Here is a 72,089-nt window from a genome sequence, read left to right as displayed (position 1 = left end):
TGTTTCTGCAGAACAAGAACGTGACCAAATTATAAGCACAACCTTGAGCAGATGATGACATAGTTAAAAGCATTATCCATAATGACGGAAAAACTATTAGTCGAGAAGATTACAAATCTGTTAGAGCAAGATCTTGCAAAACATCAAGGATCCCAGAAAGCTGATTGTTCTGCAAGTGTCTGCAAATGGCCAAACATAATACTCAAAACTGTATAAAATTCACAATCAATACTACATTCACAAGTTCAGGTCAGCAATTAGTTAACATCCTGATACCATTCAAGTATATTAAGTATAGTGGTTGGGAATTGAGATACTAGACAAAATCAATCAGTTATAAAGTATTCTTCAATATCCATCAGTTGGCTTCTTCACAAGAAAGACATCTGGACGAACCAACATTCAGCAGAACCATACAATATTTTTTTTCTGATGGGTCCATACAATAGTTCCATATGCTACACAAACTATATTTACCTTTCTTCTCATTTTAAATTATGTATGAGCGAAACTTTTGTTCGACTTTTGAAGTAATTAAGGACATATTTGAACTTCTATAAGTGTCTCGAAAGAAGATAGCACTCATTTCACATAGCCGGAAAAGTAGATTCCCCTGATTATCATACGAACAAGGAGAAATACATACAACGTAATAAGTGACGGCAAATTCCCCATTGAAGGAGGCAGCTGACCACTTAAACTGTTCCCAGATAAGTCCCTGCAGAATAAGAACATGAAGGGATAAATATAAACAGCACTGAAAACGGAACTTCATCACTAGCGAAAAAGGTTAAAAGCTAAAAGAAGTATGCCTACATATTAATCAAACTCTTAAGCTGCTGGAAGGCATCTGGAATAACTCCATTAAGATGATTGTTGTTCAGCGACCTACATGGAAAGAAATAAACGTACTGAAAACAGAAATATGGTCATTAAAAAAAGACTATCAACATAAGTCAAGTAAATAAAACTTACAAGTCTGATAATTGCCCTAACGAGGATATGGTGTCTGGAATGCTCCCAGTAAGCTGGTTACCAGAGAGAGACCTATATATACACAAATACCATAATAGGATAAAAATGTGGATATAGGCTATGTTGCGCGGACTCTCCAAAATGACGCCGCACCCGTGTCGGATCCTCCAAAAATACACTACTTTTGAAGGATCCGACACACACCCGGCGACATTTTCGGAGAGTCCGAGCAACATAGGATATAGGTTGGGCTAATAACCTATAAACTGGTGGAAAAGCTTGGCAAGGACAAAGATTAACAACTTACAAGGTCTTGACGGTAACAGGCAAATTGGATGGTATACTGCCACCAATATGGTTGTTGCTGAGATTTCTGATTTCATCAACACATAGGAATTAGCTAAAGCCAGAAAAGCATGACAAGGTGAAACTCATGAAGTTAAATCAATGCATTCATAAAGATAAAGAAGGCGCCAACATTTGTATGATTGAAGCAAAGCTTCCTATGCCCTCACTTAGTTCACCTCCCAAATTTGAATCATTTAGTACTCTGCCAAAAAAAAGGAAATCTATCATTAACGCATCTAACCATGTGAGAAACACAAGAAAGAAAAAAGAGAGAATTCTTACATTGCAGTTACATTGGAGTTGACACAAAGCACACCATGCCACTTATCACCACAAGGGTCTAATCCATATGGCACCCATCCAGGAAGCAATGGGTAGCCCAGACTTGTATACAAACTATTTATAGCAAAAACTGCAGAACAAGAAAAGAAAACAAAGTCATGAACTTCACCTAATTTATACGAAAGTAGAACTGTGAATACACAAAAGATGACATAAATGATACAAATTTAAATTATGGAGACATTAACACACAACACACACATCATAACCATTATTTGAAGTACACTAAATTGAAAACACTGAGAAATTATTATTACCATCACGAGGATCAGTAAACCCTTTGCAATCTTGAACAGCAAAAATTGCAAATACCAACAAAATCGTTACATAAGTTCCACGCATCATGTCATCAGTAGCAGAAACTCCAAGAACTCAAACTTTCTGCTTCCTGTTCTTCTCTCTTTTTTGCTACAAACTTTTGTTAAACCTCTGTAAAACCCATAAAAGTCATGATTTTAACAGAAATCATAGAAGATCTCCAACAACCAAAAGAACCAAAAACTTAAAACTATACTTCAAAAAGAGAATGCAGAAAAACAGAGTAAGAGAAGGAAAAAAAACACATATCAAACAAAAACCTGCAAAAAGAGTAGTATCAAAAAAGCAAGACGGTCAAATACTGAAGACCCATCATGGAAAAGTTCAAAAGGCATGAAAAGAGCACATCTTTCAATACACAAATTGGTACATAAAGATTCAAACTTTATGAAGTAAAAAAAAAACACTATTAAAAAAATAGTGAAAATTGGGAAAGTTAGAAGTAGTGAAGAACTCTCAGCCACAAGACAGAAGCAGTACTCCAAAACAGTTGATTACAGACAAGAAAAGTTGGGATGTGTTGTTTTACCTTTACTTTTGTGTCTCCAAACTGGACAAAGACAAAAGATAAACACTGCTTTAAGGGTTGAGTATATCTTCTTTCATATGATAAAACTTGTTTTGTGTTTGGTACATAGAAGAGTCCTAATTTAATCCCTTTAATATAGGGAACCAAATATACAATTTTTCCTAGTAGAACGTTAAAGTTCGTCAAGAATTTCCATTATTTGATTTGAATTTATACCGACTGTACCGTTGGGTGCTGTGTAGAAAATAACTTATACATGGTGGCTTTCTACAATGACCCCACTATGAATCCATCTAGTAGTCTGTTTGCTAAATATTACGTACTGTTTTTTTTGTCACAAATATTTTTTTAGAAGGTAAAATGTTTGACTAAATTTTTAGAAGGTAAAAAAATATTTTTGAATAGAGGTAATTTCTTATAAGTAGAAAAAAGTAATTTTTCTAAAATATTTTTTTAATAAATATTTTTAAGAAAAAAAAATACTTTTAAAAAGCTTGATCAAATACTAAGGACTCGTTGGCCATAATTTTGCCAAAATAAATTTGGGTTTTATTTGGCAAACACATGTTTGGCCATAGATTTTGCCTATATTTTGGCAAAATCTCAAATCCTTTTGGACCAAAATATCACTATTAGATTTTTAAAAAAATTACCTCAAACTTTTGTATTTTATAAAGAGCCCGCCATTTATTGTTTTGTAATAATGTTGCTTCGTCTTCTCGGTCATTTGATAGTGTATCATGTAGTTCATTATAAAAGTGATAATTTTGTACCAAATTTGTTTATGTTCAAGACTATGGTTTGCGATAATATAATAAATGTTATTGAAAATGGTACTGTTGGGTATTTGTGATAATTTTTAGAACTTGTGGATATAAGTCATGTTTCATATTTTTTCAAAATAAATTTGGGAAATATGTTTTGAAAACTGATATCCAAACACATTTTCATCTTCAAAACAAACTTCACCCAAATCAGATTTTTCAAAATAAATTTGAAAATCTTACCACTAAAGCAATTACTCTAGTCAAATAAAATACTTTTTTTAAATAAACACTTTTAAAAAATCACTTTTCAAAATAAGTTAGATTTTAAAAGCTCGGCCAAACGGGCTATCGCTATGCTTAATTGGAAACAAAATTTATACTAATATCTTACGTATTAGGGAGTAAATTTGGTAGGCACAAATAGTGTCTTTTTCCCCTTACACTAGCGTTTGAATAGAAGAATTGCAAGAAAAGACCATGAAGTACGTAAACGTTTGAATAGAAGCATTGCAAGAAAACAGAATGAAGTAGAGTACGTAACTGTCCTACGTCAATTTTGATAGTAAAATGTTCTATATTTATCTACTTTTTGTAGCTTAAATGTTATTATGTATAAATAATTTTTGAAATATCTAGTTTTCAAATTCCAAAAAAAGAAAAGGTCGAATCTGATGGTTAAAAATGATGACCAGCGACAATTAACGTGAAAACATGTCATTTTCATCAGGCATGGAAGTGTTTTTCCTTTTTAACCCAAACAACCCAAGAATAATCATTTCACTATTTTGGTTCTTTTTTTACTTCGCCGTCAATCACGTATATCATTATTATCAGTAAAAAATGGTTAGTAGCACCATAAAAGGAAAATAAAATGTGTAGTTCACTATTCCTGTTTCGTCTGAGGGGAGGTAAGTGGAGTCGAAATATCAAGAAACACTTTTTGGAGGATAAGTATGGTTAAGTTGTCATTTTCTCCTATATCCCACAACACAAGATTCTAATGATTAATGGTTAAGGAGTTTAACTTCTAATACAATGATAATATTAAAAAAATTATTACATCACTTAAAAGATAACAACACATAATTGTTCATATAACAAGTAATACATGTAATCTGAAATTAAAAAAAAACACATAATTCATAAGAACTAATAATCTAAAAATAAGATGTGTTACTTATTACAACAAATTAAAATACACTGATAATGCTAGTGCTTATAAGTACATTCACAAAGCTAAATTCACAACCCCAAAAATTACAAATCATATACAGCTCTTTCGATTAAAAAATTCTCTACAGCCCTCATATGTGTTCCTTCCCTTTCAAGATGTTGACAAAGGTCGTGTAAGACAATTCATGATAATTTGATATCAACATTAATTTTTTCAATTATTTATTTCATATAACAACCAATTACTCTTTATCTTACCTTCACGTAACCAATTTGTATGAACGTTACTACATCATTGGAAAAGTATAATAGACTAGTAATTATCTTTCAAGAAATGAACAGAATTGAAGAAATGAGAATGAGGAACTCAAGCTTTATTGATCAACTATCAAAGAAACGATATTATAATGCATCTATTAAACTAAGCACGATAGTTCCACCATAGCTACTGAACAGTAGTACCTGAAAGAGAAGAAGAAGAAGAGAAGTTGGTTAGGAATTTAGAGAGCGAAAGTAGAGAGAAGGATAGACAGTTGGGATTGTAACAGAATTGTACCATATAATGCTTGGCTCCTCGGTTCCTTTTGCTGGTATTTATTGTTGAATGGTATTGGGCCTTAATTCCAATTGGGCCTCAATAGTTGATAAGATGGAGTTCATTATTAATTAGTTGAAGCCCATCAGTTGAAGTCTCTTCCCTATCTAGCTCAAGTCTCCAAGATAAGAAGGCTACTTTCCTAATTAGTCACTTAGGAATCTTCGAACATTACATCTCCGTCTCCTTCAAGAAAGACCTTGTCCTCAAGGTCGTAGTTGAGCCACAAATTCTGGAAATCGGTGTTTGATGTAGCTCCAATCTTCCCAAGAAACTTCCTTTTCACTCAAGTTAGCCCATTGAACCAATACTTTTACCCCAACTCCATTGTTGACCCTTATCATTTTTCTCTGAAGAATGGCGACTGGTTGAATCAAGACTTTTCCTTCCATATCGCAGAGGGAAGGTTGTTGTGCTAGAACGATGGTGGAGCCTATGCGACGTTTCGGCTGTGAGACATGAAACACTGGGTGTATTTGCGACTTGAGTGAAAGCTGCAATCGGTAAGCTATAGATCTTATTTTCTGTTCAATCTTATATGGACCATAGTATTTGGCACACAATTTCATATTTCTGCGCACATCTATAGAGGATTGACGATAAGGCTGTAGCTTTAGGTAAACTTGGTCCCCCACTTCTAGTATTCTTTCTGATCTTAGTCTATCTGCATAGAACTTCATGCAAGCCTGTGCTTGTGTCAAGTTGTCCTTCAGTGTTTGTAGCATGTGTTAACGCTGAGCCACGCTCACTTCTGCTGGTGATTGGCTTGTGTTAGGCAAGGATCCTGTAGGTAATTGTGGTGGTGGATAACCATACAGTGCTTGAAAATGGGTGATTTTCAGTGCACTATGATAGTTGGTGTTATACCACTATTCCGCCAAATGAAGCCATTTGGTCCATAGCTTAGGATTATCAAATACCATCACTCGTAGATAAGTTTCCATGCACCTGTTTAGCCTTTCAGTCTGCCCATCTGATTGTGGATGATATGTTGTACTCACGTTCAATTTGGTGCCCATAGTCTTGAAAAGATGTTGCCAGAAATGGCTAGTGAATATAGGATACCTATCAGACACTATTGTTTTAGGTAACCCATGTAATCTGTAGACTTCCTTGAGAAATAGATCTGCAACCTCTTGAGCTAAAAATGGGTGTTTAATGGCCAAGAAATGACCATACTTGGTGAACCTATCAATCACCAGTAACGCTGCATTTTTACCCCTAGAATTGGATAATCCTTCCACGAAATCCATGGATATGTCTTGCCATGCCTGGTCCTGAATTGGCAGTGGCTGAAGCAAGCCTGGTGAGTGGACATTTTCAGATTTAACTCGTTGACAGACATCACACTCCTCCACCCATTTACACACTTCTTTTTCATATTTGGCCAATAAAACAGAAGTTGTAATCTCTTGTAAGTACCTTGCTGCCCTGAGTGTCCACCAATAGCAGAATGATGCATAGTTTGTAGAATCTTTTCCCTTAGATTAGCAATCTTTCCTACATAGATCTTCTATTTGTATCTAATGACTCCTTGGTGCAAAGTATAGTCCTCCTTGTTGTTAAGATTGACGGTTAACTCTCCTAGTAGTTGTAATGCTATAGGATCCCCTCATAACTATCAACAATATCATGCAGCCAAGTAGCCTGTGGGCTGGATATAGCTAATAGAGTAGATTCATCTTCTTGTCTCCTTGAGAGAGCATCTGCCACCCTGTTCTCACTGCCCTTCTTGTATTGAACCTCATAGTCAAGGCCCATAAGTTTGGTTAACCCTTTTTGTTGTAAGGTTGTAGTTACCTTTTGCTCCAGTAGGTATTTCAAGCTTTGATGATCAGTCTTAACAATAAAGTGACCCCCTTGTAAGTAATGCCTCCACCTATCTACAGCTGATAGAACTGCCATATACTCTTTTTCATAAGTAGGCAATCCCCTGTGCTTGAGTGCTAATGCTTTGTTGAAAAAAGCTATAGGTCTGCCTCCCTGCATCAATACAGCACCCATTCCAGTAGCACATGCATCAGTTTCTATCACAAAAGGCTTGGTGAAATCAGCCAAACCAAGCACTGGTAATGTTGACATAACTGTCTTTAATTGCTGAAATGATGATTCTGCTTCTTCATTCCACTGAAAGGCATTCTTCTTAAGCAGATTAGTTAATGGTCTGCTTATGATTCCATAAAATTTAACAAATCTCCTATAGTATCTAGTCAATCCTACGAATCCCCTTAAGGCCTTCACAGATTTAGGTACAGGCCAATTTACTATTGCTTCAATTTTAGCAGGGTTAGTAGAAACCTATTTACCTGAGATAATGTTTCCCAAGTATTCCACCTTATCCTGTCCAAAAGCACATTTAGACATCTTCGCATAAAGTTTCTCCTTCTGTATAATCTCTAGTACTTTTCTGAGATGTAATACATGAGTCTCCATTGAAGAACTGTAAACTAATATATCATCAAAAAATACCAATACAAACTTCTTTTAGAAGGGTATAAACACATGATTCATGAGGCTTTGGAAAGTGGCTGGGGCATTGGTCAAGCCAAAGGGCATGGCCCTAAATTCGTAGTGTCCTAGATGTGTTCTAAAGGCAGCTTTCTATATGTCTCCTTCCTTAATTCTTATTTGGTGATAACCAGCTCTCAAGTCAATTTTTGAATAAATGCAAGAACCATTAAGCTCATCCACAAGATCATCTACCAAGGGAATTGGAAACTTATCCTTAATTGTCATTTTGTTTAATTCCCTATAATCAATGCAAAATCTCTAACATCTTTTTTCTTAACTAACAATACAAGGGAAGAGAATGGGAAATGGCTAGGTTGTATAGTACCATTATTAAGCATTTCACTAACTTGCTTTTCTATCTCATTCTTCTGAAAATAATTATACATGTATGGTCTGATACTGATTGGTACTGCTTCAGGTTTAAGAGGAATCTGATGATTATGAGTTCTTCTTGGTGGCAGGCACTTTGGTTTAGCAAACACTCCTAGGAACTCAGATATAATATCTTGAATCTTGTCATGTATGCTACCTGGTAATTCTGTGGTTTGTACATTAATAGTGAACAAATGTGCCCATAGCACCTGTCCTTTCTTCAATAATTATTTCACCCCAGTGGTTGTCATACTCTGTAGTTTGCCTTCTTCAGAGTATCCCTTCAAATCTACCCTTTTTCCTTTCACACTCACTTGTAGTCTATATGCAATAAAGTTAAATAGAATTGGATTGTGTTTTCTCATCCAATCCAATCCCAAGACTACATCACAACCCCCAATATCTAATAACCTCAGTTTGTGCTCAAATTCAATACCCTGAGTTTTCCACTTGAATTGAGGGCAAGAGTGGTAACTCATCAGGTTCCCTCCATTTGCCAAAGCTACCCACATTGGTACAGCTTCTTGGATTGCACATCCTAGTTGTTTGGCAATGCTACTAGCTATGAAGCTGTGAGTGCTGCCAATATCTGCTAAGATCATCAATACTTGTTTCCTATATACTCCCTTCTGTTTGATAGTTGTAAAAGTAATAGTCTCTGACAATTCATTGAGACTAATTGTCTCATCTATGATAGCTTCTGAATTCTTAACAGGAACTATCTCATTCTCCATTTGATCTTCTACCTCTAACTGCTCTTGTTCTGTTGTTCCTGACAGTATGTTGAGTTATTTATTCTTGCAAACATGCCCAGGGAAGTATATTTCCCCACACTTATAGCATTCTCCCCTAGCTTTTCTAGCTTCAAAGAGTTTAGTCACTGAGATTGAAGTCTGATGGTTATTCTCCTTCTGTACATAGATAGAAGGTTTGCTCCATGTAGTATTAACATAAGTACTTGGATGAGGGTTTTGTCTTCCTCCATACCATTTCTTCCTATTCATTGACTCCATTAATTCTTCCTTGTGTCTAGATTTTTCTACTACATGACTTAATGAATAAAGATCAAGCATTTTAACAGTATGTCTAATCTATTCCTTAAGCCCTTCTATAAAAAATCCCAGAAAAAACTCTTCAGGTATGGTTGGATGTTTAATCAACACCCATGCCTTCAAATCTTCAAACCTCTCCAAATATTCATTAACCGATCCATTTTGTTCTACCCTCTTAAACCTTCCTAGCAGATTTAGATTGCTATTATCAGCATCATTAAATGTTTTACAGATTTCCTCCACAAATTCACCACATCTAACAGTACCCCTACTCAATTGATAAGAAAAATATCATGCCTCTGCTCTACCATTCAAATGCAGTACAACAGTCTCAAGTTTATGTTGTGGATCAATTATATGATTGTAATGAAAATACCTTTCGCAACCAAGCTTTTGGATATCCTTCTTCGAAGTAAGGGCAGTCGATTTTGGAGTTGGAATTGCTCGAGTGAAATCGCCCCACAGGGATTTCATGATTCTCCATCATTCTACCTCTACTACCAGATCCTTCTATTGTATGAGCAGATGTTGGAGCACTTCCCAAAATTCCATCCTTGCTTGTCCATCAAAAGATCGAATTTGTGATTCAGTTCATCCATTTTAGAGTCATTCGACTCTAGCTTTTTACTAGTTTCTGCCATGTAATTTTGTAATTGATTATCCAGTTTTTTGACACTTTCTTCTGTAACTTTGGATCTGATTTCTGGTGTTGTCATGGTGCCAGGACTTGCTCTGATACCAACTTATAATAGACTAGTAATTATCTTTCAAGAAATGAACAGAATTGAAGAAATGAGAATGAGGAACCCAAGCTTTATTGATCAACTGTCAAAGAAACAATATTACAATGAATCTACTAAATTAAGTACAATAGTTCCACCATAGCTACTGAACAATAGTACTTGAAAGAGAAGAAGAAGAAGAAGAAGAAGAGAAGTTGGTTAGAAATTTACAGAGAGAAAGTAAAGAGAAGGATAGGCAGTTGGGATTGTAACAGAATTGTACCGTATAATGCTTGGGTTCTCAGTTCCTTTTGCAGGTATTTATTGTTGAATGGTATTGAGCCTCATTAGTTGATAAGATGGAGTTCATTATTAAACAGTTGAAGCCCATCAGTTGAAGCCCCTTCCCTATCTAGCCCAAGTCTCCAAGATAAGAAGGCTACTTTCCTAATTAGTCACTTAGGAATCTTCGAACATTACAAAAAGAAAAGGCATATATACTTGGAAAGGAAATACCATTAAATCAAAGAAAGAGGGAAAATAGAAAAATATTTTATAAATTTGGAAGAGTGTGATGAGTAAAGAAAGACTAATGATAGTAATGTTGCTGCTATTACGGGCATGCGTTTTTTCCCAAATCTCTCTACTCATTTGACATAATCATCACTCCATCTCTCTCAACTTTTTAATGGAAAGGTAACAATAAAACTACTTTCCTCGAAATATTATTAATTTATAGAAAATAATCTAGAACAAATGGTATTTGGTGTATACATATATTGGGGTGGTTGGTACATTAATTATGTTAACAACTTCACAATATATAGTTGCACTTATTGGTTTTCCTGCAACAGATAAGTGCCTCAACAAAAAACAAAAAAGAACATACATAGTGTTTGAACCATACAAACATTTTAGCATTAGTCAAATAATAAACGTAAGAACACATACCACGTACCTATAATTTTTGTAAAAAAGTTTATCATGTGCGAGACCTATCTTTTAGGTTATTGAATTTGCGTAAATAAAAAACGAACAATATTTTTCTATGTTACATAACAAATGGTATTCGGTAAACATATGATGGTTAATTAATTATGGCTAGAAATTAAGAATAGTTGCACCTTTGGGTTTGCAATACCTACAAGAATAGATAACGGTATTTGGATTTCTTTGATTGTGAACGAGCTATAATTAAAGTGAGAATTACGATACGAAAATTAAATAATAATAAAATCGTTTAGTGGCTTAATGTCTTCGAGTGAGCTAGTAGTATTCTTCTTTAGATTAGAAGATTGAGCAAATATCTCTGTCCCATCTTGACTTATTGTAGATCGTATCAATATATCATGTTGCACTGTAATGACAATGGTCTCCTTCTCTTCAAATTTTTTTTTTTTTTTTTTTGGTTGCTTTGGGTTAAGTTCCGATGTCCCGTGAAAGTTTCATTTTCTATCATTGACTTAGAGTTTCAGTCGAGGGCAACAACAACAACAATTACGTCTCAATCTCATAATTTTAATCGGTCATACCACTTTCAATAAAAATATGTAGTATTATTACTTAATTAGTATTAGCACCCGCGTAGATGCGTAAACACTAATCATTTCGATAAATATAGATAATCATTGGATATTAATTAAAAAATACCATATGAAAAAGATTAACCATTTCTGAAATCTCATAATTATAATTTTTTTTTGGTACTATTCTCTCTGGTGTCATTGGATCCTAAAAATAGTCAAAAAAAAAAAAATAACTCATATTTATGACAAAAAACAATCAAAGATTGAGGCTATGAATGACTCTTTGGACTTACTCTTTTACTACTACTTGAACTCTTATTTGGTGTGTTGATATCTTTTAAAAAATATTTCTATTTTAGAATTTTAGTTTCTAAAACTTTATTTTTTAATTATAATTATTTTTATAATAATGTAAGTGAAAATATTATCCTTGATTCAAAACTCATTTAAGTCGGCTATCTAAAAATGTAAAAAATTCTTTAGCCAGTAAATTTTTTTCCTGTATGACTCCATTTTGATATTTGACATTAAACGTGTTAAATGTCTAAGTTATTTGAAGTATATATAAAGAACCTTGAAATTTAAACCTTCTAGATAATATATATATATAATCGTTAGATATTAATTAAAAAAAATACTACATGAAAAAAGACTAACATTTTCTCAAATCTCGTAGTGATAATTTTATTTTTGCACCATTCTCATTGGTGTCATCGTAACCTAAAAATAGCCACAAAGAGAAATAATAACTCATATTTATGGCAAAGAACAAAGGATGACACAATATGAACGATTCTTTGGTTACAACATGATTATTTTATTACGACTTGAATTCTTACTTGGTATGATGTTATCTTTCAAAAAAATATTTCTATTTTGAAATTCCAAATTCTAAAATTTTATATATATTTCATTAATTATTATCTTTATAATGATGCAAGTGAAGATATTATCCTTAAATTAAAATCCACTTTAATCGGCTATCTAAAAAATTTAAATGATTCTTTAGCAGAAAAAACTTTATTTCAGTATGACTCCATTTTAAGTTTATCGATCTCTAGCCACAAATTTTGAATTTTGAATATCCAAGATATACATAATTATTGTTCCCTGAATTATTAAATGTTAAATTAGTCAATTGTTATTATATAACATTGCATATATTATCTAAAAATTGCCAAGTAATTTTTTTTTGACATTATACTTGGCTTAACCTCAAAGTAAACTACTCAAATTGCATTTAAAATCAAATTCGAATATCATATCAGTTTGTTAGTAATAATAATTTTTTTAAAACAATACACAATGTAAATTAAAAAAATATTCTTAGATATCCTTATCTTATAATCTATGTATTTGAGTTGAAAAAAATATTTAAAATCGATGAGATCAGCTTCCAATTTTCTTATACTCAACAAAGATGCAAAATAAGAAGAAATTCGTTGTCATCTCTTAGTTATGATTTTTAGATTTTTCATACATTTTTTCGATATTTATTTTCTTTTATCTTATTTTTTATGTCATTCTTTTTTTGTTACAAAAATTTAATTTATTTTGCTATAAAAGGATGAGTTTTAATAGAAATTGTCTACATAAGAATTTTATTTATAATTTTAGTCTTTTGTTGAAATTCTTTCATATTTTTCTTTTGGCTTTATCTAATCAACCTAAATAGGTTCTCACCCAACCACTTAAATTAAAAAATTAAAGGACGTATAATTTATATATAATCCATATATAATATGTGTATAATCGTGTGTTGTCGATATATCATTTAGTTATATTAGCTATAAAAAGTAAACAATAAATCTGATCGGATATTTATGTAAATATTTCATAAGATTTCGGTTTCTTGATTTTATCCAAATTATGATTTCTATTATAATTATTTTAAAGACTCTCTACTAAAATTCAAAAATATCTTATCTATCTTTGAAGTAGAAAAAAGTAAAGAGTTTTTTAGAAATAAATTTGTTTACATTTTAAAATAAATATTTCACGCCATACCATTTTTCTTAAAAAATATACTTATACTTGAGAATCGCTATAAAAACTGTCAAATAGAAATCAATATACTTCTTGTTAAATTCGAGAAAAAAAATCTTTCACATAATCTAATGATTCAAAACTAATATTTAACGAAAAAAATATTTATACTTGCAATGTTGGCTTGACTACAGCTAAATGAAGAGGTTTTAACTTATTCCCTTCAATTCCTATAAAGTGCTAAACTAAAATTAATGATAGCAATTGTGTAGTCAAAGTTTTGTTATTTGTTTGATGTCCATTTATACAAATTGACTCTTCAAACAAATATTCTTCAAAAAGAAAAAAATATTTTTTTTAATATTAACTGATTTTTGTGATGTTTCTTTCTCATGTAGGTTTACTTCATTATATATGTAAATAAGTTTTTATTTTATTTTTAAACTCTTTTTTATTATCTGGATAAACATAGACATGCGCCCTATATATTAAATTTATTTTAAAGGAAATTCGCTTTATTCAAATCTAGCAAGAGTGTGTTAAAGAATTATAATTATAGGATTTTAAATGTGAAAGAGCTTTATAGTTATATGGATTTTTATTTTTTTGCCAGAGGCGAAGTAGTTTAAATAACTAGAAAAGATAACAAAAATTTCTAACATGATTGCATATGATCATTAACCATATATATATATACATACATACATACATATATATATATACATAAATAAAAGATATATTTTTTATTTTAATTCAAATTTAAAAACTTTATCTATAAATTCAAAATTATCCTTTAATTCAAATTCAACTTTTTAGATATATATGTATTTGACTAACATAGTCAAATATAGAATAAAATTACCATATACTATTGACATTTATTAGCTTGCCACTTGGCTTAATTATAATGTCGATTATATATGGCAACTTTATTCCTTTAATATATATACTAGTAATAGTACAAACTAATGCCAAAGAACCAAAAACAAGGACCAATTATCTGTTAGTCTTTTTTGAAAAAATAGATAAACATATTTTTGTAAAACAGTCGGACTTTTGTTGCCTAACATTCATATGATAAGCGTAGTTTACTATGCCGAATTGGTAAAAATTGTGTGGGGTAGTCACTTTTTAAAATGATATTTACTTTTTATTCAGCATTTTTAATGCTGAACAAAAGTAGCCACTAGTCTATTAAAATTAATATGAAAAGACGGTGTTACAATTTCTTCTATCTCTTTTCTGTCCATATTCTCTTCCTTGCCAATCTCTCCGTCTTCCTTTTCCAGTAACAACCACACATGGCCTCCACCTCCTACATCACATTCAAATCCCTTCAACAAACTCAACTCAAACTCTATTACTTCATTCGTTGCAGTAAGCATTCTTTAAAGTTTCACTCTTCTTTTCATACTCTCCTTTCTGCACCAACAAAATACACACTTGGAATTTTGCCCTCCATTCAAGTTAAAGCACGGGTCACTCACTTGGAAACAATATTGTCCTTTGAATCAGAGTGTTGAGATATATATTTAATCTAGGAATATAGCAAATTGCATTACTGCAATGTATAAGTCAGTTAGTTAAGAAAGTTAGTTAGGCTTCCAATAGTTAGTTAAGTTAGTTACGGATAGTTAGTTACATTTTCAATAGTTAGTTATAGCTTTTACTTTTTACTTGCAAAGTCCAGCCGGATCCAGCTGTTAGTATGTATATATAGGAGTACATTACTTGTAATTGTAGAGGATTTTATTCAGTTTTAGACAGCTCCAATTTCTAGAAGCTTCGCAAATGTCTATCTCTCATTTCCTCTGTTCTTTCCTCCATTAGAGCTCAGAGTTGAGCTCGAGGTTTGAGTCTGATTGTTACTCGTTTTGTCATGATATCAGATCCTTTCTCGTGTGTTTTTCTCAATCTCGATCACTGCCTACTCGATGTTGATCAGTTGTTGAGATCTAGGGTTCTTTTGTTTGTTGTTCCTGCAAATGACTGTATTGGTTCGATTGTACTGCATTAATTTTTGGTCCTTTGTTGATTGAATTTACATTCGTTAAAGTGATTCCTTGAAGCTATGGCTGGAGATCAAACTCCATTGGATGATTTAACTACTGCGAGCTACGTAAATTCACAAACTGCTATGGATTCAACCAATCCATTTTACATGAATCCTTTAGAGAATGCTTGATCTATGCTGGTTCCAGTGGCTTTTGATGGATATGGTTACAGATCATGGAAGAGAGGAGTCTCAAGAGCACTGTCTGTAAAGAACAAAATAGGATTACTAAATGAAAAATGCAAAAGGCCAGAACAAAATTCTCCTATGCTCAGTTAATGGGAAAGATGTGATGATATGGTTACTTCATGGATATTGAATTCACTGTCCAAAGATCTAGCAGATAGCCTACAATATGTGAAAGATGCTAAAGAGTTATGGCAAGACCTAGAGGACAGATATGAACAAAAGAATGGAGCTAAATTGTATCAATTACAAAAGGAAATCAATGATTTGACTCAGGGATCACTTGTCATCACTGGATGTTACCCAAAGATGAAGAAGCCGTGGGAAGAACTCAATAATTTGAATGCCAATGCACGCTGCACCTGCAACTGTACACGCGGAGCTAAGCAAGTATGCACATGCAGAACAAGATAAGAGGCTAATTCAATTTCTGCTGGGACTAAACGAGGTATACACAATAGTGAGAGGCAGTATCCTTATGATGAACTCACTGCCTTTATTAGCACAGGCTTTTTCCATCCTTATTCAAGAAGAAAAGCAAAGGGAAATGAGGCCACAGAGTCAGTTGCTTATGGAGTCCACAACTTCAAATGAAGGAGGAGTTGGCAACAACCATTTTAGGAACATAAATGGAAATGGATATAACAACTTCAAAACAAATTACAATGAGCAGACAAATAACAACACTACAGTAATGCATTTAGGGGAAACTACTCTCAGAATAGATCTCGTTTGCACTGTGATTTTTGCAAAAGGCCTGGGCATACCAAGGACAAATGTTACAAGCTACATAGATATCCACAACACTCACCACAGAGCTCATAGTAGTCCAAATTCAATAGAGGCAAACGATATGCTGCAAATGTATTTGGTGCAGCAAATGAGGGAGGAAACATTGAAGATGTTGACTGCAGTACTCATGAGCAAGGTCAAACAGTGCACAATTTGACAAATGAGAAATATGGACAACTCCTCAGCATCCTAGAAAATTTTCAAGCCAATAGCAACAACAACACAAGAGATCACTCTGGGACTGCCAATATAGCAAGTAGAACTGTAAATTTTGCAGGTATAGTTGCATGCTCTTCCTCTACTGAACCTGTATATCAATCATATGAAAACTTTAAAACTATTGTTGATACATAGATCTTAGACTCTAGAGCCACAAATCATATGACATTCAACAAATCTTCACTTACCAATACCAAAACCTTGATATGTCATTTCCTTGTTACCCTGCCAAATGGCTATAAAGTAAAAGTAACCTTGATGGGTGATGTAGTTTTGAGTCCCAAATTCACATTAAAAAGGGTTCTTTTTGTACCTAGTTTTAAATTCAACATGATTCCTGTGCATTCCTTGACTGCACAACTAGATTGTTTTGTCATATTCACTAAGTTTTCTTGCATACTTCTGCATGCCCCTTCACTGAAGAGGCCTCTGGAGATTGGTAAAAGCAACAGTGGTTTATACCTCTTCTCTGATCTGTGCAACAACAAATCCAATACATCTATGTCTCCAGTTGCTATTGTCGCTCATACATGTAGTACTTCTAGTCATTCTAGCTCACTTACTACTGTTCCCAACAACATTTCCACTGTTTAATTAGACTCCAGTTCTAAAACTTGTGATTCATCAGTGAATGTGGGTGATTCTAGACACCTATGTAATCATGTGAATACTTTGAATACAAATAATAATGATGGTTGTTCTATATGTTCTACTTCTCTGCATCGAAAGGATACTGTGGATCTTTTGCCCCCAGACAACCCTTTCTATGCCACATTTGCCCAATGGCAAGGCAAACAAGATTGCCTTTTCCAGAAAAAACCAACTTCACGACCAAAATATTTGAGTTACTACATGTTGACTTATGGGGTCCATACTACATTACAACTCATGATAAATACAGATATTTCATTATCCTTGTAGATGACTATAGCAGATCAACATGGACACATCTGCTGAGCTGCAAAAGCAATGCTCTACATATCCTAAAAGGATTTATTGCAATGATAGAATCTCAGTTTAATACCACAGTAAAGGCCATAAGGACTAATAATGGCTTGGAGTTTACAGAATCTGAAACTACTTCTTACCTATAAACAAAAGGCATCTTGCATCAAAGAACATGTCCCTATATACCCCAACAAAATGGGATAGTGAAAAAAAACACAAATACTTGCTAGAAACAGCCAAAGCCTTGCTTTTCCAGTCCAAACTACCTCTCAAATACTGGGGGGAGGGGGTGTATTCTCACCTCCACAGACTCCCCTCATCTTCACTTAAGAACAAATGTCCATTTGAGTTGTTATACAATAAGAAACCTACCTACTCACACCTTAGAAGCTTTGGTTGCATTTGCTTTCCCACAGTTCTCAAAAATCACTAAGATAAATTCGAACCTAGATCCATATCTCATGTATTTGTGGGATATCCTTTTGGGACAAAAAATTACAAGTTGCTAAATCTGGCCACTAACAAGATCCATGTATCTAGAGATGTTATTTTTCATGAGCATATATTTCCTTTTTCCTTATCCGCTGGTTCTAAAACCTCAACTACTTATAACAATGCCATTTCCCAGAATGCTTGGATTCATTCTTCTTATGAAACAAATAACTCTGCTACTACGTTAGGAGGATTAGAAAACATCCCTTACAATGATGTCAATATTGACACTCTCTTTACTGATCACACCCTCATGGACACATAGTCACCCAATGGCTCATATAGCTCAACTGATTAAGGCATTAATTTATCTCCTTCCCATATCTCTAATGATATCAGAAATCTTTCCAGCAATGATTACCAACAACTTTCACTGAACCCAATCATATAGAGGCATTCTAAAACACACAAAATACCTGCTTATCTAAAAGACTATGTCTTTGTACTTCCCAAGTCACAGCCTAACCGTATTGTGTCTCCTTCAAACACGATATCAACTGATAACCCACCATTCTTTTCATTCATCACATCCAGTCCAACTGCCCAACACATATCTCTTAATGCTTTAACTCATGATAGTCAGTAATTAGTTACTAATTTTTCATATGATTGTGAACCTGGTTCATACGAGGAAGTATCTCTAGATCCTACGTGGCAAGCAGTTATAATACAAATCACACTTGGGACCTTGTACCACTTCCACTAGGAAAGAGAACAATAGGCTGCAAGTGGGTTTACAAAGTGAAACATAAGGCAGATGACACAGTAGAGAGACTAAAAGCCAAATTGGTAGTGAAGGGATACACTCAACAAGCAGGTGTGGACTATACTGAAACATTCTCTCCAGTCGTAAAAATGACAACTATGAGGGCCCTAATTGGTACAACAGTAATGAAAGGTTGGGAGATGTACCAACTTGATGTAAATAATGTATTTCTCCATGGAGATTTACATGAGGAGGTATATATGCAAGTTCCACAAGGCTTTATGGTTGACAAATCTGACCTTGTGTGCAAATTGAACAAGTCTTTATATGGTTTGAAGCAGGCAAATAGGCAGTGGTATGCCAAATTGACCGAATCACTTTGTCCAAGAGGCTACACATATTCAATGTTAAACTACTCACTCTTTTCCAGAAAAAAGGGAAAATCAGTGGTTTTTGTAGCAGTCTATGTAGACAATGTTATATTAACTGGGATAGACACAGAGGAAATCCTTTCCCCAAATTTCCCCAAAGAGATTTTAGATAATACATTCAGAATAAATGATTTGGGGAAACTCTACTAATTTCTGGGAATGGAAGTGCTCGACACTACTGATGGTGTGATGCTTACTCAAAGGAAATTTGCTCAAGATTTGCTGAAAGAGTATCATTGTCTAAATTGCTCTCCAATGTCTTCACCTCTTGACTCCTCAGTCAAACTTAGAGCAGATGATGGGATGTTGCTAGAAGACCCATCTCACTATAGGAAGTTGATAGGGAAATTAAATTTTCTTACTAACACTAGACTCGACATTGCTTATAGCGTGCAACATTTAAGCCAATACATGCAATGTCCAAGGGACACACTTGAAAGCTGCCTCTCATGTTCTGAGATATCTAAAAGGGAATCCCAGCTTAGGACTATTCTTTTCCAGCACCAAAAACTACACAGTTAAAGGATTTTACGACTCAGATTGGGTAGCCTTCCCCGAGTCTAGAAGATCAGTAAGTGGTTTTGTTATAATGCTTGGGAGCACCCCCATCAGTTGGAAATCCAAGAAACAATCAACCGTGTCACTGTCTTCAGCGGAAGCTGAGTATAGATCAGCACGACAAGTAGTGGGAGAGCTGGTTTGGTTATTCAAATTGCTGCAAGAGCTGACTGTCCCCTTACAACTGCCAATACCAATCTTTTGTGACAGCTAAGCTGCACTACAAATAGCAAGAAATCCAGTGTTTCACGAGCAAACCAAACACATAGAAGTTGATTGTCATTTCATGCGGGATAAACTCAACGAAGGGCTTATTGATCTACATTACATATCCACTCATGAACAATTAGCGGACATCTTCACTAAGTCACTCACAGAGCTCAAACACTCATCTCTTCTTGGCAAGTTGGCGTGAGTCCCTCCCCTCCAACTTGGGGGGATTGGTGTTGAGATATGTATTTAATCTGGGAAGATAGCAGATTGCATTACTGCAATGTATAAGTCAGTTAGTTGAGAAAGTTAGTTAGGCTTCCAATAGTTAGTTAAGTTAGTTACAGATAGTTAGTTACATTTCCAATAGTTAGTAATAGCAATTACTTTCCACTTGCATAGTCCAGCTAGATCCAGTTGTTCGTATGTATATATAGGAGTAGATTGCTTGTAATTGTAGAGGATTTTATTCAGTTTTACACAGCTCCAATTTCCTGAAGCTTCACAAATGTCTATCTCTCATTTCCTCTATTCTTTCCTCCATTAGAGCTCATAGTTGAGCTCGAGGTTTGAGTCTGATTGTTACTCGATTTGTCACAAAGCAAGACATCACGCAGTAGAACTAATAATGAAATGTGTGGGTCATCACATGTTTTAAAATGAAATTCTACGTTTCCAGGCCTTAAAAACCTCTTTGAGCATCACCTCGATTTGCGTGTGCCGTCCGGGCACGTAGCCGGAAAGCCTAAATGTGAAAATTTGTGCAAAATGATAAATTTTGACTATAAAATGAATTAATTTGATTTCGGTTAATGTTTTGAGTAAACGGACCCAGACCCATGATTGGACGGTCTCGGTGGGTCTGTAGAAAAATGTGGGACTTGGGCGTATGTTCGGAATCGAATTCCGAGGTCCCAAGCCTGAGAAATGAATTTTTGAAGAAAATTGTTTTCTGAAATTGTTCATAAGGTTTGGAAATGAATTTTGATTAGAACATGTTGGTATCGGGGCCGTATTTTGGTTCTGACGCCCATATATGTCTTACATATGATTTAAGATAATTTTGTGAAGTTTGGTAAGAAATGGAATCCGTTTGACGTGATTCGGACCTTAAATACAAAATTTGATGTTTAAAGAAGTTTTGAGAAATTTCATTGATCTTGAGATTTAATTCGATGTTCATGATGTTATTTTGGTGATTTTATTACGCGGATAAGTCCGTAGGATATTTTTGAGGTTGTGTGTATACTTGGGTTGGAGCCCCGAGGGCTCGAGTGAGTTTTAGAAAATTACAGGTTTGCGAAGCCTGGCTCGTAAATACGATATCGCAAACACGAGCGGCTTGTCGCAATTGCGAAGAAAGCCCAGGCCAGCTCCCTCTCGCAAATGCGATATTATCTTCTCAATTGCGAAGTTTCCCATTTGGCCGGTGATCGCAAATGCGATGCTGTGTTTCGCAATTCCCAAGTCGCAAATGCGACATGCTGATCGCAAATGCGAAAGTTCAGTTTTCCCTGAATTGCAATTCCCAAGCTATTGCGAACCCCTGTTCGGAATTCTCACATCTGAGACCTGCAACTTTTATACTTAGACGATTTAAACTCATTTTTCACATCTTTTCAAAACACAAACTCCTTTGGGCGATTTTCCAAGAACAACTCTTTTTCCACATCGATTGTAAGTTAATTTAAACTTATTTCCTTCAATCATTAACATCTTTTAACAAGATTTCAACTCAAAATCAATGATTTTCATGGGGAAAATTGGGTGTTTTGGGTAGAACCTAGGTTTTTTCAAAAATTGGGATTTGGACCTCGATTTGAGGTCCGATTTCAAAACAAATTATATATTTGGGTTCGTGGGGGAATGGGTAATTAGGTTTGGGTTCGAACCTCGGGGTTTGCCCATGTGTGTCCGGGGGCGATTTTTGACATTTTGGGCAAAAACTTTAGAAAAACTCATTTTTATGCATTGGGGTTGATTCATTTAGCGTTTATTGATGTAATTAAGTAACTTGTGGCTAGATTCGAGCGAATTGGTGGTGGAATCAAGGGGTAAAACTATAATTGAAACGTGAATCATGTTCATGGCATCGAGGTAAGTGTTTGGTCTAACCTTAGCTTGAGGGATTAGGAGTTGTGTCTTATTTGCTACATATTAATAGTGGAGTACGACGTATAGGCATGGTGACGAGTATCTATACGTTGTGTCAAGCATGGGCGTGAGTCTTGTATTATAATTGTTAGTTGTGGTTTATTGCACTTCATATGTTATTATCACTATTGTTCCCTTGCCGGGATGTTTGTTTGATAGCATTGTTCCCTTGTCGGGATATTGTTGAAATATAATTGTTCCCTTGCCGGGAAGTTGTTATATTGCTCTTGTTCCCTTACCGGGATTCCTTGTGATTATTGTTGGCTTGTAAATGGGAGTGGGTGGTACGCCTACCACAAGATATAATAAAATGGGAGCGAGTGGTACGCCTACCACAAAATATAATGAAATGGGAGCGGGTGGTACGCCTACCACAAGATATAATAAAATGGAAGCGGGTGGTACGCCTACCACAAGATATAATGAAATGGGAGCGGGTGGTATGCCTACCACAAGATATAATGAAATGAGAGCGGGTGGAACGCCTACCACGAGATAAATGAAATGGGAGCGGGTGGCACGCCTGCCACGAGATACATGAAATGGGAGCGGATGACACGCCTGCCACGAGAAACAGGAAAAGGGATCGGGTTGCACGCTTGCAACAATCCTGCCACGAGATACATGAAATGGGAGCGGATGGCATGCCTGCCACGAGAAACAGGAAAAGGGATCGGGTTGCACGCTTGCAACAAGATGTGAAAAGAAAGTGAAATCTGCCTTTGTTTTCCTTATTCTTGTTAGTGGTTGGATTTTGATTCCTTTATAATTCTCTTAATATTTTGTTTTTACCTGTTATTTCCCAAAGCATGTTTTCCCCCTCCCATCTGTAATTGTTTATTCCTGCTTTACTTTCCGTTGTATATTATATAACTACACAGGTTTATTTGGTGGTCTGGTCCTAGCCTCATCACTACTTCGCCGAGGTTAGGCTAGATACTTACCAACACATGGGGTCGATTGTGCTGATACTACACTCTGCATTATGTGCAGATCCAGGAGTAGCTCTTGGACTATAGTTGGAGGCTACTTTCAGTCCATGCGGAGATCCAAGGTAGACCTGCAGGCGTCCGCAGACCCTGGCATCTCCTCTATCTTTTATTTCCTGTTTCATCTTTTTGCTTCAGAAACAATGTGTCCTTTATTCTTGGACCTTGTATTTAGCAGTCTTAGACCGTCTGTGACACCAGGTTTTGGGTGATTAAGGTTTAAGTAGTTGTAATAGCTACAGATTCAGATATTTTATTATTTTTCTTCCGCTTAATTAAATTGTGATGACCCGGCCAGTCGTATCATGAGTTACTGCTCCGTCTTCCCCCATTTTAGCTTATTTATGCTTCGTTATCTGTGTTTGATGTGATCGGGTTGATTGGTTTGCGGTTGGTGTGGTTTTGGTAAGAAATGAGACACTTAGTCTCTTCTAAGAAGGCTTAAGTTGGAAAAAGTCAATCGGATGTTGACTTATATGTTAGAGGGATCGGGTGTGAGTTTCGATGGTTCGGTTAGCTTCGTGAGGTGATTTGTGACTTACCAGCGCGATCAGAATGGGTTTTGGAGTTGTAGAGAAGATTTAGGCTTGAATTGGCGAAATTGATATTTGGCAATTTCCGGTTGATAAGCGAGATTTTTATATAGGGGTCGAAATGGAATTCCGAGAGTTGCAGTAGCTTCGTTGTGTCATTTGGGATGTGTGTTCAAAATTTCAGGTCATCCCGACGAAATTTGATAGACTTTTTGATCGAAAGCATAATTCAAGAGTTCTTGGAGTTCTTAGGCTTGAATTCAATGTAATTTGATGGTTCTGATGTTGTCTGAGGTGTTTTGAGGATTGGAACGAGTTTGGAGAATGTCTTAGGATGCGTTGGTGCTTTTGGTTGAGGTCCCGGGGACCTCGGGGTGATTTCGGATGGCTAACAGGAAGTTTGGAGTTGGAAAATATAACAGAAAAATGCAGCAGCTGTAGCAGGTCCAAGAGGACTGCAGGGGCGCGGCCGCGGTAGGCATCGCGTGGACCGCGCGGTGATGCGGACCGCACAAAGTTGGAATGCGGCCGCATGAAGACTGGCGCGGACCGCACAAAGTTGTTGTGCGGCCGCATGAATGGGTTTGGCAGCTCTCTGAACGTCACTGATGCGGACCGCGTGACCATAGAGTACGGCCTCATGGAGAGGGACGCGGGCCACATGAAGTGGGACGTGGCCGCATGAGTTTGACTTGTAGTTTCACAGTCTCTGAAATCGTGCGGACCGCACAAAAATAGGCGCGACCGCGGTGAGAAGACCTGAAGTGTACTCTATATAAATACGAGGTTTTGGGTTTTATTTGATATTTTGACCTAGAGAGCTCGAATTTTGGCGATTTTTCGAGGGTTTTTCAAGAAATCATTGGGGTAAGTGATTTTAACTCAGATTTGGCTAGAATACATGAATCTATCACTGAATTCATCATTTAATTCATGATTTGAGATGGAATTTGGGAAGAAAATTGTGAAAACTTTCAAAAATGTAAAATAATGATTTGAAGGACCAAATGGTATCGGAATTGGATCATTTTGGTATGGTTAGACTCGTGGGGGTATGAGGATTCTGAAAATGTAAATTTTACCTGATTCCGAGATGTGGGCCCGGGGCTCGGGTTTTGCTAATTTCAAGATTTTTGATATTTTTCGGATGTTTTCGCTTGGGCTTTGTTCTCTTAGCATATTGTGACGTATTCATTCTGATTTTGGATAGATTCGACGTGCGTGGAGGCCAATTTGAGAGGCAAGGGTATAGCGAGCTAGAGTTTTGGTCAGTTTGAGGTGAGTAATAATTTTAAATGATGTCCTCAGGATTTAAAACCCCGGATTTGAACAACGTAGTGCTATACTAAGTTGAGATACACGATGTGTGACGAGCGTGAGGTTTCAATGCTATGGGGATTGGGACTTGGTCCATCCTGAATGATATTTTATTAAATTTTTGATTGAGACATATACTTTATTGTTGTGAATTGGGCTTGTTGCCATGCTTGGGGCCTTGTATCGACCTGTAGAACCCTTAGGGGATTTTTGACTGGTTTTCCTCACTTATTTTGTTAAAAAAAAATTATTTCCTCAGTCATGTTTCCAATTGTTTAAGAATGATATGAACCAAATTTTTGAAATGTTAATCATAAATAGGAAGAGATATGAGGGCTGAGATCCCGACCGTACATTATGCCCGAGAGACTATGATTTTTAAATGACTGAGAGGGGTCGAGGACCCAATAGTGAGGATATTTTATATGATATGGATCGGGCTGCGCGCCGCAACAGATATATATATTATACACATTATGGATCGGGCTGCACGCCGCAGCAATTACTTATATGGATCGGGCTTCACGCCGCAGCAATTATAAAGCGCTTGGGTTGAAGGAGCCCCTTCGGAGTCTGCACACCCCCAGTAAGCGCAGTCGACTACTATTATTATGGATCGAGTTGTACGCCACAGCGATATACGGATCGGGCTGCACGCCGCAGCGGTATATATATATATATTGATTCGGTTATCGTGAGAAGTATATGTATTGAGAACTGAGGATAAGAACGAATAAATGAACTGAAATGTTTGAAGAGCTGATTTATACTGATTATATCTGTTTTACCTGGTTTAAAGAATTTCACATGATTTCCTCATTCACTTTGGCTTAAATGATTTTGATATAGAACTGCTTAGTGCCTTTACGTGATTTCATACTGTCAACCATTATTTATTGTTATTACTCACTGGTCGGAGTACTCACATTACTCCCTGCACTATGTGTGCAGGTACAGGTATTCCTGAGGCATAGAGCGAGCTTTCCTGCCGTTCTGTTTTCATCGGAGTTATCGAGGTAGCTGCATGGCGTTCGCAGACCCGATTTCTCCTTCTATCTCCACTTATCATTCCGCATTTTAGACATATTTCTGTATTAGATTGTTGAAACCTTGTATTAGAAGCTCAGACTTGTGACACCGGATCAGTGGGCTGTTTTACAAAGATTTTTTTTCGTGATTATGGTTTCCGCACATTTCATCTGTTAAATTCATACTTCTATTTATATTAAATTGGTATTAAATCCCGAAAAGTGGTACTGAGTATAAAGAAAGAGATCGTGAGATGTTAGTTGGCCGGGCTTGCCTAGCATTGTGTTGGGCGCCATCACGCCCGGGGTTGGGGTTGTGACATAAATATTCCGCTGTTTATACATTATCGCTTTATATCTGTTAAAAAGAATTAATTGGATAATGGAGTAATTAGTTTAAAGGATTGGCTTGCCTAGCTCACATTAGTAGACACCATCACAACTCCCGAGGGTGGGAAATACGGGTCATGACATAAAAATAGCTTTGTAGAAATATCAGGCAGTAGAACTTATACTGAATTCACAGGTAGGCCTGACCTTAGAGGTCCAAGTTCAAAAAATAAGGACATGTAGTCCTAAACTTAGAGTTACAAGTTCAAAAGTTAAGGACATGTAGTCCTGAACTTAGAGTTACAAGCTCAAAAACTAAGGATAGGTAGACCTTAACTTAGACTTACAAGCTCATAAATTAACTTACAGTAACAAGCTCATAAGTAAAAGACACTTGGTTCTGAAATTAGAGTTGGAAGTTCAAAAATTAAGGACACTTGGTCCTTAACTTAGAGTTACAAGCACATAAATTAAGGACATTAGTCCTGAACTTCGAGTTCCAAGTTCAAAAGTTAAGGACATGTAGTCCTGAACTTAGAGTTTCAAGTTCAAAAGTTAAGGATAGGTAGTCCTAAACTTAGAGTTATAAACTCATAAATTAAGGACAACTAGTCATGAACTTACAGTAACAAGCTCATAAGTTAAGAATACTTGGTCCTGAACTTTATGAGCAGAAGGGTCCGGGCGGGTATAAATTTATTAAAACAGTAATTAAAGACTAAAGATATTTTAAACAGTAACTTAAAAATAAATACATATCTGGCTAACCGTACACTTTCTCCGCCGAATTCCCCACTTCATTTTTGAGCCCATAAATGTGGACTACTCAAACGGTTGAAAAGTAGAAACTGATGGGCTGGGCCTATAAGTGGTCGTTTGGTTCTTGAATAACGAGCTAATTCGGCGATACAGGTCTTTAATATTTCACAAATAATTTCCGTATATTCCCTTTTTTGTTATTTAAACGGTATATTATTGTAGAATGTAGAATAATTTTAATGCTACCTTTTTACACGTTGGAATTTGAAGTTACCGAAGTTCATAATTTTCGAATATTTTATGTAAGTTTGCCTTCTTTGGAATTAAAATCTGATTAGTCAACGTTTTATTCAACCAGGTTCTATAATTAGAATCTCCGTTTTCTTAGAGGGCATTTCCCATCGACTTGATTAAAGTTAAGGGGAATAGAGAAGAAATTTTTTTAAAAAAAAAAAAAAAAGGTAGCAGGTAGCCATGTTATGAAGTTTTATTGGTCTTTGGGGTCAAACATTGATGTGGGATAAATATACATATTATATTTGTCCGTTAGATCTCATTGAGATGCTTTTGGAACTATTCCATCATTTAATACAAATGATTAGTTCCTAGATCTCTATCCTAGCTATTGCTCCAAAATTAACGGATTTAATTACGATAGGAATATAGTACTCCATCCAGTCCATAATGAATGACCAATTTATTTTTGATACACCCATTAAGGAAATACTAACTTTCAGACAAAAATAGTTAGTGTGATTAAACTACCCTTCATTAAATGTTGCACCATAATTATAGTAGTACTTACTTCTCTTCTCAAATGTGAGGAGTAAATGACTTTTTATGGATACGTATATAAGGGTAACTTTGAAAAAAAAAATTGAATTTTTTCTTGATTATATAAATGGACACTTATTTTGGACTAAAAAAAAAATCTGATCACTTATTGTGGACCGGAGAATATTAAACTGCAATCTGAAAAAGGCAAAGTCATGATACTCATCATTATTACTTGTGCCATGGGCCGCTGTTTGCATCAAGTGTTGGGTCATTTCAGTGTTTCTAAAGGAACTCATTCATTTAGGTATTTATGTTGTGGCTTTTATGTTTGTAATAACTATATATAAGAGTGCCACAGACTTGTTCTTGCACCTAAGCAATAAAGTAATAAAAATAATAATTTTATACATAAGTGAAGAGAGGTAGAACTAAAATTATTGGATTATTATTTTCTGGCTTTGATCACTTTGTATTTTATCAACTTTCTTGAACGTATTAATTATTGGGATAAACTAGGTGCGGGAGTATACAGTTAGGAAATACAACACAGTACTTACCTTTTTCTTCTTTTTCTCTCTCCAAATTTAGAGAAGTAACTCTAGAATATCATTGGAAATTCTGGTATTGTGGACTCTAAAATAAGTTAGTTTTTGTTTAAAATGCTCTTTCATGGAAAGCAACATTGATCATCCGATAGTAGATCAATTTCTTATATGCTATTCCTTCTCAACATAAGTACTACTACTACTTTTTACTTTATGAAGTCTTATAATGCTTGAAAATATTCGCTGATTAGATTACTTAGAATTATTCTCAAGTTAACTCATTGATCATATACTATAATGTACTTCCACCTTAGCTAATAAAGATAAGATAAGATTATACCATTCTCACCCAGACATTTAATCATGTCACAGTGTACAACCTAATCTAACTTAGCCTGACTAGTAAAAAAAAAGAGGAGAATTTTCTCCCTATTCTAGAGATAACTGTCATGATCCGCCACATCATCATGCCACGTAGGTGTCACTTGACATATATTTTGTGATATGGAAGGGTTACATAAGTTAGGGAAAAGATTTTGGTGGAATATCCTAGAACTATGTAGAATTTTCTTAGAAAAGCTCTAGATATTTATGCATTTGTAGGAAAGTTCTAGAGAAATATAGAGGTTTCCTTAGGAAGACCCTAGAACCTTATAGAATTGTTAGGAAAGTCCTTAGAAGAATCTAGATGTGTAGAATATTCTAGAGAAGAGACTTAGTTGTAAATATAGAAGGACTTGTAGAACAATTATTATTTACATACTAGCCCCTAGGTGATTAGTATAAATAGGGGCATTCATTTGTAATTCATCAACCAAGCAAACAATTCAAGTTGTCTCTAATACAAAAGCTTCCTTTGGCAATTCTCATGTGTTCTAACATTCGTTAGCGATCTTGAGTGTAGTAAGGTTGACTTGACAATTCGCTCACGATCTTGCACGCCCTGCTCACGTTCTTGCTATGCCAAGCGAAAATTAAGGTAAAAAAATATTTTTTTTTGCGAGAGGAGGGGGGAATGGAGGGGTAATAGGGTGGGTGGTAACGGAAAAACTAAAATTTGAAATAAAAAAAAAAACTTTTTTTTTTGGAGAGGGGATGAGGTGGGTTGGTGAGAATAGGGAAAGTTGAGAAGGAGCTTTGGAAAATGTTTTCCCTTCTCTTGATAAAGAAAACATTTTTTTGTTTTCCGTGGTACCAAACACACCCGATGTGCAAACACTTTTCCTTATTTTACATTTTTCCAAGTTGGGGCTGGGGAAAATTAAAAAGAAAATGTTATACTTCTTTACTTAAAGTATTGACTGTTACTCTGATATCCGTTTTCTTCTGTACGTCAACTGATAAGCCAACATTTGCAGAACAAGTACTTTCTAACAATAGTTTCTCTATTGCTTTTTTTTCCTTTGTTTGAAATAAATATTTTATGAGATAATTACTACTGTAATTGTCAGAGAGAATAAGAAAACCATTAATGGTTGATTAATCTGGAGATGTGTAATCATGTTACTTAGGGAAACACGTGTTAGTATAACTTTGGTTGGGTCTGATTAGAATCTAGACAGGCATTGGAATCCTTAAAAAAAATGAGAAGCTCATATGGTGGTTTCAGTTGTTAATGCCTTTTCATTGGCGCCATAACAATTCCATACAGACTAGCAAAAAGGGCGGTTGGCATTTTAGTCTATATTTCACAAAAAGTATTGAAAAATCGAACGGGAAATTTAATGAAAAATCTTAATAAAATAATACTCCCTTAGACCGATTTAAAGAAGTCAAGATATAAAATTTTGGAGTTTAGTTGAATATCTTAGCGATCGTGTAAGTGGTGGATAATTCGCAATCCACTATTACTCGACAGAATTTCTCAATATTGAGAGTCATTCCAAAAAAAAATGTTTTAACTTTGCAATGGAGAAAGAAAACTTTGTTAATCTAGAATAGAGTTAAAGATGCAGAAGATGAGATTTGTTATATTTATTTACTGTGTAGTTTCTCAAAGAAACAAAAGTGCTTACATATGTATCCACGTGATGTGTATACATGAATCTGTTGGATTCTTAAGTATATTAATACTTAAAAGAGGGTGAATGGGAAATAGAGAGAAAATGAAATATTTGAATTTCATTTGAGATTCCCTCCCTAACGAATGAACATTGTTTCATATTAGAAGAAGAAGAGATTTTTTAATGGGTATATAAGCAACTGCCCACTTATGTCGGATATACTGATCAATCGGTAGATTTGATATTTTTGAACCATCGAACTTTGGTGTATACCTAGACAACCATAAATCACACAACCAACCCTTAACCGTCTTTGATTCTCATTGTTGTGTTCGTTTCAGACATAAACACCGGTTGATTTCATAAGAGCGTAGAGAACTGGCCTTACAAAATTCTCCTTGAAGCGGCTAACACTTCACATTACATAGGTGATTCCTAAACGTGTCATCCCATAGATACACTATTTAATATACCCCGTATCAAATTTAGAAATCATTAAAAAGCCTTAATGCTTTATCCTTGGTACTGAACATTGTCTCATCACGAGAATGGACCAAAATTTTAGTTGACAATGTTGAACCGTCATTAATGACTTTGTTTGATCTCCTTGAACCTAGATCTTGAGATCTCCAATCTTCTATGTAGAGTTACCGCCACTATGACTTGTTCTCGGCCATAGTCTCATTCCCCTTGATGATTTCTTAACTACCTCTCTAGTTAGGTCTTTTAAGTGGATCCGACACATTATCACTTGACTTTACATAGTCAATCGTGATAATTCCTCTAGAGAGTAATTGCCTAACGATTTTATGTCTTCGTCGTATATGACGAGATTTACCGTTAGACATAACGCTCCCAGCCCTTCCAATTGCCGCTTGACTATCACAATATATGCATATTTGTACTAACGGTTTGGGCTAAAATGAAATGTCTTCCAAGAAATTACGGAGCCATTTGGCTTCTTCACTGGCTTTATCTAAGGCTATGAACTCATTCTCCATTGTAGAGCGGGCAATACAAGTTTGTTTGGACGACTTTCAAGATACCGCTCCTCCACCAATAATAAATACATATCCACTTGTGGACTTGGAATCAGTTGAACCGGTGATCCAATTTGCATCACAATATCCTTCAATCACCGCAGGATATTTACTGTAGTGCAAATCAAAGTTTTGGGTATGTTCTAAATATCCCAAAACTCGTTTCATTGCCATCCAATGAGATTGACCTGGATTGCTCGTGTATCGACTCAGTTTACTTATAGCACAAGCTATATCTGGTCGTGTACAATTCATGATGTACATTAAGCATCCCAATACACGAGCATAATCCAATTGTGATATGTTTTGGCCTTTGTTCTTTGCTAATGCAAAATTCACGTCAATTGGAGTTCTTGCAACTTTAAACCCTAAGTGCTTGAATTTTTCAAGTACTGTCTTAATATAATAAGATTGTGATAATGCCAGACCTTGAGAAGTCTTATGGATCTTAATTCCCATAACAAAATCAGCAACTCCCAAGTCTTTCATATCAAACTTGCCAGTTAGCATACGCTTAGTCGCATTTATGTTGGCAATGTCATTACTCATTATCAGCATATCATCCATATATAAGCAAACAATGACTATGTGATTTGGAACATTTTTAGTGTACACACATTTATCACATTCATTTATCTTAAAACAATTTGACAACATTGTTTCGTCAAATTTCGCACGCCATTATTTGGGTGCTTGTTTTAGTCTGTAAAAGGGACTTAACAAGTTTACAAACCTTCTTTTCTTTACCTGGAACCACAAAACCTTCAGGTTGTTCCATGTAGATTTCTTCCTCCAAATCTCCATTCAAGAAGGCTGTCTTAATGTCCATTTAATGAATTTCAAGACCATACACTGCAGCTAATGCTACTAACATTCGTATGGACGTAATTCTTGTAATTGGAGAGTATGTATCAAAGTAGTCAAGGCCTTCTCGTTGTCTATACCCTTTGACTACAAGTCTTGCCTTAAATTTATCAATAGTGCCATCATCTTTCATTTTCCTCTTAAAGAACCATTTAGAACCCAAAGGTTTATTTCCATGAAGAAGATCAACCAATTCCCATGTATGCTTGTTCAATATGAATTATATTTCATTATTGACCGCCTCTTTCCAAAACATTGATTCCGAAGAAGACATAACTTCTTTAAATGTTCGAGGCTCATTCTCCAATAAGAAAGTCATAAAATCTGGTCCAAATAAAGTAGACGTTCTTTGACGTTTACTACGTCTTGGATCCTCCTAATTAAATGTATTTTTTTGGTCCTTCCCGAGGTCGTTTAGATCATTCACCAATCGACTCACATTCTTTTTTATACGGATATATATTTTCAAAGAACTCAACATTATCTGATTCTGTAACCGTATTATTATGAATGTCGGAATTTTCTGATTTATGAACCAGAAATCGATATGCTTTACTATTGGTCGCATATCCTATGAAAATACAATCAATGGTTTTCAGTCTTATTTTTACCCTTTTGAGTTTAGGAACTTGCACTTTTGTCAGACACCCCTACACTTTAAAATAATTCAAGTTGGGCTTCATTCCCTTCCATTTTTCATATGTAATGGATTGTGTTTTGCTATGGGGTACTCGATTTAATTAGTATTCGGTTAATCGTAAGAACAGCTTCCCCCCACAAGTTCTGTGGCAAACCAGAACTTATCAACAATACGTTTATCATCTCCTTTAATGAACGATTCTTTCTCTCCGCAATCCCATTGAATTGAGGAGTGTAAGGGGTCGTTGTTTGATGAATAATTCCATATTCTAAACATATTTGTTCAAAAGGAGATTCATATTCATCACCCCTATCACTTCTTATCATTTTTATTCTTGTTAAGTTGCATTTCAACTATATTTTTGTATTGCTTGAATGTGTTTATTGCTTCATCTTTACTATTAAGTAAGTAAACATAACAATATTGAGTACTATCATCAATAAAAGTTATGAAATACTTCTTTACACCGCGAGATGGTAATTAAACAAAGTCACCACCTTGCCAGAAGTCATCTTCAGAAAGATCTTCCCACATCCTTCAATCTTGGTGGTTGCAGCATTTCCCATAGAAAACGTCTCTTCGGGTCCAACAGGAGCATATATTGCAAAGGCTTCCCTAACTACACAAACATGGCGAGTGGCTCCAGAATCAATCTTCGTGCTTTTCAACCATGTTTGCTTAACCCTTCTTCTTGTCTTTCTTCGGAGCACGACACTCCGTAGATTTATGACCATCTTTCCCATAGTTGTAGCAATTTTCGTTGAACCACTTCTTGCTAGGGTTGCTTTTTGGTCCAGAAGCCTGCTTCCTCTTTGTCTTATTTTGAGAAGTATCCTCAACAATGTTTGCTCCCATTATTGTTGAGGTTCCACGACCTGTCTTTTCAGCAGTTTTGTTGTCCTCTTCGATTTTCAACCAAACAATGAGACCTTCAAGGGACATCTCCTTGCGTTTGTGTTTCAAATAGTTTTTGAAGTCCTTATACAAAGGAGGCAACTTTTCAATCATCGCTACTACTTGGAATGCTTCATTGTTGACAAGACCTTCAATGAAAATTCTGTTAGTAAAAATACTAAAATTACTACTTTCAACATCAATATTAATTCGATTTATATCTTCAGCAAGGAGATCGTGAATAATCACTTGCAATTCCTGGACTTGGGTAATAATAGACTTGCTATCTACCATTTTATAATCCAAAAACTTAGCGGCAACGAATTTCTTCAACCCGACATATTCTGTTTTGTATTTCTTTTCAAGCGCAGTCCATAATTCTTTTAACGTCTCCACGCCACTGTAGACATTACACAAATCGTCCTCCAGTCCGCTAAGAATATAATTCTTGCACAGAAAATCAGAATGTTTCCACGCCTCAATCACAAGAAACCATTCATTCTCTGGAGTTTCACAAGGCAGAACAGGAACATCTTCCTTGATGAACTTCTGCAGACTTAAAGTAGTTAAGTAGAAGAACATCTTCTACTGTCACCGCTTGAAATCTAACCCGGATTTTTTTCGGGTTTCTCCGCCGGTGCCAATGCCGGTGTTCGGCTTATCGACACATTGACAGTCACCATCGGAACAACTTGGTTTCCGTATCATTAGTCATTTATATAAAAGAATCACACAAGCAAACGTTAAAATCACGTAGCTTTTAATCTTCAACGGAGTAGAAAACCACAAAGATTTTAATCTCCAAAACAATGAATACAACACAAATACAGAAAATATTAAATTCCTTAAGCTTGTTAAAGAGTTGAGAAGAAGGCAAGCCTTGCTCCGTCATCGTCGTCGCTCGCTCGGCTCAGCTTCGGCTTCGGATTTGGATTTGGATTTGGTCAAATAATCAATTGATTGATTAATTTTTTGAACCAAATTGTTAATAGTAATTAGCAGAAATGTTATTAAATATCTGTTTTAATAACAAAATATTAATATTAAATCCAAGAATATTAATATTAAAATCTAACCATTTCCATTTTTCGTTTTCTGTTTTGGTAACAGAAAATTAATTACCCTCTTCAATTTTCCCTCTTTATTGTTGAGTAAATAACCATTTATGTTATGACATTTATGCTGTGGCCGTTTTGCATAAACAGCTATTCTGAAGAGTTGCACCTCTTCAGATTTCAGCCCAACATTGGTTATAAATACAAGTCCATTCTCTCAGATTTTTCATACAATTTCCTGAGTTTCTCCTCCTTCTTCTGCATTATTTTTAACTTCAAAGAAAGCAACAATAAGTGTAATTTGCTACCGAACTTTGTGTTCGCTGAAACACTGGGGTTTGAAGTACTACTACACCGGTGTGTAATTCGTTCTATCCTGAAAGGAAATAATCCATAACCTTGGGTACTAGGAGGGAATTAAATTCCTTAAGAAAAAACTGTGAATTCAATGGGCTCAGATTAACTTTTATTTCGTTTATATTTCTATTATTTTATTTTATTTTTTCCAGAATTATTTTACAAATAAAATTTACTAACAGAATCAACATAATGTAATACTACACGAGTTAATTGAATTTGGTATGTTTTTATTAGATGAGATCAGATCTAAGACGTGAATCCACCTATCCAAGGATTCAAAAATTGAGTTCCCTCTGTCATACTAATTTTTAATGAAAATCACGAGAAAAGAAATTTTCTTCTTGTCACGTTAATGAATGTGAGAAGAAAGCAATGTGGCGCCGGAAAGGAAATAAATTTATGTTTTTGACTTCCTATACAGTTACTCCTCTAATACAAAAATCAATCAAAAACAGTAATTATTTTGATTTTGTTTGAAACTAATAAAATAAAATAAATCACATAATTCGACGTAATTGGTTTGAGCTCCAAACAAATTATACTATATTTAATAACATATAAGGTATATTAGTTGTCACCATTATTAATTTCTGGACTATGTCAGAAACGACACATTACACTAGTTTCACATTTCACATGTAAATGTTCCCTGGTTGTACATGTGATAAGTGGATGGACCAAATAACTACATGCTCCTCCTCTTTCACAAATTGCAGCATTAATCATAAGACACATTTCATGGAACAACAATCACTTATTCTCAAAATGGAATTAGGAAAATATAAGTACTTATGTGCAACTTTTCATGCATTAAATCGATAATTACATGAATAATGATATTTGTCATAAGTATTATATGTACTTTATCACTTAATATTGGATTTCTTATTGTTCTTCCAAAATTAGAGCAGCCCGATACACGAAGTCTCCCGCATTCATGCATGGTATCGACAGGTGCGGAGCTAGAGTGATCGGAAGGGGTTCGACCAACCCAGTAGCTTTGGTTCGAACCTTGTATTTATTTTAAAAATTTCATTGAATACATATATATTATTAATTAGAACGCAGTAACTTTAAAGAATTAGAATTCCGAACCCATAAACTTGAAATTCTGGCTCCGCCTCTGAGTATCGGGGAAGGGCTGCATCCTAATGAGTGTGATGTATGCAACCTAGCTACCCTGGTGCAAACAGCAATAGCTGATTACATGGCTCAAACTCGTGACCTATAGGTCAAACGGAGAAACGTGTTTAAAGAAACATCACAACATGATACAGAACCTCCAAATTCAGAACCTCCAAATTCAATCTGCTGTGAATTTCTTCCTAACTCACAACTTCTTTGTCGTCTTCTCCTTGTTCGCTTTTCCACCTTTTATTTTTCTACTTCTTTTTTGCCCTCTGGAACTTAAAGTGAAGGCACTCTGTGTTCATAGGGTCTCTTATCATTTTCTTTTTCTAATTTTTTTTTCTATATATCTGTTGGAGGTATAGTGGGGATATCTAGAAATTTCTTCCCCCTAAGTTGCCACATTCCACATCATCTGACGTCACCGGAGGAACAAAAAATTGCCATATATTCCATAACAAAGATTTTTATTTACTCCATTTATTTATTTATTTCCCGCACTTCTGGTTGATAATAACTTGTGGATGTAACACTACCTTTTTAGGCTACTAACTTTATTGGGGTCACAATTTTGTTATAATCTTAAAATGACTCCTACTCAATTTTATGTGATTGACCAATTTAGTAGTTAAAATTCTAATTTTTTTCAGTTATAATTTGACTTGTATACTACATAAGAGTAAAAATTGAAAAGAGTTATTTATTAATAATCAGATAGTGGTAGCATCATATTAAAATCTAAATTTTTTACTCATATAGGATCATCTTTTTTTAATCAATAAACATGAAGATGATGGTAGGAGTATTATTTTTCGACCTAAGTTTTTTTATTCGCTTATATTTATTTTTGGGGCCACCCCCACCTCCTGCTATATTAAAGGAAAACCATTTCTTCCGCCAGATGAATTCTCACTTCATTGACTCATTACTCTCCGTCTCCCCTCCTTCTCTTTAACCCCAGATTCCAACCACATTTTACCATCCAAAAGCTCTCTTCCTTTTATACTGTGTCGAAACAGAATAGAAACTACAACACCTAAACTTTCCCCATTGTTTTCGCCATAGCAACTGTCACACAATGAAGTAACAAAGATTCTAATTTACTCATTACAGGCTTTACTTTAGCTACCAAAAATGGGTTGTTGTGTTAGCAGTGACAACCACAATAGAGTACCTCCCACTATATCCAATTCTTCACAACAGAGCGAAGAAGAGACAGTCAAAGAAGTGCTTTCTGAAACTCCAACTATACCCAAGAAATCCTCTCCCATCTCATATTTTCCCAATACTATGGAACAAAAACCCCATAAAGATCACATTTTGAAGAAACCTAGCATTCCTAACTTCAACCACCACTCTCGTCATGATCATGATCTCTCGGAAGAAGTATCCGAGATCTGCAGCGACACCATTTCAACTACAACAACATTAACAGATAAACGATACACAACAACTGAAGATGATGCCACTGAAGTCCGGCAGATGTCACCGGCCAAGTACCGGAACGGTTCTTTTCAGGGAGAGTTGAGAAGAAATGTTGGGAGCTCGCCTGCGAGAAGATGTGACCCGTCTCCTGGTCGGGTCAGAGCAGGAAGAGATTCTCGGGGTCCGAGGAAGGATAACGGGGAATGTTCTGGTAGGAGATCGAGGTCACCGGCGATGAGGACGGAGAGTGGAGGATTCGGGTCGGGCATAGGGAGGAGCCCGTCGGTGAGGAAAACGGGTAAGTCGCCGGGAAGAGTGAGATCCGAACTGGGTGATCGGACCCGGAAGATGGAGGAAAGAGATGGGAATGGAGAAAACAAGTGGCCACCGACAAGTGAAAATGAATCACTTGAAAATCCACTTGTGTCCTTGGAATGTTTTATTTTCCTGTGAAAAAATAAATATATAATGCGTTGGTAGTTTAATGATGTAATCTTTGGTAAAAAGTTACTACTATAATGTTAGATTTTGACATTTACTTGATGTTGTCTCTCTCTATCTCTGCCGAAACACTCTGAAATTAATTTTAATATTAATTGCTCAAATGGACATTCCGGAAGGCTAAAAGAATCTATCTAGCCAAAAGAAAAAAAATGGTTTGTTAAAAGAATCTGTACTTTTTCTTTTACTAAAAACTCAGATCTTGCAAATAATATAAAATATGTAATGTTTTAATATAAATCTCAATTAAAGATGCAAAAGAGATGATTAATTTCAAACATCATACGTCAATAATAAGAATAAACTTTGCGGCATCAAATCCTGCATTTCTTTTGATGTTGCAAAAACCATAGTTACTTTTTGAATAATAATGTCACTTTCAAAAGTTTAAAAATATTTTAATTATGTGCAAAGTGTGCATGGGAGTTGTTCTTATAACTCTTCCTCCATTCATAAAACACTCACAAATCTTCAAAAGAATACAACTAGCAAATCATGTCTTCAACTTTCAAAAAAGTTTCTTTCAAAATTTGTCCAAACAAAATGTTGGATGTGCACTATATATATTTAAATCTCTGTGACACATAAAAAGATTCTAACTAATTTGGCGGCACAATAAGTGTCCCATTGAATTGTTTAAACGTGACATTTAAAACTTTGATAGATAAGTTTCTGAAACTTTAGCATTTAAAACTTAAAATATTTATAAGATTGACTTCCTATGCTATATAAGTATCATACTAATAAAAAATATAATAATAGGTTTTATTGCACGTAATTATGCCACCAAATACAAAAAAAAAAATAATTAATTATGTCAATCATTACTCAGGGTGAATTTCCAACTGGAACCTGGCGTTGCTTGGATTGGATTCCCGACTCCCGAGCTCACACCTTTTTCCCCAACAGCAGTCATGGGTTGTCACACTATTACTCTACATGCATTATTATTTCATGTGATTATAAGATCGAGCCCCACCATCTAGGTTTATCGTATTATTCGTATATTCATATATATATCTATAGCATCGCGCGCGAAAGAAAGAAAAAAATTTTGTATAGGCAATATCAATTAGTTAAGATTACGTTTTAGTCATACTAATATATTTACTTTACGTTCAATGCTTGTTAACAGTTTTTTAGTTTTGTCAGAGATTTAGAGCCCATTTGGACAAAAGAAAATTTTATTTTTTTTCGAAATCACCGTTTGGTCATTAAATTTCTAATTTTCACTTGAAAATACATTTTGGATTTTATCGAAAATTTTGAAAACTCCAAAAAAGTTATTTTTCAAATTTTCACTCAGATCACTCATAAAACTTCAAAAACAACCCAAAATTATATTTATGTCCAAACACAATTCTAATTTTCAAGTAACATTTCCACTTGACATTTTTTTTTCATTTTTTTTTTGAAATTTTACAATTCTTACAACGCCCACTTATATTCTAGTAGAAAATGTAAAAGAACTGCTAGTACTAGAAATTGTAATTTTTTGTATAGTGAGATGAGTTTCAGTAAAGCGACATAAACAATGAAGATTAATATAACTAACTGCTAACTTGTTCGAAATTGAACTTAATTAGTGTATTTAGAGTTAGAGTTATTCCATTTTTTTCATAGTACTATGGCTCTATTACTATTGTTACTGATTTTTCATCTATTTTCTGTTTCCTACTATGTTTATTTTATCTTTCTGATTTTTGTTGTTGTCATCGAATTCTATTGTCAATTTTCGTCTTTTTGAGTTGAGGGTCTCTCGGAAACAACATATCTATTCCTTCGGGGTAGGGATAAGATCTATGTACACTCTATCATCTCCAGATCCTACTTATAGGATTTTAACGAGTTGTTGTGTATTTTGATTTAGAGCAATGGAATGTATTCTTTTCTTTTTCTTTCTTTGTACTTTTTTGAAAGGGAGAGGTGAAAAAGTGGTAGGTGTTATTAAAGTGACAACTGTTAGTATGACTGTGGATTAAATTCCAATACAATAATTGGTAACAGTTCAATCAAAGAAGACTGATCATATGTCTTTATGGGCTGCTTTTGGATGCTGTGGCTGTCAGCTTTCTTCATTTCCTTCACACATTCTGATGTACAAAGAACCTACCTGCGGTTTGAGTGTTGTCTTTATCTCTTTGAAAAAAAACTCTCTGCATGATTGTTAGTACTCCACCTTCTAACCTAATGAAAATGGCTAAATACATATCCAGCACATTCAATTGGCACCATTTTTTATTTTGGCACTTTATTTTTACCTTATTTCATTTTGGCCTTCCAGCTCTATTTTATATTTTCCATTTTGGCCTTCCAATTCTATTTTAACACAAAAGCTGAAACCAGTGCAAAAAATATAGCGCGTGTGTATACACAAATATGAGGAGTAATAAATATTCAATTAAATGTTGCCGCCTAGTTTTTTCATCCATGTCAAACGGGTCAATACTAAAATACCTGAACCCGACCGTATTTTTTCATCCACTGTTGCCCCGTCTTCGTTCTCTAAGTTCCAAAGCTTTCATCTGCCAATTTCATACATGGCCCGTTTAGATGAAATAAACCCACAAAAAATATGATCGGTTCGGGTATTTTAGTATTATCCCGTTTGACATGGATGAAAAAATCAAGTGACATTTAATAGACATTTATTATACCTCAGATTTGTATATACACACGCGCTATATTTTTTGTACTGGTTTCAGCTTTTGTATTAAAGTGAAACATAAAAAATAGAGTTGGAGGGCCAAAATGAAACAAGATAGAGATAAAGTGCCAAAATGAAAAGTGGTGCCAAGTTGGATGGGTTGTATATGTATTTGGCCAATGAAAATTGATCTATGACTAGTACTGTGTAGAGTACTAGACTACCTTGTATTGAAATATTTTGGACTCAAATGTGACTATTGTTTTTTGGCAAGTTGTTTATAAAAGGAGAAAGGGCCAGTGAAAGATACATGTGAAAGTAAAGGGAATGAAGCAAATAGCTAGTTGTTGAGATTTTGATGAGATTGTAGTATTTATGGCTGCAGACTATTGGTTAGGGCAATGGGAAACTTTGACCAAATCTGCATGTACATATTGGTTTCTCACCATGTCTCCCAACTAAACTGTAAATGGGGTTCACAAGAAAGGATTGAAAGTAACTTTGATGTACCATATTTATCACAACTATACCTTCAGTACTTGACAATACATTTCTAATAGTAACTATACCACCAAAATGACCAAGCAAAATTTGTCCAATACAGAAAAGTAGGTTAATACAATTGTCAAAGAATAAACAAATGAATGAATTCTCGAAGAAAATACTCGCTAAATTTCTAACCATATACCTAGGGGGACATGCAAAACTTTTTTTTGTAAGTGGTGTTATATTTACATAAATTAAAAAATAAATAAATAACATTTAATAATATATTCCTACAAGCTGAAGAGCCTTGGACTAATTTGTAAAAATCCATTAAAATTACAACAAATAGTAGATTGAACCCATAATCTTAAAAATATAATGGGTTCAATGCTAAGAACCTTAAACGTTGAACCGTAAAATTTAAATGTTGGATCCGCCTTTGCATTAGACCCGCCATTGTTTCAACCAAAAAAACAATCAAACGTCCATGAAGTTGTAACACATAATACAACGGCCCCCGACTACTCTATGTTTGGAAAGGAAGTGAAAGAAGGAAAACTGAATAAATTTCCTCATGTAAAGGGCAAAAGAGGCAATACAGTTTGTTGGCTGTCAATTGAATTTCAGAAGAGGAGGCAAAATCCCGTTTATAGCCGTTAGTGTCTAGTAACACATCAATTGGACTATATAGGGTCCATATTTTCTATTTATTATATTACTCCTGAAAAAGATGCAGCCGTTACTATAATTTGTCAATTTGTTGCAAATTCAGCAATAGATTCCAATGTCAATGTAGAAGGCAGTGTCACCCATTTCTTCTTCGTCTTTACCCTTGGCAGACAAATGGCTATGAAATTGACTTGGCCTAAAGGACCTTTTCAGTGTTCCCTATCCAATTTTCATTTTGGGCGCAAGCTAGCTGCACACTGCAGTCTGCAGTGCTGTTGCAAAATTAAGATATGGAAAGATAATATTATGGATGTCAATTTTGAGATATGATTGTGAAATCTGCTCATAAATCTCATAAAAAATAGTAAAAAGGAAAAAGAAAAAAAACAAACGGTTTAAACTGTATGATATTTGTTTACTTTGTTATATAAGTCATTTCAACAATTGAAGGGTTTACTTAGAGATTAAAAGAAAACAAAAGAAAGAACTAAGAGGAAGAAATATGACACGGTTTTTCAATTCATAAATAAATCTTACTATTTCTAAAGTTAAAAAAATAAAAAATTAACAGGCATGTATAATGCTGGAACAAAATACTAAGTAATCGCAACTAAAATAAAAGCAGTTGCAAAATGCAAACTGTAGGAAAGTATTTTTTGGGATAATGCAGCGACATTTGAACTTTGGATCGGGTAAATTGTAGTTGAGCTACTGATTTTATGACGAATTTGGCCCAATCCTTTTATACCTCTACTTAAACTATTATCTAGCTAGTTTTATTGTACGCGAGTTGTGTGTATACTTTTTATGAGATTTTTTTTAATTACATAAATACTGTATTAAAAGTTATGTTTGAGTTATAAAATAAGAGTTTAAGCACCTGAAATTTTTGAATAAAATAATTAAGCACGGTAAAATAATATTGCTAGTGTAATTTAATTACTCTATGCGTGTAATATAAAATACTATTCAAAATAGAAGTATATTTTTAATATACATTATATATAATTGAAAATTCTAACATTCTATATGCCTGAATTTTTTTATTCATTTTTTACTGTGTAAATAAGATTTATTTTGTTCTATAGGTAAGTGCATCGTATAGAGCAAAAAGAGGAAAAAATTATAATATTAGAAAAGTACTAAAAAAAAGGTAAAAATTAATAATTTAGAGAGTAAAATATGTATTTAGCAACTGAAAGTTTGAGAAATCTACCTAGTGACTTTTTGAGAGGTGTAGAAATAGTTAGATAACTTTTCAAATAGTTAAGTGATTATTTAACTAATGGATTCCTAATTCGTCTCGTCGACCCACCTCCCCGAATGGAGAGCTTTTGTCCATCTGGTAGTGGACTACAAGTTATTCTTGAAATAGCCCAAAGTAGCAATTTGTAAAAGGCGATTTTTTTCCAAATCTGTGTGCACCCTTTTAAAAAAAGCAAAAGTCTGGACTATATTTTGTGGAAAATTTGCAGCTAACGATATTTGGATTCAATAGAGTTCTGGGGTAGAAATAGTGCAAATTATGCAATCATGAAAGAAAGAATTACAAGAAAATACGGCTTCACACTGTAATAAAAAATGGTCATGTTTTTAAGTTTTACCCGACCTAGCCCATATTGTACATATTTTGAAAACAATAGCTCTTGCAAATTCAAAATTTGTGTTCTTACGACCGTTGTTTCTAAAAGCTATGGAGTTAAATCTATGATCTTATAACCATTACTATCACTCTCTCTTCTTCTCACATCTTTTACATATGCTTCAAAGTGTCGTTCACCATTACTGTTGCAATGTAAAAAAATTGAAGAATAGAAGTTCACCATTGAAGGTCATTCAAAGCTTTGCTTTCGAAAATAGAATGTTTTGAGTTTGTTAGTTGTTTCGATTGGGTGTTGTTCCAATTGACTGAAAATATCAAAAGGAGTTCAAAATTTAAATTTGAAGTGATTTGGAGTAGATTGGAGCAAGATTTGAGTTAAATTTCAGAAAAGATGCAAGGAAGAAGACGAAGTCACGATTTTCAGTTGCAATTCTTATTCAAAACCAGTCTGAATCTCCATTAAATGACTTCAAATTTTATATACAACTTTCTTATACTATTTCTAACAAGTCTAAATAATACTCATCCAAATTTCTCACAAAATTAAATTCAGAATTTGAACTCACATATTTAAGCTTGTTAAAAATCTAATTTTCACCACCCAAATAGATTTGATTTGTTGAACTAATATTTGAGTCATAGTTACTGATTCAAAAATTAACTTAAAAGCTTGTGCAATCTTTTTTAAAAATTAAATAGTAATTTTGAGAGTCTATTGGAGGTGGATGTTAAATCTTAGCTTATTATTTTTGGACTGGTTGGTTGTAAATTGAAATATGGGCTATAAAATTGAAAAGTAGGTAGCTCAATTATTCTAATGTGAAATTTTCCCATGATAAAACTGTTAGGATTTAAGGGCAATATAAAGGCAATAAAAAACTTGAATCAGACAAGAATATTTCCTCTCTGATGCTAGGTTTGCTCATAAATTAGAGTAGCCATGATATATAACTTGAGAAGTTCTTTTTCCAACTCATGAATCCATGAACTACTATGTTAAAGGCCAATTATATCCCTTCCAATTTTGGACAATTCAAGACTCGAGAATGGAACAGATTGACAACATAAACAAGCTAAAGCCTCTTTAGCTATTTTTCTACTGAAGCTTTGGGTACAAAGAAGAGCTAACCAGATGAGAAATCAATGTCTAAATTCTATGTACATAAACCAAAAACCCAACTGGGAAACTCAAAATATATGCTCAGGTACCCTTCATAATACCATAGAAATTGGCATTTCTGATATCTGCACCATCTGGTTAAGAAGAGCTAGGACGACACGTTTGAGTTGGAGTTCGTGACACAGATTAAACGACTTTGCTGATGGGGAGGCCACGGATTTCGTTCCGGTTGACAAGGTACAGGAGCAGGATTAGCAATAAAAGTTGGGATGTCATCTCCTGGCATCAACACTGAAACTTCTCTTGCATTTGTAGATACCTGCAGAAGCAAGCAAAGGTTTTAACATGGTATATATGTACTACCTCATGAACCATTGGCCTTAAGAAGAGTGAATCCAAACAACTAGCCTCCTGCTAGAAAACAACCGCGTTGCAGTAGAAAGTAAACTAGATGATAAGAGACACAGATCAAATTGCAACTTATACTAGACATTATCACATTTTATCAAGCTCTCTCTGTCAGCTAATCAATAATCACATTATTAAAACTTATTTGGAAAATTTACTACATTGAGTCACCGAGCAAGTGATAGACTTGTCTTAAAGCAGAACGAGACATTTGACGGGATAGGATGTCTCTTCTGAGTTCAAGCACTCGAATCATTGCTAGATAAATTAGACATGCTTAATTCTTTTTTCTTCCTCACTAATATCAGATCATTCAAGTTTTCTCAGAGTTATCACAAGCTATGTACTAACTGATCTTGTCTAAATGAATGCATGTCATGTATGGTAATGGTAAAACAGAAGCAGTCATCTCTTGGATTGTCAAAAACTGAGTTCAGCTATGATTCGACTATATTCAGGTTATTGTCTCCCCCTTTGTATCTTCCCATTTTGTTGGAGGGGTTTGAGAGCCGAGCAAGATGGAGAAGACAATCCTGTACGTTCAGATATCCTTACTGTTATTTCAAAGTTTTCACATTCTTTAGTTATGTTATCCAAGGTGTTTGATCTTGTATACGTATGCGTGCATTTTCTGCTGGAAGCAAGGAACAAGAAGAAATAGACATCCATGTCATATTGTCAAAGGATTCTCTATATACCAATCAAACAACAAATAACAGCTAAATAATTGTTGCTTTTATAGGGCACTAAAACACACAATAATTGTAGGCCAACCCAGCTCTGAACATCACTATGATAATACAACATGATACCTTCTGCTGCACTTAATTATTTTTCAACATTTCATTTTCCAATGTTATTTGTGGAAGTCCAAGTACCTATCATTTGTCTACGTTTCACATTGTGTTTAACTGTTGGGGTCCAGGGCTGAGTATTTTATTTTATGGGGTATAAATATGAGTGCTTTCCAGCACATAGAAATCCCCCAATGAAGCAGGTTTAGCATATTAAGCCTGTATGTGTATCTGTAAGAACTATTAGTAGACACTAACAATGGACAAATCATTTTAAAAATTCCATCACTAAAAAGGCACTAGGATTAAGAGAAAGAGGACAAATTTCCCAATAAAGGAAAAAACTTGCGGTATCGCTTTTCTTACTAGAGAAAAAAAAAATCATCTGATGTTATAGCTTAGCAATTTGGAAAAAATTTGCTGAGATGCTTAAGCTCCCTAAGCAGAGCAGCAACCTTTAAAAAAAAAATAAAAAATTGTTCATTATGAAAGTAGTCGAGGATCTTTCAGAAATAACCTATCTGCCTTCTTGAAGGTAGGGGTAGTGGCAGGTTACACTGGATTTGTTGTTGTTCATTGTGAAATCACAAGGCACCTATTTGTCTATAATACATGTAATATAGGAGGGAAACGATAGTCCTTTTGGCAAACTAATTTATTTCAAATACTTGACATTTTAAAAACACAAGAAGTCATTTATCAGTACTTTTCCCTCAAATCTACCCTTACTATTCTAATTATTTAAGTTCTAATTAAGTGAAATGTTTAATGAGACATAAAAGATAGCTTAGACAAATATTCTTAAGTCAAGGCTATTGAATGTATTTCTTAAGAAATAGTGCAAAAACCTCAAAAGACAGATAATATAAATGTGAGATAGTGGAACAAGAATAACAAAGATTTTCTCAGGGAAGGCAGCCTGTCTCAAGTCAAGGAGTATTACATGGAGGGCATCATTAACATTGGTGGTGAATTGGTGATGGGCTATTTAATGTACAAAGGGGCCAGGCCCCAGGGGGTGGAGCAAAGCCTTAATACATAAAAATCAACAAAGTAGGCATAAAGTCCCAGATCTCATTAAACAGGGACCAACTGAAAAGCTAACTTCTTTAATGGTAGAGGGGCCATTGGCCATTGCTCAAACACTAATTCAATGGGAGTGTTTTTTCGTGTATCATTATCTGAGGAACATGCACATGCAAATACATTATTTTCGAATTAATATAGTAACAGAAAATTTATTTTTTAATCTTTAAAAGTCTTATAAGCTTCACAACTTGGGTTTCTGCTGGAAAGTAGCAGGAGTAACTTACTCTACTCTGTTTCTGCAAAAAAGCATACGGGGTTTTGACCTTAGCCCACCCCACCCCCCAACAACACCCCCCACCCCACCCCCCCAAAAAAAGAAATTGATATACAGTAGCAATAATGAGCGAGAGTTTAAACAGGAGAGAAAAAGAGATGGAAGAAATGGCGAAGATGCATCAATTATATGGAATTTCAATTCTTTCTTATGGGAGAAAGAACTTGTCAATTCTTTTCCAAGTGACTGAAAATGACGAAGATGCATCAATTATATGGAATTTCATTGCTAAAAAGCTACCTGTGTGCCCTTTCTCATATGGTATACAGATTTCATTTAAATAAACAGGGAACACAATTTGGAGTAACCAAGAAGATTGCTAGAACAAATATATGCAAAGCACAGAGAAAAAGAACACCTATATAACTAAAGTAAAGCAAAAAAGAAAGGTTAAAAATCAACTTTCAATTCACCAAATTCACAATTAACATTAGCTAGAACAGCAAACTTCTATGAAAAATTCAGAACGCAACCCTGAATGGTCAATGCAACAAGAAATAACCTACCAGACATTTAGCAGAAGAATATTGTTATAAAGAAAACATGAAATTAAAGTTCAGAAACAAGAAATTGAGCTAAAAATCCAAGAAAGACACTTACTTTAGGGGTAGAATAGCCAAGTTTTGGGTTGAAACCTAACTGTGACTCAACATCAGCATGGCGGCGGTGGGAGGTGGGAGTCAAATCCGGCGAAAGTGGTCTGAGGAACCTTTCAAAAATAGCCATAATAAGGAACATAGAGATGAGAATAGCAGTGGCAACAAAACCAAAAGAAACAGCATTAACAGAGTTGTCAAAATGAGTCCAATGATCATCTTTTGTTAAGTACATTGAACCACTTGGTGATGGTGCCCAACCCCATACCCCATCTTCTGCCATTTTTTGCTAAAAAATGTAAACCTTTAACCAACATAAGAAACTTGGGAATACAGTTATGGTAGAGCTGTTTCAAGATTTTGACACCATTATATAACAGCAAATGGAGTGAGCAGTATTGAAGAGAGAGAGAGAGAGAGAGAGGAAAAGATGAAGAGGTGAAAAGGAGAGAAGCTTTGGAATTTGGATAGAGATGAGGGCTCAGCAGGAAATGGTGCAGTACATGGAAGACTGAAGGATTGTCTTTATCTTCAGCTCTGTTTAAGTACACACAAAGTTGGAAATATCACCTCTGCCATTGAAATAGACATGTCCATGTCCTCCCGTGGCTTATGTTTTGTACTACTAGCCCTTTCATGGGGAATAGTTTTTCATTTTGTTTTAATTGGTGGAGTTAATTAAAGGCATTTTCTTTTTCTAATCCTATAATATTGCATACAAAAACAAATTTGAATATTGTTTCCAAGGTTTTGGTTTATAACTTTTGTCTAAACAGAAAGTTAAGTACTTCATAACGAGGATCACTCAGCTGTCTAATAGCCTATTTGGCCAAAAGTATTTTTATCGCCAAAAATATATATCTTTTTCCAAAAGTTAAGGTGTTCCACCAAATTTTTAGAAGGAACAAAGTGCTTGCAGGAGCAAAAATAGTTTTTGAGAAGTAGAAAAAATATTTTCTTTCTAATAGCCTGTTTGGCCAAGTTAGAGAAATCAGTTTATTTTGAGAAATACTTTTTTCAAAAATGCTTTTGAAAAAAGTACTTTTGGAGAAAATCAGTTTGTGTTTGTCTAATCACTCTAAAAAGCACTTTTGAGCAATAATTTGTATTTGACCAAGCTTTTCCGAAAGTGCTTTTAAGTATCAAATTACGAAGAAGGACATGAATAGATTTACTTAATAGTTAATATTATAAGTAAATAAATAATCTCACATTTTTGTTATTACAGGCAATAATTAAATCTTCTCATTTTATTTAAGTAATATATGAAAATAAAATTAAAAAGCACTTAATTCTTTTAATATAAGTTAAATATATTAAAAATCATTCAACAAATATAAAAGCATTCACCCCTAAAGTCACTATATATTAGAAAGCTATCCTAAAAATAAGAAGAAATACTTATACATTAATATCCTAAGTATTAGGTTTAACGGTTATTTTGGTATATACTATATTTTGTTAAGGATATCTTTTATAAAAAGAAAAGTCAAAACTGCTTCTGCTTCTGCTTGAAGCTACTTTTTCTGCTTCTTCTACTTCTTCCCAAAAGCACTTTTTTCCCAAAATAGCTTGGACAAACACCTCAAAAAAAAGTGCTTTTGGAAGAAGAAAAAAAACACTTGGCATCTTGAGAAGCTTGGTCAGGCTATAAAAATACTTTTGAAAGAAAGCAATTTTGAGAAGAATTAGAAACACTTTTTAAAAGTTTGGTCAAACATTAATTGTTGCTCCAAAGTGTTTTTCAATCAATTAGTCAAATATAAACTGTTAATCAATAAAAATACTTTTTAAAAGCACTATTGAGAAAAAAAACACTTTTCAAAATAAGCTAATTTTAGAAACTTTGGCCAAACAAGCTATAAATAAAAGATGTCACCCTATATTTTACTGTAGCAAAATATCGTTTTGGTGAATATATCAAACCAATAGCAAACAAATAGAATTACGTTATTCACTTTCTCTATATTTCAAAACAGGCAATTCACCCTTTTGGTGGATATATCGTTCCTCTTACAATGCAAATTGTACCTAAGTTATTACCAAAAAAAAAAAAAAAATTGTACCTAAGTTATAAGAAAACCTAAACAAGTAACAAAATTTTAAATCTCAATATCTCATGGTAGGTAGTATGACATTTTAGAAGTTTTCTTTGGTTAGAGAAGAAACCTAGGTAACTAACTTTTGCTAGTTGTTTGTCTAAAAGAGAAAAACAAGAAAGAAGCAAGTTTTGTAAAGTAATTTTGTGACGACCCGGCCAGTCGTCTCATGAGTTGCCGCTCCGTTTTTTCCATTTCTGTTTCTTTATGCTTTGGTTATCCATGTTATGTGGTATCGGTTTGGTCGGATCGAATCCGAAATGGTTTTGGTAAGTTTTGAGACACTTAGTCTCTAAAAGTAGCTTTAGAGTTAGAAAAGTCAACCGAGAGTTGACTTATTGGTAAACGCCTCGGAATGCGAATTTTATGGCTGGGATAGCTTCGTTAGGTGATTTGGGACTTAGGAGTGTGTCCGAAATATTTTTGTGATGTTCGGTGTAGAATTAGGCTTGAATTGGCGAAAGTTAGTTTTTGGCGATTTCCGGTCGACAATGGAAAATAGGCTATCGGGGTCGGAATAGAATTCCGACAGTTGGAACAGGTTCGTAATGTCATTTTGGATATGTCTGCAAAATTCCAGGTCAATCGGAGTTGTTTTGAATAGTTTCGGCGCCGTTGGTGGAATTTAGGAATTTCAAAGTTCATAGGCTTGAATTTGATGTGATTTTGGTGTTTTGATGTTGCTTTTGGTGTTTCGAAGTCTCGACTAGGTTCGAATGATGTTATGGGACGTGTTGGTATATTTGTTGAGATTTCTGAGGGCCTCGGGTGGATCTCGAAAGGTTAACGGATCAATTTAGACTAGAAGAAAAGGTGCTGCATTTTTTCACAGCAACATGAATGTAACTCGGGCGAACAGTACTTGGGTGAACAGTACTCGGGTGAACACTAACTCGGGTGAACAGTAACTCGGTGAACAGTAAAATGCGTGAGCAGTATTTAAATAAATCATTCGCGACCATTAAACCCTTTTACACCATTTTTGAACGGGGAAAGAGCTTTGAGGCGATTTTGAAGAGAGGAAATCATTGTTCTTCATTGAGGTAAGGATTTTGGACCCTAAAACTCGATTATTTGTGATTAAGGACAAAATATCAGTGTTTAACTCATGAAAAGCAGTAGAAAAAGGTGGAGTTAGGGCTTGAGATTATGAGACATTCTAGGGATGATTTGAGGGGTCAAACAAACTCCTATTTTCGAGTTCTTTATATATACGGACTCATGAGATGATGAAGAATATTTTGGTATAAAGTTTTTCCAGTTTCGGGACGCGGTTCCGGGGTGGGTTTTCTGACTGACTTCGGGTTTTGTGCTTAAAAATCGATATTTTCAATTGGAATTTATTCGTTAGCATAATTTGATGATAAAAACCTGAACTTGGTAGATTTGGAGCGCTCGGAAGTTGGTTCGAGAGGCAAGCGTGTTGCAGAGTAGCTTTTTGGGCTAGTTCGAGGTGAGTAATAATTTTAAATGCTCTTCTGAGGGTATGAAACCCCGGATTATACAACGTTCGGCTGTGTTGAGGTGACGCACACGCTAGATGACGAGCGTGGGGTCGTGTACCATTGGGGATTGTGACTTAGTCCATCCCGAATGACTATTTTTCTGTATATTTGGTAGCTAATTGTTTGATATTATTATACTTTGGGCTAAATGCCATATTTGGGCTTCGTGCCAACTGTTTGAACCCTTAGGGGATCGTTAATAATATTTTCCTTACTGTTTGATTTTATACTTATGCTCAGTCATGTTAGATCTTTCAATGTTTTCAAAACTCAGCTATGTTATTCTGTTTTAGAAACCTTAAATGATGTTTTAAAGATATTTTGAGCTGAGCTGCATATTTTTACAATTGCGCAAAGGGCTTATGAGATTCTGACTAAGTAAGGCCGAGGGCCTGTATTGTGAAGATACTTTTGGGGTCGGGATGCACGCCGCAACAGTGATACACTAATTATGATAATGAGGTCGAGGGCCTGAGGTTGTACGCCACGAGGTGGCTTGATATTGATATTAGGCAGAGAGTCTGTTTATGATACCGCAAGATGGCTTGATATTGCGCTTGGGCCGTAAGGGGCCCTCCAGGAGTCTGCACACCCCTAGTGAGAGCGGGTACCCATTGTGACATGAGATATAGCCCGAGGGGCTGGTATTGTTTTGTGATATTGCCCGAGGGGATGATTTGATGTTATTGTGCCTGAGGGGCAGTTCTTATGTGTTTACCATTCCTAGTTGTTTTTTCTATCTATTGTTGACTGCTTAAAAATGTGTTTTTATGAGATTTCATCGTTAAATTGTATTACTGATTTTGTTATGCCTCTGATAGCTAAATGTTGTTTTAACGTGATTTTATATCGTTCAGTCTTCATTTATTCTTATTACTCACTGAGTTGGAAGTACTCACTTTACTCTCTGCACCTCTGTGTGCAGATTCAGGCGCTACAGGTCCTGCTACTGAGGGTTGATAGTCCCAGCAGATCTTCGGAGGTTTACTAGGTAGTTGCTTGGCGATTCGCAGCCCAGTGCAACCTCCCTCTATCTTATTTCTTTTCTGATTCAGTTATTTAGTAGTGGAGTAGACTTTCAGACTGGTAGTATTGTTTTAGATGCTTATGACTGGTGACACCCTGATGTCGGACTGTGTTGACTTTTATTTCCGTAAATTATACTGCTAAATGCTTATTTTAGGATTTTATTTCTGATTAAAGACTTAGTAGTTATTATTTTAATTGCTTAAAGTGAATTGAAAGTGAGTTAGTTGGCCTTGTCTTCACGAGAGGCGACATCACGACTGGGTTGGGTTTAGGGTCGTGACAAACTCCAACAAGCTTTTTCTCAATCTTTGAAGCATACAGAGAAATATAAAGCTATGGTTGTCAACGAAACAGCTCAAAGCATAACAATTGTAATGCCGAATCTTTGGTACAAAAATGCTCCCAGTTATATATATGTCAACTATTCATGTTTTTAGTTTTACGTAGATAGTCTAATCATCCGGAAGCGGAGCTAGCCTATAGCATGCTGAACCTGGTCACTTTTGATTAAACATTATATTTATACTAAAAGACGCGGTATTATACTGTGTTTTACATAAAAAAACTCTGCACCCCAAGTTAGGACTTGTCTTATTTAAAGGCGTTAAGATTTTATGAAAATCCATTCAAAACTTTTCTTCAAACTTCCGTTCATACTTCTCTTCTTGTTATCGAGCATTTTTTTATAATGTTTGAAGAGCCAAAAATAAAGTGTTTCATTACATTGGGGGGAGGGGGGAGGGTGAGGTTGTAATGGAGAATAACTCTGTGAGGTATAGTTCACCTCCATAGTGTCATGTTAAATTGCCGCTTATAATGGAATACGATAAATTGGTATCGTTGTTACGTAAAAAATGAGTGTGAGGAAACATTCGGTAAACCTTAAAGTAACAAGTATATTTCTGTATTCTGTGACTCCTCAGGGGTTTGCTTATCATTTTGAGTTTAACATCGAAGATGATGAAATCCTTAGAGATTTTTTGCGGATTCCGGATGAGTATATGGAATTTATTATAATAAAATTGTTGGAAATATTCGTCAAGGTTGAAGACGTTTCCAATAATGAGGTTGTGCATAGTAAGGATAACCCCTAGTCATCGGGTGGTTATTCAGGAGCAGTTTTTGCCGGACAGATTCTTGATGAAAGAGCTTGCCTTGATTTAAAATTAACACCACCGGCAAATGAGCAACGAGGAAATAATTTTTCGACTTTATATAATCCACAAGACGACTGATAAACTTCAATTTTCTACGCTTTAGCGATGTTTATTTTATGTTTGAATTGGATTTGTATTAACACTCATATTTTTCATAGGGGGTATCGTCCGGATATGAATTTTACAAGTTATGACCCCGCTCCTAGTTGAAATATGCGTAGTTCTGGCGTGTTGTACTACGGTGGTCCATCCGGGAGTCATCACCAACAAGAAATTGTCTATCATGGAACGTCAACACAGTACGACTTGTAAGTGAAGTGATATAGCTATATGTAAAGTATTTATCAATTTGAGTAGCTTATCATTTTATTCTTTTTGTTCATTGAAAACGAGCAACTTGATGTTCCTGACTTCACACAGTTTCCCGTAGACGACGTATTCACTCGTGATTTGGCAGATGCGCAGAGTCAGGAAGATAATAGTGATTATGACAACAATGCTGATGAGTCTGGAGATGACACACCCTTCCCTAATGAGGGTGATGAGGAGGAGGAAGTGAATGTCGAACCTGAGTTGACGAGGGAGCATGCTCCTCCACCTCCCGTTAGACCAAGAGTGTACGAGTCCCACGTGTTGTTTCATGAGTGGAATATTCCCTACTTTAATAATTTGCCAAGTATGCCGGATGTGGATGCCCTTACAAGGGATGCTGATGAATTTCGGTCAGCAATGTGGAATGAGTCTAGACCAGCGGTGCTGGCAAAGGGCATGTATTTTCCCGATAAAGCTCGCATAATTAGGGTTGTAAAAATCTACAGCATAAGAGAGTGCCGTGAAATGATGGTAAGGGAGTCAACTACGGAGGTATAAAAGGTTGTATGCCATAGAGACTTTATGGGTTGTCACTGGATGTTGCGTGCCAGCAAGAAGAATTCAGGGTTATGAAAAGTGGGTAAATATATTAGCATCCACACATGTGAAATGAACACATTCAATGAGAATCACTTCAGCTTGGATGTAGACTTCATTTCTCTTGTATTGATTCCATACTTGGAAGTGTCCATTAGGTTAAAGATCAAATTGTGTATTACAGTCGTCCACCAGGAGTATGAGTGTACTATAACCAAAAGAAAGGCATATCTCGGGCGCAAACGTGCTTTTAAAATTATTTATGGAGACTGGGATAAGTCATTTTCATCTCTACCTAGGTACATGGCCATATTGAAGCACTTTAACCTTAGGATTGTTGTTGAATGGAGGCGTGAGCGAAGTTCGGAAAGATCAAAATATATTTTCAACTATGTATTCTGGTCATTTAAACCAGCAAATTGATGGTTTTGTGCATTGATGTCCGGTAATTTCCATTGACGATACTCATGTCTATGGAAAGTATGATATTAAGCTTTTGATCGCAGTTGCAGTAGATGCTAACGGACAAATATTTCCACTAGCTTTTGCCATTTATGCCAATAAAAGTGAAGAGACGTGGACGCTTTTTATGAACTACTTGAAGCAGCACGTTGTCAAACAGTTCAGGTATTTGTCTAATATCTGGTCGGCATTATGGTATTTTAAGTTCTGTACGACATTTTCCTGAATGGCAGGAACCCTATACATACCACTGTTACTGTGTGAGGCACCTGAAGGCCAATTTCTAGAAGAAATATCACGACAAGGCCTTGCATGATTTAATGTGGATGGCTGCAACTGAGCATCAATAGTGCAAATTCACGAGGCACATGGAAGTGATCCGGCAATTAGATCCACGAGCCTATACTTGGATGATGGGACATGAGCTTCACATATGGACATTGCATGTTGATGGTGGCAGATGATGGAGAGCCCTAACTAAAAATGTATCGGAGTCATTTAACGGCTTATTGAAGTCTGCACGTGGATTGTCTGTCACTGCCATGGTCCGGATGACATTCAAATAGATTGCGGAGAGGTTTGTTGAAAGGCATAGAGCTACATCGGAATTGATGGATAGGGGTGTTCAATTTGTGCCAATACCGGTGAGAAGATTTGAGAAGTACAAGAGGCGAGCATATTGGCATTCATATTTACAATACGATCACGACCGGGGTATTTTTGATAGGTGAATGAAGCCATCAGGTTGTGTTCATGTGGGAAATGGACCATCTACCACATGCCGTGCGCACATGCCATGAAGTGCTTTCAACAAGTTGGTTTAGGGGCAACCAACTATGTTGATAGTAAATATAGTGTTGCTGCATACGTAAACACATATAGTGGGCAGTTGCAGCCATTGGGTGCTGAGCATTATTAGCCGCCAGAACTATTTAAAAGGGTGTGTAACAAGGACTATTTGCACAAGCTGCAAGTGCAAAAGAGAACGCGTATACAGAACCAAATGGATGTTGGTGATATCGTTTATGCTCGTAAATGTGGCATATGCTCGCAAATAGGACATGACCGTCGTAAATGTCCTTCAGCTGGTGTGGGTGGCGGTGGTAATCCAGCTCCTGGTACAAGTTCGTTGAATGTACCCAACTATCAAGGATACACCTAGTGTTTTGTTTTCGTAATATTTTTTGTAATAAGTGTCTGTATTTGTGTGTGTTGCAATATCTATCAAACAAAATTATGTTTCACAATCTTGTTACATCTTATTTTTTAACATGACCTTTTGAATTGGGATGATGATATAGTAGTTCCAACATTCAACTTATTGGTGTTAGTAAAGAAGATAAATATGAAGATTGAAATTTCATAACTTAATATTCGAAAAGATAAAAGCACAACAACCATAACTAAAGCAACATACATGAAAATAAAAGATAATAAAGGATAAATCAAGATATTGCTGTTTCGTTTCAGTAAAATTGAATATGTATAATGCGGTACAATACTATGTTTTGTGTGTTATCTTGTCGTTCTGTAAAGCTGAACCGACTGCACAAAAGCTGTTTCATTTTAGAAAAATTGAATTTGTATAGCGCAGTACAATACTACATTTTGTGTATTGTCTTGTCAGCCATACTCAGTGACTGCAGGATTGTCAGCATGCTGCTGCATCTGCAGTCCCAGCCGGTAGAATAAATGATGACCAATAGTCTGCACAACATTTAAAATATTAATTATAGAACGCTATATCACAGTTATAAGTTTAGTTTCCAAAAAAAACATACCAGTGGCTCGTGCCTCCCGGCATATGGTCTGTACCGACCGCCAGCTTGATGAACGGGATTCCCGATCATCTGTCGGGAAACCCGGCAGTACCAAAACGTATAAATCTCAATAGTCGGTGACTGGATCTGTGAAGGTGGTGGCGGAATTAGCAAGTATGGACCTGCGCCTCTGGCCATGCTACAAATTGGAATATATTTTCAACAATGTGTTCTGGTCATTTAAACCAGCAATTGATGGTTTTGTGCATTGCCGTCCGGTAATTTCCATAGATGGTACTCATGTCTATGGAAAGTATGACACTAAGCTTTTGATCGCAGTTGCAGCAGATGCCAACGGACAAATATTTCCACTAGCTTTTTCCATTTGTGCTAATGAAATCGAAGAGGCGTGGACGGTTTTTTTTTGAATCACTTGAAGCAGCACGTTGTCAAACAACATTTAGGTATTTGTCTAATATCTGATCGGCATGGTGGTATTTTAAGTTCTGTACGGCATTTGCCTGAATGACAGGAACCCTATGCATACGACTGTTACTGTATGAGGAACCTGAAGGCCAATTTCCAGAAGAAATATCACGACAAGGCCTTACATGATTTAATGTAGATGGCTGCAACTAAGCACCAGCAGTGCAAATTCACGAGGCGCATGGAAGCGATCCAACAGTTAGATCCACGAGCCTATACTTGACGGATGGGACATGAGCTTCACATGTGGACATTGCATGTTGATGGTGGCAGACGATGGGGAGCCCTGACTACAAATGTGTCAGAGTCATTCAACGGCTTATTGAAGTCTGCACGTGGATTGATTGTCACTACCATGGTACGGATGACATTCAAACAGATTGCGGAGAGGTTTATTAAAACGCATAAAGCTGCTTCGGGATTGATGGACAGGGGTGTTCAATTTATGCTAATACCGATGAGAAGATTTGAGAAGTACAGAAGGCGAGCACATTGGCATTCATATTTACAGTACGATCACAACTGAGGTATTTTTGAAGTTCGCACCGCTATCCGTGGACACTGAGGGAATAATCTACAGACGGTAAATGAAGCTAGCAGGTTGTGTTCATGTGGGAAATTGACCATATAGCACATGTCGTGCGCACATTCCACGAAGTGCTTTCAACAAGTTGGTTTAGGGGCAACCAACTATGTTGATAGACAATACAGTGTTGTTGTATACGTAGACAGATATAGTGGGCAGTTGTAGCCATTGGGTGTTGAGCATTATTGGCCGCTGGAACCATTTAAAATGGTGTGTAACAAGGACTATTTGCGCAAGCTGCAAGTGCAAAAGAGAACGCATATACGTAACCAAATGGATGTTGGTGATATCGTTTATGCACGTGAATGTGGCATATGCTCGCAAACAGGACACGACTGTCGTAAATGTCCTTCAGCTGGTGTGGGTGGCGGTGGTAATCCAGCTCCTGGTGCAAGTTCGTCGAATGTACCCAACTATCAAGGATACACCTAGTGTTTTGTTTTGGTAATATTTTTTGTAATAAGTGTTTGTACTTGTGTATGTTGCAATATCTATCAAATAAAATTATGTTCCACAATTTTGTTACATCTTATTTTTTAACATGACCTTTTTAATTAGGATGATGATATGGTAGTTCCAACATTCAACTTATTGATGTTAGTAAAGAATACAAATATGAAGATTGAAATTTCATAACATAATATTCGAAGAGATAAAAGCACAACAACCATAACTAAAGCAACATACATGAAAATAAAAGATAATAAAGAATAAATCAAGACGTTGCTGTTTCATTTCAGAAAAATTGAATATGTATAACACGGTACAATACTACGTTTTGTGTGTTGTCTTGTCGGTCTAAAAAAGCTAAACCGACTATGCAAAAGCTGTTTCGATTTAGAAAAATTAAATATGTATAGCGCGGTACAATACTACATTTTGTGTGCTATCTTGTCGGCCATACTCAGTGACTGCAGGATTGTCGGCATGCTGCTGCATCTGCAGTCCCAACCGGTAAAATAAATGATGACCAATAGCCTGCATAATATTTAAAATATTAATTACAGAACGCTATATCACAGTTATAAGTATGGGTTCCAAAAAAACATACCAGTGCCTCGTGCCTCCCGGCGTACGGTCTGTACCGACTGCCAGTTTGATGAACCGGGTTCCTGATCATCAGTCGGGTAACGCGATGGTACCAGGACGTATAAATCTTTGTCGGCGCCTGGATTTGTGAAGGTGGGGGCGGAATTAGGTCCTCTCGCTAGTCCCAAGTATAGACTTGCGCCTCTAGCCATGCTACAAATGCGTTGTCCGTCCTCGAACGATCATCCCGCTGATAATATATAGTCTACGGACGGTCAAACTGGCGAAGTACCCACTCTATGGCATGATGCTCTACAATATCGAGGCACATCAACGGGACGGAAGTGCTCCAAATTAGTCGGCCGACCGAGCAATAATCGGGCAGGACAACTATCAAGTCGTCGCTGTATGGCGTCCAGATGAACTATCAAATAATAACATAAAAGTGAGTATGCGCAACACAAGTGAATTTATAACAAGTAAGTTTAGGTACATATTTACCTGTGCGGCCTCCAGCATATGCAACACATCCCTGACAAGGGGGAGATTATGATGAGCATCAATGGTTTGGTAATTTCCACGCCGGAGAACCAACCTCCTAGCTAGAGGGAGAAACAGAGGTGCTACATTCGGAGGTAATGGTGGCTGCAACGATAGAAACCGCTCCCAGGCCCAAACTTAACATACAAGGTCGACATAAAATTTAAGAGACATTTTGACTATATAGAATTGGAAGTAATGAACAGAGTATTCGAATATGTTGTCATATGTAGAAGCGACAGAAAACCACATACGTCACTTTGGGTGCTCATGCTAGCCCGACACATACTCCTGTACAGGTAAGCGAGAACAGAAGAACCCCAGCTGTACTGGGTAACTCATCTAGCTGCTGAAGATGATGTAGAAATCGCATACTCACTAGATTTTCCGAAGTGTTCGGGAACAAGACACCCCCCAAAAGAAGGAGCAACGCCAACCTCGTGTACCGGTGAATATGTAGAACATCTGTCTCGCCGACGATGTCAGGGTGCAATACCACCAAATGCTGTCTAATAGCTATCACATAAATGCGACTGCCCCCTGAAGCTGCAGCCTTACCCTGTGGCCTGAAACCAGTGATATGCTACAGCAAGTCCAAATACTAGGCATGCGTCATAGATCTCATATATTGAGGCAGTGCAACGGCCAGTCCATCAGCAAGCAACCCATATAAAACCTGAACATCCTGAGGCGTGATTGTGGCCTCGCCAATGGGCAAGTGGAAAGTGTGCGTCTCCGGTTGCCACCGCTCTAACAACACTGTGCTCAGGGACCAATCGAGCTACAGCCGCCCAATTTAAAAAAATTCTATAAAAATGGTGGGGGTTTGTTTCTGTTTCTGTCGTGGAGAAGAAGATGAGCGTTTTATTTTAATAAGTAAAACGCAGTATAATATTGCGTTAATGTAAAACACGGTATTATACTGCGCTTTACTTTAATGACTAAAATTCCGTTAAAGTAAAACGCAGTATAATACCGTATTTTAGGTAGAAAAGTAACCTTTCTTTACACCATAGAAATGTGTTTTGAGTCCAAAAAGTTGGCATTTAGGTTTCTGACTCACCATAGTATTTCTTAATTTCATATCAACTGTAAGAAAGAGGAAGAGAATCTTTTGCTTGAATTACGTGTGAATTTGTACAACTTCAAATTTGATTTCTTATTCACTGAATGTTTTGTCAGCAGGAATAACTATTAGCTTGTGCAGGCAGTATTGTTGCTGAAATAATTAATATTTATACTGTTATATTTTCCAACGGAGAAAATACTTATTCCCTCCCTATTTTATTTGTGTTGAAAGTCATTTTACGTTATTTTCTTTCAATTTCATTGAAAATGCTACAATTTATCTTGAACCAGCATAAAAATACAATATTTTACATATATTACTTTTCTTTTATAAAAACGCAATATTTTTCTTGAATGTTCCTACTTGAATTGCTACACATTTGTCTAATTTTATATATCTTCCAATCATACTCAAAATATAATTTAAGTATGATTACACAAAGAAAACATTAACGTTTTTACTTAAAAGATTTGTGTCTTATTATGTTAACACAATGCTGTATATCTATATTTCAATTCAAAAATTAAAGATGATGATTTCAAAACCCATATTAAACTCAAGTCGTATGTTTTTTATTTTGGATATTATCACTTTTAGCCCGCGCCATAAACTATTTTCATCTGGTAGCTAAAAAAGTATATAAAATTTGTATAATTTTTGTATATAACATACAAAATGTATATATATACAAATTTTATATAATTTTTCAGTTATCATCTTTACTGCGGCTATCCAATATCATTTTTCTTTTTAATTTTGAGGCGGAGGGAGTAAAAGAGATTGGCATGTGATACAGATTAAAACAGCAAGGAAACTGAAAGGTACAAGCAATGGAACCGCAGAGTACAACGTTTCAGTGGAGGCCCATTAAATAAGCAGAGCAACATAGATAAGGTTCAGTACAGGCCCATTAAATAAGCAGAGCACTTTTTCCGAATAAAAACTGGGTCCAGCCCAATAACGCTTCTGCTTCTGTCTAACTTGGAATAGCCTCGTCTTGTCTTTCTTTATCTCAAAAAAGTTTCACTATTCTTCTTGCAACTTTATACTTTTCAAAAGTAGTAAATTCTACCTAATATTTTTTTTTTATTTTTATTTTTTGTAAAAAGTTGTCTAAGCAGAATACTTCAGTTTTCATTTTCTTTTTTTAGGGTGTGGTTAGACTGTGATTAATTGAAGAGAAGGTAGAACAAAAGAATTCTGTCTATGTGACTTCGATAATGATTTTGACCATTGTACTTCAATTACACAGTAAAGCTGTAACTTCAATCCTAGAATATATACTTCATTTCAGGGACAGAAGCGAAAGTGGAGGGAATAAGGGGAAAGATGAAAGAGCTCTGACATAGAGATAGAGGTGTCTGCTTACAAATTTACAACATATTTTGCAGAGTTAGCCCTAATCTGTGTTAGTAAAAAGTAGTGGATTAATAATCTAATAAATGCTCAATAAATAAATTGACTCGAACACCATTGTTATCTTAGGGTCGTTAGGTTATAAGTGATAGAGATAATAATCTGGAGATAGAGTTTTAGATTATAGGTGTTAGCTAATTCCAAGATAAGTTTTATACAAAAATGATAAAATTAACCAAACGAACCGTACGTTATGGTATGTTGCATATAAAAATTACTTATGAAAGAAAAGAATATATTTAGTGGAGAGGATGAGTTGTGGTATCATCACAAAATCTCATATATCAAGAAGACATGTCAGTGGTCCCTTATTGTGAATACCAAAAGCTTTCCTTTTGAATCTTCCACTACATGAAGATGACCTGCACCTCTGACTTGTATCAAATTATAGCCAAGAGAAAATTGAAAATTGAAAATTGTCATACTTACTGAATTTTCCAAAATTTTGTACTTCATTCTTGTTTTTATTATTATTGTTACCTTGCACATAGAAGCGCTAGACTATATTTTCACATTTATTTACCTTTCCCATGCAATGTCACACGGGGAGAAGAGTAGAAAAGTTAAATTTCTTATTTGTTCATCACATCGCTAAGACTCAATTAAAAACAAATTACAGTGAAATGTTAGATCATCTCTGTGGTCCCGGAAAAGCTTTTTTATCATACACGTCAGCAAAGGTTTTCCAGCTCATTATTCTTTATTTTCTGCTAACCTAGGGCCTAGCAGTAGCCGACATGTCAGCTCTAAAAATTGTCGGACTTGCCATATTTCCCACCAACAAAATGGGAGGCTCGCTGTCCCCCCCTGTCAACGGCTACGATTTCATCTCATACTCTATTCGATTCTGTTTGTAGATATGATAATGTTGTAGTTAGATAAAATTATTAGAAAATGATATTAGGAAAAAGAAGATTTAAAAAAACGAGTTATAGTAAGTTTAAGTTTTTACTAATAACGAACATTAATATATGAGCTATAAATGAAATATTGATTTGAGTGTATATCTGAGGTGAGATGTAGATTTTCACAAACAAACTTTCTTCCTTAATATCCTTTTTAAGTCTCAATTTTAAAGTGTCAAATATTTTCCAAAAATATACTTAATTTTTTTATAATAATTTTGTGAAAGTAGAAAAAGGATTCATAAGTGTTAGAAAATTTGAACCACCAATGAATCAATAATATTGAGGTGCAGTTGAATCAATATATATTTGAAGTTGTCACGACCCAAATTTCCTACTGTCGGGATCGTGATGACGCCTAACCTTTCAGTTGCTAGGCAAGCCAACAATTAGAGATTAATACGCTAACTCTTAAACAGTTCAGTAAATAACAACGATTAAACCATAACAGATTTAAAGTAGTGTAGAATTTTATAATAACCCAAGTAATTATATACAACTACCCAGAATCCGGTATCACAATTCACAAACATTTAAGAGTCACTACAAATAGCTGGTTGAAGGAAAGTACAACTATTTTCGAGTTAAAAGAAACATTAAACTGAAATAACTGGAAGGGGACTCTAGGGTCTGCGAACGCCGACAGATCTACCTTGGGTCTCCTGTGGGATTGAAGTCAGCAACTCAACTCGGGTAAACACGGTCCAGTACCAAAATCTGCACAGAAAGTGCAGACTACAATAATAGTACAACCGACCCCATGTACTGGTAAGTGCCGAGCCTAACCTCGGCAAAGTAGTGACGAAGCTAGGACAAAACACATACATAAACATGTGCAGTTAAATAATATGCGAGCACAATAACAACTAATAGAAGCTAAACAAATAATAACGGGATGGGAAACATGCTGAGGGGATTACGAGATAAAGAATCACAGCTGTAGAGAAATTTAAACAGCTAGTACACATTGAGCCAGTAACAAAAAGTAAATACAGTAACGGAAAATGCACGACATCACTCTTCGTGCTTTTACTCTCAACCTCACCATATAAATCAAATAAGAATGGCACAACATCACCCTTCGTGCTTTTACTCTCGACCTCACCATATGAATCAAATAAGAATGACACAGCATCACCCTTCGTGCTTTTATTCTCAATGATGTTCTAAACGTCAATACCACACAAGAGAGGGGGCAGTGATTTGTGTGGTACCCAATTTTCGCTCTAGAAGAACCTAGTTCTTCTAGGTGTTCTAACTACTACTGTTTGCGGAATAAAAAATACATAAAATAAAGAACACATAGATTTTTACGTGGAAAACACCTGGCTCAAAAGGTGAAAAAACCACGACCTACTACTCAGTAGGATTTTCCCAAACTTCCACTAAAATCACTGAGCCAAAACAGCATTTACAAAAACTCTTTGTAAACCTAAGGATTAACTCTAATCCCTTGTAGCACACAACCTCAATTGTTGCGACAACTTCAAGTTAGCTTATAACTTGAACACTCAAAGTACCTAATACAATTGCTTCTATGAAAGCTGAAAGGTACAACTTTAAACCACCTACTACAATTGAACTAGAATAAGAAAAAACACAATGGAACTGGTTCTTCTATCTCATTCAAGTAGCTTCAGAAGTGCACACTTAAATCTCACAAAAATTGCTTGCAAAATCGTCTTGCTCTTTTGCTTTCAATTTAGTTTAACTTCTGCGTTTGTGCAATCCCTGTAAAAGAGAACAATCACTGTCATTTAATAGGTTAGAAATCAGAGTTTGATTGGGACTCAATTTCTGATCTTCTATCGTAGTTGAGCCCTTGAAGATATCAAACTCTAACACTCTCTTTATCCGGATTGTGTTCTCTTCATATAAGAAGACTTTCTCCCCTTATCCAACATGCAACCTTTTCGATCAAATCAGGAGATATTGCTGCTTGATCAGTAGGACTTATCTTCTTCACGTGCATCTCACATGTGTAGGTTGATCATGACAGTGCTTCACAAGATGGACCTGGTCCATGACTGAGTTCATTTGTCATTCTTCAAAACTTCACCTGTTCTTGGGCCAACACTCAACCTCACCATATGAATCAAATAAGAATGGCACGGCATCACCCTTCATGCTTTTAACACTTTCCCTCACCAAAACAAGGAAAAATAATAATAGGAAGATAGAAATGACAACAACAAGTCTTATTTCAATAATTACTTCCACAATATCAACCTCAACTTTGAGTTAATACTCAATCATTAAAAAATCCGTACATATGATAAGAACAATCAACATAACAATAAACTAGTCTAAACATGGATAATATGATCACAGAAAGCTACAATTTTATGAATAAGACACACTAGCATGCTATGACTCAACAACAACGCATAGATACTCGTCACCTCACCTATGCGTTGAACTCAACATTCAAACACATAGCAAATAGGCAAATAAGACCTAATCCCTCAAGCCAAGGTTAACCACGGCACTAGCCTCGCTCCAATGGCCACTTCAACCACAGGAGACAGAAACTAGGAGTCCTAAGGCTTGGAGAAACTGGAGGGTTGAGTTTGGAGAAGATTCAACATGTTCTAAAGAATTCCATCATTCTTCTCCTTTTCTTTTGCAAGCTCAATTCTGAGATCATCCCTCTCAACTTCCACTTCAACCACACGAGCCTTGAGTCTAGAAATTTCAGGATCCTTAGTTGCACATTCCTGAACCAAAGTCCTAACCTTGCTGTTTATGGGTGTCCTCAAGGATGAACCAGGTTCAACTAGGATGGAATTGACTGGATAGTCACAAGCAAGAAGAGTTTTGATGCCAAAATGTTATTTGCTCGAGGCCATTTCCCATTTCTTCAGAGGCACATTGAGCCTGTCCAGAACTGTGGTTAGTATGAAGCCATATGGGGTAGCATGAGTCTTAAAACCATTTTTGACCATGTCTAGCAGTTTGACTATGAGGGCAGGCCAGTTCATTTGCTTTCCTCTCTCCAGGCATTCCATAAGAACCAGATCCATGTAGTTGGCAGTGTGCCTTCTCTCCTATCTTGGCAATAAGCACTTGTTGACAAACTCAAACACCACCTTGTGCTGAGGCCTCATCTCACATATAGATTCATTCACATTCTCTGAATCACATAACCTTTTGGTAATTTCAAGGGCAGTGGGGAGGGAGTCCAGGCATGGCCACCTTTGCCTAGTATAGTCATCAAACCCTTTAGAGGGTATGTTCAGAATCTTTCCCAGTTCACAGCATCAAACTGCACTTGAACTCCCTTCACCTGGATACTGACAACTCCATCCTTAACAGCAACATTTGCCATAAATTCAATCAACTCATTTCTAGCTAGCCTACCTTCCATCTGAAGGACCATGTCCTTCCATCCCTGAGCAACCAAATAGTCTACCAATCTCATCATCCTTGGTTCCACCAGGTCCTTCAACAATGATCAATTAAGAAAAGTTGCATTAAAAATCTTCTTTTCCTTCTTCTTCTTCTTCTTCTTCTTCTTCTTCTTCTTCTTCTTCTTCTTCTTCTTCTTCTTCTTCTTCTTCTTCTTCTTCTTCTTCTTCTTCTTCTTCTTCTTCTTCTTCTTCTTCTTCTTCTTCTTCTTCTTCCTCTTCTTCTTCTTCTTCTTCTTCTTCTTCTTCTTCTTCTTCTTCTTCTTTTGTTTAGCTTTCACTGCAGATCTTGTCCTATTGGCTAGTGTGGGTTCAACAGCTACAGACACAGAGGAGGACTTCTTGGAGGAAGTCTTAGATTTCTTAGACTTGGGTGTAGGAACCTCCATTGTTGTACCCCTCTCTTGATGGACCAGTTCCATCTCTTCTTCCTCAATAGCCTTTGATGATTCTGCAACCTTTCCCTTTCCCTTATCCTTTTTTCCTTTTCTTGCTTTCTTCTAAAGCCTTTTGTAGATCAGCTTCACTCTGTTTTACCTTGCTTCTCGTGGCTCTACCCCTAGGCACTGAAGAGGCAGTAGGTGTTGGGAATGAGGCTTTTATTTTTTTGGATGGCTTGGGAACATTTGGGGCTTTTGGTGTAGTAGCTTTGCGTTTCTTTGGGTCATAACTTGCCCTAACCTTTTTCAGTGGGTCAACCAAGGTTTCTTTAGTAGATGAAACAGGTTCATCTCTTTGTTTGCTTAGATGAACCAACCCCTCAGCTGCTTTCCCAGAACCACTTCCCCTAACTTCATGTCACTCTCATCTAACCTATCTTGTGCAACCCCACATATAGCAAGAACTACTCCCTTCCCTTTTCCCCTTTCTTCACCACATGCACCCTCTCTCTCTTTTTCTTTTTAAGACTTCTTTTTACCTCCACTCCTACTCATCTCAAGCAACTCAACATCCCTAATGGGTCCAAACAAAACAAACCTAGTTTCTAAGTTTTCAACCACAGAAGAACTTACCTCAGAAGGAGATTCTAGAGTCTTTTCAGAGTCAGAAGACCCATGTCCATCTCCCTTAGTCGTGAATTAAAAGGATTCAGACTTAGAGCTAGAATCAGACTTTGAAACTGGGCTTTCTTTCACTTGGCTAGCTTTCAACCTTTCATTTAAAACCTTCCTCAGAGCCCCAGATGCTATAGTTTTTCGAGCAAGCATTTTCTGCCTTCGAAACCTAGGTTTTGGAGATACACTAGGTGGAGTAGATGAGATGAATTTGAGGGAGATGGTGGTGGAGGAGTGTCAGAATGATCTTGTGGGTTAGACATGATTCTTCGTTTCTTGAGAGAATTTGGGAATTTTCGAGAAGAGGGCAATTAGAATTGATTTGGAATTTTTGACGGTTTTAGAATTATGAAGAAGACTGGAGATGTGGTGTGTATTTAAAGCGAATTAGACATAAATAAGTAACAGAAGCCTTTTCAGGGGTCAAATAGAAGTCTAATCAAACTGAAGTTCCAGAATTTTAATGATAGATTTGGCTTCCCAAGATATTAGGCAAAAATTACGGTTTAGAGTTCTAGATGGACAGAACTGGTTCAATGCTCAACGGATAGAATTTTCTAGGAATTTGACAGGTATAGGACTTCTGCTCATGATTGAATTATTAATCTTTCTAATTGTGCAGAGTATAGAAAACATACCTGAGCTTTTATATGAACCCATAATGATGAACTAAGTTCTTCATATAGAACTCGCTTGAACAAGCTTCAAATGCCATGATAGAGAAAATGTTGTAAGAGATCAATGAGTCATATATACACATATCACAGGAGTATACTAATTAAAGTATGTTACTGAGTATGAATTAATCTAGATATTTACACAAGGTTAGAATTTCTAGCCAATTTTTTTTTTCATTTTTTTTGTGCATTCTTAGCTGGATCTATTAGGTGATCTTAATCATCCATAATTCCAACCTATTCCTCTCAAATTTTTCTCTACTCAGTGCTTTAGTGAAGATGTCAGCAATTTCCTTATCAATAGCACAGAATTCTATGGATATCAAACATTTCTCATAGTTGTCTCTTAGGAAATAGTGTCTAACGTCTATGTGCTTAGTCCTCTTATGATGAACAGGGTTCTTTGTCATACTTATATCACTAGTGTTATCACAGAATATAGGAATGCAACTAACTTCAATGCTAAAGTCTACTAGCTGTTGTTTGATCCATAACAATTGAGCACAACAAGAGGCAGCAACAACATACTCAGCTTCAGCAGTAGATAAGGCCATTAGATTTTGCTTTTTAGTAGCCCATGACACTAGACATGAACCAAGAAAGTGTGCCATACTTGAGGTACTTTTCCTATCCACTAGGAAACCTACATAATCAACATCAGAATATCCTACTAGATTGAATTACTACCTTTGGGGTACCAAAGACATAGATCAGTGATGCCTTTCAGATACCTTAGTATCCTCTTGACAACAGTCAAGTGAGACACTTTTGGATTTTCCTGAAAACGAGCACAAAGCCCTACACTGAAAACAATGTCAGGTCTGCTAGCAGTAAGATACAAGAGTGAACCAATCATACCCCTATACAACTTTTGATCAACTGATGAACCAGGTTCATCAATGTCTAATTTAGTGGAAGTTGCAATGGGTGTGTCTATTTCTTTTGATTCTTCCATTTTAAACTTTTTGATAAGCTCTTTTGCATACTTCTGCTGATGGATCATGGTTCCATTTGGACTTTGTTTGATCTGCAAGCCTAAGAAGAAGTTAAGCTCACCCATCATATTCATTTCAAACTCACTCCCCATTAATTTGGCAAAGTCCTTACTTAGCTTATTAGTGGTGGCCCCAAAGATTATGTCATCAACATATATTTTGTACCACAAGGAGATCCTTACCTTTTTCCCTTAAGAATAAGGTACTTTCAATTTTTACCTCTTTTGTAACCATGCTCCAGTAGGAATTTGGACAGTCGTTCATACCATGCTCTTGGGGCCTGCTTGAGTCCATAGAGAACCTTGTCTAACTTGTACACATGCTCAGGACATTCTTTGCTCTCAAACCCAGGAGGTTGTTTTACAAACACTTCTTCTTTCAGGTAGCCATTCAGGAAGGCACTTTTAACATCCATCTGATGAAGAGTGAATTCCATGTGTGCTGCAAAGGCTATGAGGAGTCTGATTGCCTCTAGTTTTGCAACTGGAGCAAAAGTCTCATCATAATCTATGCCTTTCTCTTGACTGTAACCTTGGACCACCAGTCTTGCCTTGTTTTTTGTAACTGTTCCATCTTCATCAAGGTTGTTTCTGAAGACCCATTTTGTACCAATAACTAATCTATCCTTAGGTCTTGGAACTAGATGCCAAACTTGACTTCTCTCAAACTGATTGAGTTCATCTTGCATTGCATTCGCCCAATATGCATCTTGCAAAGCCTCAACAACATTTTTAGGTTCAATAAGAGATAAAAAAGTATCAAAAACACACAGATTCTTTAATTGTGATCTAGTTTTGACTCTAGATGTTGGATCAGTGATAATGTTCTCAATAGGATGAGAACTTTGATACTTGTGAGGTTTTATAACCAACTGGTTTCTACTAGATGTTTCTCCCATGTTCTGTTGTTGAGGAATAGGGTTAGGAACAGGTTCTTTTAGGGGATTTATTTCAATTCCTCTTTGATCAGTTCCCGATGTTAGGTTTCCCTGGATGGAAGAACCTGTTCCATCACCTGTTCCTTCTTTTGGTGCCACTTTGACTTGTGCTGAGGCTTCAGTCAAATCCTTTACCAATCCAATGACTTCATCTTCATGTTCCTGTCTCTCAGAAAGAATGTTAGTTTCATCAAATACTACATGTACACTTTCTTCTACACACAAATTTCTTTTGTTGAACACTTTATATGCTTTACTATGTGAAGAATATCCCAAGAATACTCCCTCATCACTTCTGGGATCAAACTTACCTAGGGAGTCTTTTCCATTATTGTGCACAAAGCGCTTGCATCCAAATGCCCTAAGATGAGATATATTTGGTTTTCTCCCTTTAAGTAACTCATAGGGACTCTTCTCTACAAGAGGTTTAATCATGCATCTATTGATAATGTAACATGCAGTGTTTACAGCCTCTGCCCAGAAGCTATGAGGCAGTTTACTAGAAAGAATCATACTCTTAGCCATGTCTTCAAGAGTCCTGTTCTTTCTTTCAACTACTTCATTTTGTTGAGGGGTCCTAGGGGCAGAGAAGTTATGAACTATACCATTTTCATCACAAAATTCAGCAAACTTAGCATTTTCAAATTCAGTTCCATGATCAGACCTAATTGATGCAAGTTGATTTCCTAATTATTTCTGAGTTTTTCTAACAAAGGCAGTAAACATGTCAAATGCTTCATCTTTAGATGTTAGAAATAGTACCCAGGTAAATCTAGAATAATCATCAACACGTACCATTACATATTTCTTTCCTCCTCTTATCATGGTTCTCATTGGACCACAGAGATCTATATGGACCAGTTCCAACGACTTGGTTATGCTTACCATTTTCTTGTTTTTGAAAGATGATCTTACCTGCTTCCCCCTTGCACATGCCTCACAAACTTTGTCTTCTTTGAACTTGATGTTGGGTAACCCTATCACCAAGTCCTTAGAAACCAATTTGTTTAGCTGATTCAAACTGGCATGACCAAGTTTTTTATGCCACAGGAGGGGATCATTATCCAGCACACTTAGGCAGGTTAGTTCATTTTCTAAGAGAATAGACAAATCTACAATGTAAATATTGTTAACACTTTTTCCCTGCAAAATAATCTTGTCAGTGGTAAGGTTAATCACAAAGCATTTAGTAGAGGTGAATGCTACAAGGTTACCTCTGTCACATAGTTGTGACACACTGATCAGGCTGTATTTCAAGCCATCTATCAAGTAGACATTCTCAATGGAGTGAGATTTTATCTTACCTACCTTTCCAACCCCAATGATCTCACCTTTCTTCCCATTTCCAAAGGAGACATTGCCTCCCCTTAAGTCCTCAAGTGAAATTGCTTCCAGTCATATGTTTTGAGCAACCACTATCCATGTATCATGTTTGGTTGCTTCCCTTTACTTGGACCTGCAAAAAGAAATCAAGGGTTAGTCTTAGGAACCCAAACTAGTTTGGGTCCCTTTCTATGGGCAAAAAGATTAACCAGATTCCTTCTAGACCACCCAGGCAGCCTATTTTTATTTTGAACAAAAGTTTTGTTCTTTTGACGGGCCTTTTATTTTGCATTACATTCATTTTTGTAATGGTCAGTCTTGCCACAGTGTGTGCAAATTTTGTTCTTAGGAAGAGTGAGGTACTTGCTTTTAGGATCCCACTTAGGTGCTTGAGTCCCATAACCAAGTCCTCTTTTGTTGCTACTGTGATGTTCTTGTAGCCAGGAGAGTGCATCAGAAGCCTTGTTCCATTTGCAAGTTCTGTCTAGTTCATGTTTTACCTTCCCTAGATCTTCTTTTAATACTCTTATCTGCTCATCTTTCCTGTACAGCTCATCTTTCATTTATTCTAAGTTTTCTTCTAGGGTGAGATGTGTGTGATTAACTTTCTTCTTTCATGTTCCTAGTTTCAGTTTTAAGTTCTCAGACCTAAGTTCTAGGACACTAGTGTCAAGTTCAAGAACCTGGTTCTTCAATTCAGTATTTTCACTTTCACTCTCATTAGCCCTAGACTCTAGATTTTTTCACTTGGCTTTTAGGATCATACATTCCCTAGACGACTCTTCCTTCTCATTGTTAATTAACTCAAACTCATCAATGAAGTCTAGTAGTAGCTCAGACAACCTTTCTTTAGACAAGAATTTAATCTTGTCTTTGAGATGAAGAATACTTACCTCTTGTTCAT

At 35.8% G+C, this 72,089-nt stretch overlaps 4 protein-coding genes across 10 annotated transcripts in view; 1 reads left to right on the top strand and 3 right to left on the bottom strand.

Moving 5' to 3' along the window:
- LOC107821255 (protein STRUBBELIG-RECEPTOR FAMILY 3) overlaps positions 1-2,697 on the bottom strand; it is a 9,756-nt gene extending 7,059 nt beyond the window's left edge. For 3 of the 7 annotated variants that reach the window (XM_075250300.1, XM_075250303.1, XM_075250304.1), the window contains exons 1-10: positions 2,513-2,697; positions 1,923-2,094; positions 1,606-1,735; positions 1,454-1,525; positions 1,283-1,348; positions 976-1,047; positions 817-888; positions 647-718; positions 114-179; positions 1-5 (exon numbers count right to left, since the gene is read on the bottom strand). The exon at positions 1-5 is cut by the window's left edge and continues 61 nt beyond it. In XM_075250300.1, coding sequence (XP_075106401.1) covers positions 1-5; positions 114-179; positions 647-718; positions 817-888; positions 976-1,047; positions 1,283-1,348; positions 1,454-1,525; positions 1,606-1,735; positions 1,923-2,010 — 643 coding nt within the window. In that variant the 5' untranslated portion in view covers positions 2,011-2,094; positions 2,513-2,697. The other 4 variants (XM_075250299.1, XM_075250301.1, XM_075250302.1 and 1 more) reach the window with 2 other exon arrangements.
- Positions 2,698-5,253: 2,556 nt separating this feature from the next.
- Positions 5,254-5,772, bottom strand: LOC142178442 (uncharacterized). Its single transcript, XM_075247950.1, has one exon. It carries the CDS (start codon positions 5,770-5,772, stop codon positions 5,254-5,256), a length of 519 nt encoding a protein of 172 aa, XP_075104051.1.
- Positions 5,773-37,361: 31,589 nt separating this feature from the next.
- On the top strand, positions 37,362-38,105 carry LOC107821251 (uncharacterized). The gene has a single exon (XM_016647674.1). It carries the CDS (start codon positions 37,362-37,364, stop codon positions 38,103-38,105), a length of 744 nt encoding a protein of 247 aa, XP_016503160.1.
- Positions 38,106-44,614: 6,509 nt separating this feature from the next.
- Positions 44,615-48,272, bottom strand: LOC107821254 (uncharacterized). Its single transcript, XM_016647678.2, has 2 exons — positions 47,844-48,272; positions 44,615-44,997 (listed from the first exon to the last, which is right to left on the bottom strand). Exons 1-2 carry the CDS (start codon positions 48,120-48,122, stop codon positions 44,827-44,829), a joined length of 450 nt encoding a protein of 149 aa, XP_016503164.1. The 5' UTR covers positions 48,123-48,272; the 3' UTR covers positions 44,615-44,826.
- Positions 48,273-72,089: the final 23,817 nt, after the last annotated feature.

The sequence above is a fragment of the Nicotiana tabacum genome, chromosome 3 (assembly GCF_000715075.1).
Source record: "Nicotiana tabacum cultivar K326 chromosome 3, ASM71507v2, whole genome shotgun sequence".
In the NCBI taxonomy this organism is placed as follows: domain Eukaryota; kingdom Viridiplantae; phylum Streptophyta; class Magnoliopsida; order Solanales; family Solanaceae; genus Nicotiana; species Nicotiana tabacum.
The sequence above is the reverse complement of the archived record's forward strand: the minus strand, read 5'-3'. Positions and strand labels throughout refer to the sequence as shown.

Excerpts from the sequence above, each read along its gene's own strand:
- LOC107821251 (XM_016647674.1), top strand. The coding sequence starts at position 37,362 with ATGGGTTGTTGTGTTAGCAGTGACAACCACAATAGAGTACCTCCCACT.
- LOC107821254 (XM_016647678.2), bottom strand. The coding sequence starts at position 48,122 with ATGGCAGAAGATGGGGTATGGGGTTGGGCACCATCACCAAGTGGTTCA. Across the intron at positions 44,998-47,843 it reads TTGGCTATTCTACCCCTAAA|GTATCTACAAATGCAAGAGA; the intron begins GTAAGTGTCTTT and ends TTGCTTCTGCAG.
- LOC142178442 (XM_075247950.1), bottom strand. The coding sequence starts at position 5,772 with ATGCTACAAACACTGAAGGACAACTTGACACAAGCACAGGCTTGCATG.